The sequence below is a fragment of the Cydia pomonella genome, chromosome 28 (assembly GCF_033807575.1).
Source record: "Cydia pomonella isolate Wapato2018A chromosome 28, ilCydPomo1, whole genome shotgun sequence".
Classification (NCBI taxonomy): domain Eukaryota; kingdom Metazoa; phylum Arthropoda; class Insecta; order Lepidoptera; family Tortricidae; genus Cydia; species Cydia pomonella.
This window is the reverse complement of record NC_084730.1, coordinates 8806314-8878402: the sequence shown is the minus strand read 5'-3', so window position 1 is coordinate 8878402 and position 72089 is coordinate 8806314. Positions and strand designations below refer to the sequence as shown.

Genomic DNA, 72089 nt, shown 5'->3' with positions numbered 1-72089 from the left:
TACATTATAATAATCTTAAATTAAATAATTACTACAATACAACAAAAATGTATTAAATCTGGAGATGTAAAAGGTCTCCAATGTCAGAGAATTTTTCTTTATATACTACGTCGGTGGCAAACAAGCTTACGGCCCGCCTGATGGTAAGCAGTCTCCGCAGCCTATGTACACCCAGAGGAGTCACATGCGCGTTGCCGACAATTACAATCCGCACCCTTGTTTTGCTCTGGCAACCTTACTCACCGGCAGGAACACAACACTATGAGTAGGGTCTATTGTTATTTGGCTGCGGTTTTCTGTAAGGTGGAGGTACTTCCCCAGTTGGGCTCTGCTCTAGATCTGGAATGACATCCGATGTGCTGTGCCCTACCACACAAAGCGAGATGACATTCACAGTGCCCATTCCTCTTTTTTGGACATAGTTTACGGACGTAACCGGGTACAGGTTGGGTAACAACTATACTTTTACCTTTTTGACATGGCACATTGGCTATCAAAATGAGTACCTAAGTATACACCGTGGGGCAATTAAACCCGACAGATTTTAACCACGCAATTCTGAGGTCACAAGGAGCAAAAATTGGTTATATAAGTCTTGGCTAAATTCGTAGGAACACAACACTATGAGTAGGGTCTAGTGTTATTTGGCTGCGAAACCGAATCTTCGGCCGAAACATGCTTTTTATACTAAAACCTGTCAAAACCGAAACTTCAGCTGGACACTACCAAAATACAGCTTCGGCGTTGCCGAAACATTCGGTACTTTTTTTGACCGAAACATCTATCTCTTCTAAGCTCCTATTATTGATTAGTGTACGTATACTATCAGATAGTTATGGATCTTGGGCTCGCATTCTATTAGAAACATATCAAGTTGGTATTTGAGTCACGTCGACGAAGAGGAAAAAGTAACATTTCTAACGTACATACGTGGTATCGCCCACACTGTTAACTGTCCATCGGTGGACCTTATTACAAAAGGAATAAGGTCCACCGATGGACAGTTAAGTTTCTGTTGTACAGGGATTCTTTTTAACATTAGAGCGGCAGTTTGTAACCTCTTTTGTGCAGGCAAATGTTTAGAATTTCTATTACAACTTATAAAACAAAGTCCCCCGCTGCGTCCGTCTGTATGTCTGTGTGTTTGCAATAAACTCAAAAACACTGAACGGATTTTCATGCAGTTTTCACCTATTAATAGAGTGATTCTTGAGGTAGGTTAAGGTGTATAATTTGTTAAGGTTTTGTGTAACCCGTGCTGTTTTGTTTTGATATGTTTGTGATTATAACCTTGTGATTACATTCCCGGCCAAAAGTATAGAAACAAGATTGTATTTTAGATGTTTTGATATATAGCGTGATTTTATAATCTTTTGGAGTTGCCTAACGTAAGTTTTAGGTTGCAAATATACAGCATATACAGAAACATGAGATATTAAATAAAATAACATTGTTTCCATTGTCCTTGGGTGTATAAGTAACCATGTCATTAAAACAACATTGTTTCTATACTTTTGTCCTTGGGTGTATAACCATGTCATTAAAACAACATTGTTTCCATACTTTTGTCCTTGGGTGTATAACCATGTCATTAAAACAACATTGTTTCCATACTTTTGTCCTTGGGTGTATAACCATGTCATTAAAACAACATTGTTTCCATACTTTTGTCCTTGGGTGTATAACCATGTCATTAAAACAACATTGTTTCTATACTTTTGTCCTTGGGTGTATAACCATGTCATTAAAACAACATTGTTTCCATACTTTTGTCCTTGGGTGTATAACCATGTCATTAAAACAACATTGTTTATATACTTTTGTCCTTGGGTGTATAACCATGTCATTAAAACAACATTGTTTCCATACTTTTGTCCTTGGGTGTATAACCATGTCATTAAAACAACAATGTTTCCATACTTTTGTCCTTGGGTGTATAACCATGTCATTAAATATCTTGTTACTCTTATTTTTAGAAACAAATCCTTTGGATTTAACAGACAGCGTTTTTACAGTGTCCGATTCGATTTCGGATGTTGGATAAGACCTCGATGAAATTAAGTATAAAACCCTACTCATAGTGTTGTGTTCCGGTGAGTAAGGTTGCCATAGCTCAAGGAAGGTGCGGAGTGTTAGGGTCAGCAACGCACATGAAACTCCCCTGTAGTTGCAGGCGTGCATAGGCTGCGGAGAATACTTACCATCATGCGGGCCGTATGCTTGTTTGCCACCGATGTTTTATAAAATTGTTTTATGAGACCCTTAGTCGTTTTGAAAGACCTATCCAACGATTCCCCTCACTATTGGGTTCAAGCGAACGGGTTCAAGTCGGGAACATTCCTACGGCAAGAGCTGGCAGGACACAAGCTAACGTGAATTGAATGTTTACGCCGTTTTGCGATGTTTCGCATATAAAGTTATATCTGTTTAAGAATACTTTGAACCCGAAACCGCCTTTCAGTATATAAACGTAGTTCCCATTTTCCTATCTAGATTTATATTAGTTTACGCCATTTTGCGATGTTTCGCATATAAAGTTAAATCTGTTTAAGAATACTTTGAACCCGAAACCGCCTTTCAGTATAGGTAAACGTAGTTCCCATTTTCCTATCTAAATTTACATATATTAGTTTACGCCATTTTGCGATGTTTCGCATATAAAGTTAAATCTGTTTAAGAATACTTTAAACGCGAAACCGCCTTTCAGTATAAACGTAGTTCCCATTTTCCTATCTAGATTTATATTAGTTTACGCCATTTTGCGATGTTTCGCATATAAAGTTAAATCTGTTTAAGAATACTTTAAACCCGAAACCGCCTTTCAGTATATACGTAGTTCCTATTTCCTATCTAGATTTATTTTGTATTATATTTATTAATTTATGGAATATTTTGACACAATTTTATATATTTGTTTAAACTTTATTGCACATCAAAAAAGATGGCGGATTTAATGCCAATAATTAATGATTCATGATTTTTATGTAGGTATATTAACTACAGCTATTTAAACTTTTTGATTATTATACCTAAGAGTCAAGAGAGCATTTCAAAAATTATTTAAAATTATTTTTTCGCTATATCGTTTTTTTATGATAGAGGAAGCAAACGAGCAGACGGATCACCTGATGGTAAGCGCTTGCCGGTTCCGGGTCTTCGAAGGTTCCTGCCCAGTTCCTGCCAGTTTCTAGGAAACGTTGGAGGACTCTCTGTACCGGATAGTGACACGCCTGTTCTTCTTGCTGTATATCTCTGACTTCTGCCTTCTCAGTGGCGGATTTGCCCTAAGGCCAAGTAGGCCCGGGCCTAGGGCGGCAAGACATTAGGGGCGGCAGCAAGGCGGCAGTCTATATGATGGGTGCTGAGAAAGGGGCGGCTAGTAGTTACTACGAGGCCTGGGGCCTAGGGCGGCCAACACTGCAAATCCGCCACTGTGCCTTCTTGTAACAAAGTGATGACACGTGTACATTCATCTGTGTCAGCCTGTACGTGCCCGACAGGTACGTGTGGCGGCGGCGCCGACCGCGGCTGCTGGCCGAGCGGCGCGGGCGCACCAACCTGCTCACGAAGGCGCCGTTGACGCGCGCTGTGCGGACCCTTAACCTAGTAGCCGAGAGCATTGATTTTCTGACTGAATTCACAAAGTCCACATTGTTCACATTATGTTATATGCGCCATAAGTTAAAATATTTTTTTATTAATAGTTACACTATTGTCTTAGGTTTAGTACCTGTAAAGATAGTTGTAAGTGTGGAAATAAAAAAAATAAAAATAAAATCTCGTGTTAGCAACATGATAGTCATTCAATAATGACCATCAAAGACAACAATAACTGCATTTTGTCATTTTGCTTTGACAGATTGAAACCAAAAGTGAGAAAACAAGCAAAAGTGAAATAAGCTCAATTTGAATTTAGTACCTACCTAATTCGACTTTTTTTTAAATATTTTTTTTCCAGATTTCTTGTAGAACATTGAAGGTTCAATTCAATTCGATATTAAATTCTCTATAATACACGCTAGTTTCCTGCACATACCGCTATTAATTTGCAAAATATAAGGGTTTTTGTCACGGACCCGTATTATTTGGCTGCGAGTGTACTTAGTAAGTTTTATTATGTCTTGTTGTATTTTAATTATTCATATAAGAATTCAAGTCTTGGAGACCCTCTACATCTCTAAGGATAATTTAATGTTTTTTTTTTTTATATTAAAGGTTGTCTGGAAGAGATCGCTCTTTAGCGATAAGACCGCCTGTTGTCTGCCTCTATCAATAATCAATTGTTTTTCTTTAAGCTGTATCTTTTACTGAGGTTGTGCCAATAAAGACTATTCTATTCTATATTTTATCTCTGACACTTAGAGACTTTATACATCTCTAAAGAATTGCAGTATTTGTTGGTTTTATTTTTTTATCATCGTTTTTTACTCATTTCATTTTTTTGACATTTAGAGACAGTATACATGTCTAATAAAGTATATATTATTTCATCTTTATCTTTAATCTTTATCTTTATTTCGCTTTAAAATGTGGTACAAAAGATGTTTAAAATATATAGTAGTCACACACATTCCACCAGAAACTGGCATGCAAAATTATTATAAAAGTACCTAAATATTATATAAAAAAACATGCAACGGTACGCATTTAGAGTACTTAAATCTAATATTCTAATGCACTTAAATGTAACGTATTCCTAAAATGTCAAAATTATCAAAATTACAATTATATTATATTACTAATATGTCATAACTACAATACAGATTCAATAACTAATTATACCATAAAGTGTCAAGTATGATGTCTAACTAAAGTAATCGAAATATTCTTCAACAGAGTAAAAACATTCTTGAATGAGCCAGTTCTTAAGTCTACGCTTAAATAAATTAATAGGTAAATCTTTAATGTCATCATGTAGGCGATTAAAAATGTCAATAGACTTACAGTAAGCGTTATTGCTGTACAATTGTGTCTTACGGCCAGGACCAGCAAGGCGATTTGGGTACCTTGTAGGAAAGTTGCATATGTCTTTGAATTTTTTGAAGATCGAGACCATATTTGTAATTGTATTTTGTAATTTTTATTGTTTGTAAAAATTTCAATGTAAAAGTGCCCCTGTGGCCTATTGGCGGAATTTGATAATAGATGTGTTTATTTATTCTTTGTTTTTGGATATTAAAATTATACGCCGCGCATTGTAATATGCCTGCTTAATAAAAAAAATAAAATGACAGGGGGCGACATAAATACCACATCGCTTCTTTTGTGAAATGGCGTTTGTAGGTTTTTCCACGGAAAAAATGAATCACATTTCTTAACTGATCTCACTAATTTTAGACACCCATTTGGTTATTAGGAATCATTAGATCATGATTAAGTTCTAGTTAATTGACGTCATGTGACGTATTTAACGTCATTATCATTATTATTCCGCTTTTTGGTAAATCCTTAATGGAGGAAACCGCAACGTGATTTGGATTGCTTGCTTAACAGTCCAGACCAGACTCGATTTATTTATTCAGTATAAATTTTATTTTGACACTTGGAGAGGCTTTACACTTCCAAATCTTATTAGTATTAGTACTCTGACATTGGGGACCTTTTACATCTCCAGATTTAATGTGTTTTTAATGTGTAATTATTTATTTTAAGATTATTATACTTAATGTAATGTTTACCCAGGTATTGGCTGTTTTATTTATAAATGTTGTTATGTATTTTTCATGTCACTATATGATGTTACTATAAATGTTGTATTGACTTGTAATTCACCCACGCCGCGCCGCGCCCCTTCGCGTTCGCGAGTTATTCGCTCAAGTAAGCCGCTGCGTAACGGAACAGGCTGCGTAGCCAAGATTACAATCGTTAAAGCTCCGTAGCGTATCGTAGTCATCTCTCTCTATCACTCTTCCAAATTAGTGCGACTATGACAGTGGCGTTTCATTCGCCACGAAGCGTGAACAATATGCACGTTGGCGCGGGCATGGTGTGTAGCCAAGATGCCAATCGTTAACTCTCCGTAGCAAATGAAACGCAATTGTCTCTGTCGGACTAACATGGAAGAAGACTAAGAGAGAGGTAACTACGCTACGTTACGGAGCGTGAACGATTGGCATCTTGGCTACGCGGCCTGTTAGATATACCTAAAGATTAGAATTATTATGTTACGGTACTTGATACAATTTAATCAATACAATAAAGGTGACATTCCACCAGAAACCAGTAACCGATTTTCCTTAATAACGGGTTGAACACGTGCATTCTCGTAATTAACACCAGTATGGGGAAAGAACCGGTTTAAGGCTTTAACACACCTAATGCGATGCGGATTTTTAAAGGGTCAGCAATGTACATGCTGGTGCTAACCTTGCAGGCGTCCATAGGCTGCGGTGACTGCTTACCATCACGTATTTAAAAAAACCGGATAAGTGCGAGTCGGTCTCGCCCACCGAGGGTTTCGTACGTTTTAGTATTTGTTGGTATAGCGGCAACAGAAATACATGATCTATGAAAATTTCAACTGTCTAACTATCACGGTTCATGAGATACAGCCTGATGGTGACAGACGGACGGACAGCGGAGTCTTAGTAATAGGGTCCCGTGTTACCCTTTTGGTACGGAACCCTAAAAAAGCTGCGGCACGAAATGTTTTATCTCCAAACTCTAAGAATAAAACTCCCGTAAGAGTTGAATTCGCTCGATCAGTAGAGGCGGTGCAGTGCAGGGCGGCGCTCCTAGTCAAAGATCCTCAAAACGGATCGAAACATGTCGAGCGTTTAGTACCCGTTTACCAAACCAAGTATTATGAAACACTAGCTTACTTACAAATAATTTCAACGCCTATATTTCCTCAATAACATCATGAATTGAAAAGAAAAATATTTATTGACAATAACAATATACATAATGGATATATGTACAGATGATTACTATAAATGAATTTAATAAAAAACTATAATTGATAAAGAAAAATCCCCGGGCCTCAGATTATCTCCAAACTATATTTATTTTTTATCTCAATTGGTTCAGAGCGGTTTCAACGTGAAGAGGTAAGAGACAGACAGACTTGCATTTAAAATAATAATATATATATATATATATAATTTGGAGAGATATCGGAAATTATTATTTCCGTCTACACAGTCTTTGTACTTACAGCGAGCATAAAGCATCGCATCGCATTTAGTGTGTTTACACCTTATTTCAAAATCTTTTCCTCCTAAACCACATTTTATGATGCAAAACCAATCAACAGTATTTACACGTTTGGGGAGAACCAATTAATAAAACGCAAAAAAAATGTGGAAGAAACCTAGAGTCAGACCAAGCTAAGTTGGCAGCGATTTTGATAGCCCAGCATTGAAATATATCTAAGGACGGGCTTTACGGACAATAAGAATGGGGCCAGTACAGCGGTGTCACGCACACGAATTCGAGCCAATCGTTCAGTCTAACGCCGCAACGCGATTGGTTGATGAGTTCGCACCATCGCGCGCGATTGGTCGCAACTAGTTGCGTTAGACTGCACGAGTGGCTCGAATTCGAGAGTGACACTGCTGAACTAGCGCCATTCTTAGCGCCTGTAAGGCCCGTCTTTAGATATATATGTCAATGTAGCCCAGCAGTTTGGCGATATTAGGTTTAATATATTTATATTTGTATAAGTAAAAAAATATTAATTAAAAAAAGCGGCCAAGTGCGAGTCGGACTCGCGCATGAAGGGTTCCGTACCATTTAAGACGTACTTATTAAAAAAAATCTACTTACTAGAACTTGTTCAACATTATTTTTACCACTTTGGACACACATTTTACCACTTTGGAAGTGTCTCTCGCGCAAACTATTCAGTTTAGAAATAAATGATATTAAAAACCTAAATATCATTTTTGAAGACCTATCCATAGATACCCCACACGTATGGGTTAGATGAAAAAAGATTTTTTGAGTTTCAGTTCTAAGTATGGGGAACCCCCAAAATCTATTGTTTTTTTTCTATTTTTGTGTAAACATCATAATGCGGTTCATAGAATACATCTACTTACCAAGTTTGAACAGTATAGCTTTTATAGTTTCGGAAAAAAGTGGCTGTGACAGAATCGGACAGACAGACGGACATGACGAATCTATAAGGGTTCCGTTTTTTGCCATTTGGCTACGGAACCCTAAAAATATTAATTTAAAAAAAACTAGCATTCGGGTACATCAAAGATTTATTAACTGTAGAAGAAATTTCAGTTCATTTAATTTATTTTCCATTCAATTAGCACTAATAGCTTGTAATGTTTTCATCTACCCTCAACTGGCTTAAGGAGCCATTTGAGGGTAGATTTTGATTACTTTTATTTAAATACCTAAACATACAGAGTATAGGTCAGAGCCTGTCACTCAAATAATGCGTTCAGGGTGTTGATGGGGCTCGGAGGGCGCCGTGGTGAATGTCATCATCGATCCCAGTGCGCCCTCATTAACGGCAAAGAGGGTGAAACGCCGGAGTGGGTTTAGTGGGTAGGGCTAAATTCTCCCCCCCTCTTCCCTGGAGAGGGGAAAGGAGTGGCGAGTCCCACACACCGTGCGTAAATGCATTCCCACTCCGGCAACAAAAAAAAAAAAAAAAAAAAAGGGTGTTGATGGGGCTGCCTCGGTTCTATAGCGCATTAGGGATTTTCGCGACGCGCGTGGATTGTTTCTATACAAACCCCTTGAAACCCCTGATAGAATTTACACATCTTAAAATTCAAAATTCAAAAATTTATTCTGCAAGTAGGCCTCAAGGGCTCTTTTACAAGTCAATACAACATTTATAATAACATCATATAGTGACATGAAAAATATATAACAACATTTATAAACAGCCAATACTATCAATAAATCTTTGGACTATTTATTTTGGTAATACTAATACGTTTTAATATTGAGGTTCATGATCATAATCATTAATTGATAATTATTCATTAAGGAATCGTCGCTATCATTATGAATTTATGAGTCAACGAAAACGCAAATAACACTAAGTACTTACGAAGAGAAAGTCCACTTTGCAAACTCTTGTTTTGCTGTTGCATCCTAAAGAAATGCAAGATCCGCTTTTGGAAAACTTATCTCAAGAATTTATTATAATATGACACCCTTTTGGATGTACCTGCCTATCAAACCATATGGTGTTGTGGCTGCTAATTTCCTGGCATATAGTCCTCCTCTTCGTTTTAGATGTCGGTGACCCTAAATAAACATTATGGACGTTTTCTAGCGTGAGCCCTAATGTGGCTGGCCAGGCCGAACTTGCTCTTAAATACTCTATTGCGTTGAACGTGTATATTTGGTGTATACCTACGTAGGAGGACTTAGGTCGATCTTGCCGTAAGTGGCGTTTTATGTTTAGGCTAGGATTTCCTGGCATAATGGCAGCGAGTCACCCAAACGTATGCGTACACGCACGCGCTCGATCCACGTCACTTTCACCCGTGTGACGTAACGGATATTCAATGTCACGGCTTTCTGGGCCAGTTTTGGTTGCATCAAGTCATTTAGTTTATTCTTATTTTTCCTGGTTTCCTCGTGACTGAGGGTCGCGACCACATGAGATCGTTATTTTGTGCACCAAGGCTCTCCATTCTGCACGATTTTTCGCCTGTGTAGATCGCTGGAAGGCCTTCATGTCCACCCAGCGGGTTGGTGGATGTCCACTACCCCGTCCTCCATCCATCATGCCAAACATAGTGTGTTTTTCGAAGTTGTCCGGCTCCCGTCTGGCTACGTGTCGCTGGAGACAAACGGCACTGAATTTTTAATATTGTCAGAATTGAGGCATTAGTGCGGCGCGCCCACCAAGAAATCCCCAATAAGGGTGACATTTTCAATTGTGAAAAAACCCTTTTTTCGATAAAGATTTAAAATAAGTTTTTGGAAAAAAAATTATTTTTGGTACAAGCTTTAATCGCTGGCTGTACTTTTTTCCACAGGTAACTAATACTCATCGAGACAATTCTAAAAACCCCAAACACAATTAGGTTGCGTTGTTTTATCACAGAGTTCCTATCCTGTCTCCATCATCAGATCAGCTTGATGGTACCATAATATTGCATTGTCACCCGACTTACATATGTATGCAAATTTTCAGCTTCATCGGAAATCGGGAAGTGGGTCAAATTTAACTTGCAAGATTTATATTATAAAAAAATTGCATATAATAAAAGCTTGTAAAAAAACTGGACAAGTGCGAGTCGGACTCGCCCACCGAGGGTTCCGTACTTTTTAGTATTTGTTGTTATAGCGGCAACAGAAATACATCATCTGTGAAAATTTCAACTGTCTAGCTATTACGGTTCATGAGATACAGCCTGGTGATAGACGGGCGGATGGACAGACAGCGGAATCTTAGTAATAGGGTCCCGTTTTACCCTTTAGGTACGGAACTCTAAAAATAAATCCCCGACATCTTGCGCCACCACCACATCTCAAATGCGTCAATTCTTCTCCGAGTAGGTACTCGCTTTCAGAGTCCAGGTTTCCAAACCATACAAGAATATAGAGAAGACCAGAGTGCGCATTAGCTTGGTTTTGCTTTGCCGATTCCTCTAGATCTTCTTAGTTTATACTTAGTACCTAAATACTAGGTACCTACTAGCTTTGGCGTTATTTGACGGGCTCCTAGCCGAGTGGGTGGTGACCCTGCCTACTAGGCAGGTGATCCCAGGTATTTGTTTGTTTATCACAAATATTAGTTCCTGATTTATGGATGTTTTCTATGTATTATATGTTATACATATCGTCGTCTAGTTTCTGAGCTTACTGTGAGTTGAGTCGATCTGTGTAAAGTTCATCCTATAATATTTATTAATTTATTTTGGTTCTGCCCGCGATTTCGTCTGGTGAATGATGATTGTATATTTTAGATCAGTGGCTGTACTAACAGATCATATGTACATACTCGAAATAGGAATTGGGACCGTGCGCGTTGGAGGATCTGCCATCTTGTGGCTTAAATCGGAAACATATACTTGACTCTTAAATAGTCACTCTACGAAAACACCGGCTTTTAAAGTAAAACTACGAGTTTTACGTGAATTAGGGACTAAGGTTGGCGGTTGCATTTCCAGTTCCAGCTAATGGCTGCCTACTCAAGGGTGAAAGTACTGCCTAAGGTTAGTGCTCGCAATGTGCTCCCCCATGTATGAAGCACTATCAAATTTAGAGAGCGGTTAAAAAGTAATATGGAATTGAATAAGTATATATATAGACGCCTACTTATTTGAAATTGGGACCGTGCGAAGTGCATGGTGGGGGTAAGTAAAGCGATCCCAGCGCATAAGGTGGTAAAAATTTGAACTAACTGCGGATAGCGTCTTTAACATTTCGTACAATTATATGGCTCGATATGAAACTTTGATTTACGAATAGGTACTCCTGAAATATTCATTTAAATTGTATGGTGTAAGGGACCATTGTAAGCTGTATGAAATGCTTAACATAACTAACGTATTTATTTTGATAATTAGAAATTAAACGAACTTACCTGTAAGTGAAGTTCAATTCTAATTATATTAGCTGCACAAATTTCGAAATGATGTATAATAACTAAGTAGTAGGCGTTATCATGAAGCCTTCGACCATGAATATTCAGAGTAAAGTTAAAATTTCTGGACGCAACGGCCACGTTCCCGCGAACAGAACTGTCAACTTCATTTAGTTTAGAGTAACAAGCCAAGACACAACACTTTCACTGCCAGTAACTTGCTAGGGTTCTCTATTCTCAGGCACAAGTCGCTACAAAGCGGAAAAAACACTTGGTATCCGCTATGCTCGTAGCCCATGCTGGCAGTGAATATGGCAACAGATGGAACAGCTTGGCCCACAACTCTGCAAAGCCAATATTGCTTTAAAACTTTGACAGGGATTAGACTATTAGAATCCCTGGTTGTCTCAAGACAACCCGGGTACTGGGCGGGAGGGATCATCATTTCGAAATTTGTGCAGCTAATATAATTAGAATTGAACTTCACTTACAGGTAAGTTCGTTTAATTTCTAATTACTATTACGCTGCACAAATTTCTTCAATGATGTATAATAACTAAGTAGATGTTTAGAGATAGGTTTTCAATGTTTTTATTTTGGCTTTGTATTTCAATAATGAAATCTAAGATTTCATTTAGAAAAGGAACTTTTTTAGCTATCATTAACTGTATTTCCAATATAGATATTTAGTTCTTAAAACATTATTTAGAGATCTAGTGAGATCACCAAAAAGAATATATCATCATATATAAATCCTCTGAAAGACACCAGAGCGACAAGTTGTACTGTAATTTGATCCTTATTTATTTATTATATAAATAAATACAAGTACAAAAGTTTTAATAAGAAGTCTTCCTTGAAGACCTGCTTAGGCATCCTCAACAATAGTTGAAACAAAAAATGAATTGTTCCTTATTAATAGGTATTTCATTAATACCATTTAACAGAACGGTGTGTTGCTACTTACAACCTTTAGTAACACTTATTTTCTCCTTAACTAAGGATCAAGCACAATCATTGGATGGCACTATGGCCTTATTATGAAATGAGCAAAATCATTAGACTCGGACTTGATGTTTTTCTTTCCATCAATATTACTCCTAAATGATTTTGGTTTGGATCCTGAAACCAACGCATAATAGGTTGAATGGGTGGTGAAAACAAAAATATCAATACCACTATCTTTAAAAGTTGACTTAATCAAGAACAAATCGTTTGGGAAGTGATGGTCATATGAGGTTTTTGAGGGCAATAAATAATTACTAACAACTGAATGAATACCATTCGTTATTTTTATATATAGCTAAAATATATTCGCCCTGAGCAAGCCTCATTCCATTTCAAATTAGTTTTCCTTGAAAAATGCTACGGATAGCAAAGGTAGCTGAAATTTTTGTAAGGACTTGGTCAGAAAATCAGAATAATAGTAAAAATTACATATTTTATCAAGGACAGGGTTTGCACGCTGCGTGCAGTAACAATAGCAAATAAGGTAAGTACCTAAGCAATTTCATAACTTTCTCTTAATTCTGTAATGAAAAATTTTCATTGGTGGCATTGTTGATAAATAATTTGAGACTGATTAAGGGTCCCAGGTCACACTTTAAGGTTGAGGTGGGTGTAATCGAAACAAAACGTTCTTCATAAAGCGTTTCACTCTATCATTTGAGGAGTCGTCTATATCCCAATATAAGCACATGAGCAGATTTAGAAAAATGGACACTTCCATACCTAGATCCCTCATCACATAATGCTTTCAGAATGGCAAACATTGCTAGAAAAGATGCGATAAGATAATTAATGTAATTATTTCCACAAAACATACACCAGTGTTTCAAGTGTTTACGATACTGCTTGACGGTGTTGGGCATAAGAGACTCCACCCCACCATGCTGTTGGCCGCACCAATCGAAAGTTCCTCCTTTCTCCTTCTCTTTTCCGCTCCTTCAGTGATGGAACTTCCCGGATAACACCGGGGTAACCAGGCAAGGACACTACTGAAACTGCCGGTTAATGGAATAAGTTTTTATAAATGTGAGCTGGCGCTCAAATCTATACAATTGTATGTAACATGTAAGTATTTGTAAAAACTGTGTACAATATGGTTGTTGCCATGTCTTCTGCATTACCTAAAACTTTAATAGGTACCTTAAATTTCATTTCGAATGGAAGAAAAGCATAGATAAAATAATTCATCAAAGAAAATGTGCAAGCATCTATGTAGAAAAAATATCTGGGTTACTACACCAGGATATATATAGCGTTCACATATTTCATCTGCGCGACTCCAATAACTCGGTATATGAGTTCCAAAATGATGCAGGAAATTTCTAAATATTCATTGTTTAATTTACGTTTTATCTCCGAAATCTTATATAGTTATCTCTCAATCAGCTATGACACAGTTCACCTATAATATTTAAGACTAATATTGTAATGTCTCGTTTCACACCAATGCCAATTGTTCCTCAACATTGTTTTGAGCATCGAACATCGATGGTTTTGAGGTAAAAATACTGTACAGTAGTATTTCAGTTCACCAAAGCGGTTTATAATTGAGATAGCTGTGTTGTATTTTCTCAGAAGTATGTCACAGTCTGGTAAATCGGAAAGAAACGTCTTTAAATATAAAGACCACCATTAAGCTGAATAAAATTAATGTAATGTATTCTATTAATAGGCTCCTTCCATAATCCCACAGATAACTCATTTCCACACGGTTGCCCCAGCAGGTCAATAAACTATTACTGTATAGTAAATAAATATCTTCAAAAAGTATATTTATAACCCTTTACTTTCAATTAGCCACCAAAATAAGTCACACTAGGTGATATATTGACATTGTTTCTTATTGGGTAAAGAAATAAATCCAGATATTAGACAGCTTTCTAAGGTACTAAGGAGCTAGTTTAATTTGATTATACCTAGCTCCATATGGTATCAAGAATAATAGAGTGCATCTTGTATAGGTACCTACATAGTCTAAAAACATTTATCATAAGGACAATAGATATAACATCTAAACAGTTGCTCATTGTGTGACCTCTAGATCTTGGACACTTCATGAAAGGTCTGACACATAGCTAGAGAGACATATAGTCAAATAGTCTAATGACAGGACTTAAAACTGTAATCTCAGCTTTCCACATGAATCAGAGATATTTTCTACTCTCATAAAATCAAGTAAAAGGTGTTCATGCAACAATTAGTTTCATGGCAATTCCAATGCTTAGTTGCAATCAATTTACTTATATTAAAAATATAACTGTATTTACTTCCCTTAGGGTTTTGTACATAAAATATTTTAGTTAAATATTAAGCTGTGTAAAGTGTATATTCTTGTGTGAGAACATCATAGGCATATATTTTGTACACACAGTATATATCACAGTCACATAACTTCCTAGTATTGACTGTCGATTGCTCAATAGTAATCATTTTTCAGAATTAATGTATGATTAACCAGGACAAAATCCTTGGGTCCTTGTAAATATGATGTCATTGCACTGACAAAAAATGTATTTAAGTTAACCACAACTTTCAAGAATTTGTTCTAAATGAACACAGGCTGTTGTGGTGTCGCTGAGTGCGACCACATTGTGATGCAAAGGGGAAAGTGTTGCTCCGCTTCCTTATTGCTGCTTTTGACCAGGGTTTTTGTATGTTGTTAGTAAATAAGTAATAAATACTTTATTATATGATAAAAAAGAAAAGCAACAGCAAAACATACATTAGAAAAAAATATTGATAGTTGAGCCCTTGAAGTTTAAAGTACCGGGCATTAGGACTTACAATAATTTATAAGTCATTAGTACTTCTGCTAAACTTTCTTAAAACACCACTTGTCAACAGCATGTTTAAGTAAATGATTTAAAAACCTCTTATGCCATTGATTGTGATTTAATAATTGAACAGCTGCCTTAGGTAAGATTCTCAGTGATAATAATCACACAAAAAACCAGTGGTCACTTAAGAGTGACATTACCTTTTCATAGCTGGTTACAGCAGACAATTTATTGAGTGCTAAATCATCACAGTGAGAGAACAGGTCACAGGAAACTTTATTTTGTTTCATTTCAATACCTAGCCTTGTTCCCAACTGACAAACGTCTCACCAGCCGCAGCTTGAGTCTCTGGGTTCATCTTCAGAGCACTAGTAATTTAACAAGGCAGAGTATTTTTTCATAATCTTGTCCGGGTCATTGTTGTTTTGTAATGTTCGTAATTATATATCTGCAAGCAAACAACAAGATTGTCCTAGAAGGATTATTCCCATATTTAACCTTCTGGTGCGGTGCCTCCTTCCAACAAGGTCAAAATTAACTCGCTTCATTCTTCACTTGCTGAAATTAGAATAAGCACTTAAATTCACCTACTTGAAGATAAGTATATATCAAGAGACAGCCTAGTCTGGCATACCACATTGATTAATTCTTGAGGTTAAGAGCTGTGTCTAGTCTAACACGCCACCAAACCCAGTAGGTATATCTAGTAAGACTTGTAGGTGGCTTATGGTCCACTACCCATTGCCGGGTAGGACATGGGCAACATCTTAGTGCTGTTGGTAAGGGATATTTGATAACACCACAATATCCCAAGGCTACTGGCAGTGAACGCACCTAGTATAGTATGGGAAAGATTGGCAAGTGCAAATAGCAGCAGAGATACCTAGGTTAGCACTCCAAACCGCTTAGCTCAGCCATTTTATGCAGTTAGCAAACAGAGACACCTAGAATAGTGCTCCAGAATGCACAGCACAACCACCATATGCAGTTAGCAAACAGAGACACCTAGAATAGTGCTCCAGAATGCACAGCACAACCACCATATGCAGTTAGCACACAGAGACACCTAGAATAGTGCTCCAGAATGCACAGCACAACCACCATATGCAATTAGCAAACAAAGACACCTAGAATAGTGCTCCAGAATGCATAGCAGAAACGTCAAAAAACAAACGAATTAGCACTTGATATTACTCCACTGTATTTCTTACCCGACGTTTATGTTCCTTTTCGGAATTTTAGTTATGTATGCATTAAACATTCGTTCGCTGGCACTATTAATGTAGGTACATCCATGGCCTGCTACATTTTTATCTCGATATTTATCACGTCCGTGTAGCTATGCTATCGACGAAAGGACGCCGCAATTGACCTTGAACGCGAAAGTTGCATTTTCTTCTCCGATCTTGTGGTTTTTTCCCTCCAATTTTGCAATTCGTCACTGTTAACACTATTTTCTTTATTTTTTCATATTCTTATAAAATGTTAACTGTTATTTTCAGTTAAAAACGTTTTATTTTATTATGCCCTAATGGTCGTCGGCTTACATGAATAAACACAATGAAGTTGACAGTTCTGTTCGCGGGAACGTGGCCGTTGCGTCCAGAAATTTTAACTTTACTCTGAATATTCATGGTCGAAGGCTTCATGATAACGCCTACTACTTAGTTATTATACATCATTGAAGAAATTTGTGCAGCGTAATAGTAATTGTTTATAATGTATCCATGTAAATAGCTTTGCAAATGCCACATATTACGTGATCTTTTTCTAGAAGTTACGAATATGTATAGTAGTTAAAAGATAGACATTTAACATCGCGGACTTTTTTGTAAGCCTATGAATGAGAAACAACCCCACCATACATTGTGTTGTTATAGCTCAAACGGATTAGGCAGCGTTTTCGCTGAAAGCTCCTAGCCAGCGTGATTTTTTCCGACAACATCGTTATATTTCAAACAATTGACACAAAACCTTAACAAGTTATATACTTAAGCCTTCCTCAAGAATCACTCTATTGATAGATGAAAGTCGTATGAAAATCCGTTCAGTAGTTTCTAGTTTTGGAGTAGTTTTATAAGATGTAGTGAATTGACGTTTTCCCCTAGACTTGCGGACACTAGGTTGCGTGACAGTCGTGCTCGCTCCCAATCACATCTTTATTGCAGGCAGTTCAGGCACACACAGAACATGCAGGCGCTTTACACAAAGTGAGTAATAACATGATACTGGATACTAAACGCGTCTTAAGCCGATTTTTTTGATGATGATGATGATTGATGTGCTTTTTTTGCTTGTATGTAAATTCCATGTTGACCCTTGTGGCCTATTTGCTGAATAAATGTTAACCCTTTACCAGGCTGAGGGATATATATTTCCCACATGCGGTTCTTCAAACATGTGTTCTATTTTCGATGAGTAAGTCTATGATGAGTAGGTCTGTTTAAGCTTACACGGGGTACAGGTTATGTTAAAGTATGTAACTTTACTTTTGAGTGACATTAACGTGAGACACTTCATTCGGTTCTTGTCTGTTTTAATATTTTTGTCTTTTAATGATTTATATAAGAATTCAAGCCTTGGCGACCCTCTACATCTCTAAGGATAATTTAATATATATTTTTATATTTTATCTCTGACACTTAGAGACTTATACATCTCTAAAGAATTTTAGTATTTTATAGTTTTATTTTTTTATCATAGTTTTTTTTTGTGTAATTTGACATTTAGAGACAGTATACATCTCTAATAAAGTATTTATTATTTCATAGATTCGATATTTGTAATTGTTTTTTTTAATTTATTGTTTTTAAAAATGGACATGTAAAAGTGCCCCTGTGGCCTATTTGCTGAATAAATGTTTGATATTTGATATTTGAGTAAGACTGACATTCGATTGTCAGTTTTGAACTGTCAGCCTGGTAAAGGGTTAAAGTTAATAAAGATAAAAATAAAACAACCAGTCAACTAAACAAATTTAATTATAATTTAATAACGCAACTATACAATATGTGCATAAATAAAATTAAACACGGACGGGCATCCGTTAGCTTCACAAACAAATAATATACAATAATTGTGACATTCTCAGAAAAAAGGTACCACAATGACTGTTGGCTAAGTGTGATAAAAAAAATCATTATGTTGATAGCGCTCGACGTGGCATAAATAAGAACTGTCGCACAGCTATTTTGCATGTGTCAACTGTCTAATAACTATATAGGTATGTCACATAGCCGCTTGGCAGGCGCCAGAGTCGCACACATAGCCAATAAGAATGAATTCTAGTGCAATTTTTATAATATTAGCGCCTTATACTTAACATAGTTACCTTTTACTTGAAAACGTCACAAATGTCAATAACAGTACAAAACGACAATATTGTTATTTCTTGAGTTCGAGTTTCAATTCGAATACTCTTACACAAACTGGAGGCAAATTCGACATGTGTAAGGACAACCAGTGACATTGCTATTATACGGCGATGTCACAAACGAACTGTCAATTGTATGCGACGCGGTCTTATTGTTACAATGTCGTAAATATGTACACAAGAATCGTATCGATTTCTGTACATACAATTTATAAAATGAAATTAGTAGTAAGGTCAATGTGGGTAAGACCGGCATGTAAAAGTTATTTCAGGGAAGACACGTCGCTCAGACACAAACAGAATAGTACATTACGATACAAGTGCGAAAAATAGGAAATTCGAAACGAGTGGCGATAAATTAAAACACGACCGAAGGGAGTGTTTTAAATCGACACGAGTTGCGAATTACCTATTCGCACATGTATCGTACAACGTTTTACAGTACATATGGCCCTTTAAATGTTCGACACAGTAACATAATATGCTACTTCTCGCACTAGTGCTATAAAGTAGCCCCATATGTACTGTAAAGGAAGAGTTTCAATCCTTCTGCTCTACCATAGAGAAATAAGAATGCAGTTTTGGGACCAAAACGCTTATTATTTTCGTAGTCGACATCTAGCATCGAGTAGCGGAATTATCTGTACCGCTAATTGGCACTAGATGTTTCTAGATTCGCGACTGACGAAAATTGTATTTCTCAACAATTTACAACGAATATTACAAGCAGAAGGAGTTGAAAATAGAGTTCCGGTTAATCCGGTTATAATATTAGCTGAAAATTGTTGAGCATTAGACCTTTGGTTCGTCGCGACATCTATTGTCAAGTTTAACGCTAGATGTCGACTACGAAACTAATAAGCGTTTTGGTAAGAAAACTGATGTATGGAGTATCTGTACAAACACAAGAGTTAAAACCGTCGAAAAAGCCTGTAGACGGTCTTTACCCATACTTGGTAAAAATTTAACGAACAGCCATACTCTGCATAGTGACTTTATAGGTCATACTGAACAACTTTTATTATGGGATCAATGTCAAAATCCCAAAAAAAAAATGCCTGTCCCATAAAAGTCAGCGGCATCACATCAGCCGATACATATTTTTTATACTACGTCGGTGGCAAACAAGCATACGGCCCGCCTGATGGTAAGCAGTCTCCGTAGCCCATGTACGACTGCAACTCCAGAGGAGTTACAAGCGCGTTGCCGACCCTAAACCTGCCCCCCCTCGTTGAGCTCAACGTTTTGTTGTATATGTATGAAATAGTAAAAAAAGGCATTGGTCCCGTACTACATAGAGTATGGGTGGTGGTAAAAAATTCCCCCTGTGTACGGTGGAGTAGCCACATTAACCTTAACAGATATTAACCTAATCGTAGGGTAGATATTAACATAGTCGTAAAGGTTGAAAACCACCAAATTAAAACCATCTTAAACAGCTTATTATACATTTTTAAAATAATATAGTTGCCCAATATACTGTTATTAATTAATTAATAGAAAATAATCACTGCAAGTATTGACGATTTATTTTACATAATTTAAACTTGATTTTTTAATGTAAAATTTACATTTTTTGATCATCTCGTCTATATGCGACTTACAGTAGTTGAATATATCTGTGCGACCGGATACCCAAAAACATCTAAACACAAATATTAAGGCGTTCGATCATGTTCAGATATTTTTGAGCGTCACTCTTTACATTTTAATAGCGATGTGAGTCGCGGTCTTGAATATGTATACAATGTATACACATTTTTGACTTTAACTATATAATATTGTGATGTGAAATTGTATAGGTAATTATTATTCTTTAAAGTCTTTGGCACTAAAAATTAAATGTCAAAAGCAATTTTAACCATTAAATACTACCACCAATATAATAAAATAAATCTACTGAGGTTTTTTATAAAAATTCGTTAAAGTTAAATTAAATTAACGAATGATTACAATTTAATATTAATTGATATTCTGGTGCACCTATAGTTGATCAAGTTTTTTTTTATAAATATATAATAATTGTTACAGGACAATCTTACTTAAATCGACCTAGTCCAAGAACTAGATGACATTAGGTATACAAGGTGTTTATTAAGTCACCTGCAATAATTTACGGGGTGAATATATAGGTCATACTGAGAAACTTTCACTATGGGACCAACCCCAACAACAATAACACGGTTTACGAGCAAGTGTGATGAAAATATACTGAAAACAATAAAACATGTTTTGCGCTCTTGAGCCATTATTTTGAAAAGCATGGTGCAATCGGGTAATACCGAATGTCAAAACCCTAGGATCATTCTGAAAACTCATAGTGCGTTTTTGAGTTTTTTTTGAGTGATTCTCGGGTCCGATATACGAAATTACCCGAAATGGTATAATTTCGTAATAATCGCAAATGTAGGCACAGTTAAGGTATTAAATATCATTATGGACAAAGTGACAAAATATATACACACTACCTTAATATACATATAGGCAATAAGGTCGTGTATACATATTTTTGGCACTTTGTCCGTATCGATATTTAATACCTTGACTGTACCTATCTAATTTTCAATTAGAAATACACATCTATAGTTACACCAGTCAACGCCTCACTTTATAGGAATTCTATAAAAACACACACCGTTTGAACCATATCATACATTTTATATTCTGTTTTTTTATTCCGTAGACTAAAATGACATTTCATGTGGTACTAAGAAATGTCATGTCTTATATATGAAACGTCATTCTAGTCTACGAAATAAAAAAACAGACCTTAGTCTGTGTAATCCGATCAACGAGGTCACCTGCAGAGATCAATTTTTAACTGATTTCTTTTCTAATATTGTCACATACAAGTGAGAAACGACTTTTAAATCTTACATAACTCAGCGTAAAGCAAAACTCATAGCCCAGACGTTAAAATTGCATGACAGAATTAGATTTTTTCGAAAAATCGTAAAGCTTGAGGTTTTTCGAAAAAAACTAAATAAATATAAAAACAGTCACGTTATTTTGATGCTGACATACAACGCACATACATTGAAGTTAGAACCTTTGAACTGGAAAGGGAAAAATACTTTTTTCGAATGTTTGTTTCACTTAGAAGAGATTTTTGGAGACTTAACCCGCGTAGGACGTGAAAATAGGGTTACAAGTTTCAACAAATTCTAAACGGTCCTCGTTGATCGCGGTACAAACACAACTTAACATACTCACTAAGCACCAATAGTTGTGACACTGAATACATACAAATTATGACAATTTGTTTTTTCTTACCACAAATGTAAGAACACACAGTAGCAAATGGACGCCTCGAGTTTTAGAACACATACGTGATTTTTTTTAATACCACGTCTGTGGCAAACAGTCATAAGACCCGCCTGATGGGAAGCGGTCACCGTAACCTATGGACGCCTGCAACTCCAGGGGGTTTTACATGCGCGTTGCCGACCTTTTAAAAACCTGTACACTTCATTTTTGAAGAACCCCATACTGTAGCCCCTCTGGAAAACCTCGTAAAAAATTAAATAAAAAGTATGTTAAACTGTCATAATTTATAGTCATACAGTTTACTTTTATAACAATATGGCTTCTACATTAGTTCACTAAAAGTATAATAAATATAATATATATTATATACTTTTTACATACTAACATTACGATCGATATACTGTCAACACGCACATTTCAAAATGGTACGTTGGGTTAAGTGCGGACTATTTTTGTATACTTTATCTCCAATGAAATCAGGGTTTTTAAAGGTAAATATTAGAGATGCAACGAATATTCGGCCATTATTCGGTATCCGGCCTATTCGGCCACAATATCACTATTCGGCCGGATACCGAATAGTGGAATAGTATTCGGCCGGATACCGAATAGTACGTTAACACGTAGATAACGGTAAACGAGGGGTAAAAAAGTAACAAACTACACGTAATCAATTATTAAGATCAGTATAATCTTTCAGAGGTAGTCTTTCTTATATTCGTAGATAGTACAAAAACATGAGAAAAATAATACTTTTTTTTACACACGACGAAAAGTAATGCTCCGCAATGTCCGCAGACCGCAATTCAATACGCACTGCGTGCAGAATAAGCGCAATATCTATCAAAGACTGCCTACAGCGAGAAACAAGTTGCATCTTGCACAGCGCGCGCAAATTTACTTCATTTTAGGTAAAATTTCTAACCAAATATTCGGCTATTCGGCCGTTGGCTCCGCCGGATATTCGGTATTCGGCCAAGCCACAATTCGTTGCATCTCTAGTAAATATACATTCAGTGAGTAGTGGCGTATATATTACGTTAAATGTATTGTGTGTATATGAAACAGGTTTTACTGAATTTACGATACATTCCCCCGTACTTATTTACATTGTGTTATAAGACTGTTTCGTTCTGATCTTTTTTACACGCGTAAAAGCTGTTTTTTTGGAAGCGCGTTTAGATACGTATAGGCGTCTTTTGCGATATGTAGCGCGTAAGGCGAAATTTCCGTATACGCGCAGAATATAAACACTAATGCGAAAATTGCGAAACCGTTATTAGGGTGCGTTTCCACCAGAAATGTGCTAGGATTAGTAGAGAGGGATATGTTTGTTATGAACTAATAGAATAGGGTTGTTTCCATCTACAAATCTTAGGGCAGAATTGTATCCCAATAAATTGTTTTGGATTATAAGAACATGTTAAACTACTTTTAGGGGACCTGTAATGACCATATTTTTGTAAATATTGAATTTAAAATAACTTTTAGCACACGTCACGTGACCAAACTCGAAACGTCATTGAAGATTCTGATGACGTCACAACTCTCGGATTGACACTGTTGACAGTTAGGCGATAAACAACAAATGACAAATGTCAGTTGACAGTTCGTATCTTCTACGTGTGTATGTAGTTATGTGTCAAACCGTAAACTGTGACGTCACACAATTTTCAAAGAGCGGTTTGGGCGCGAAAGCATCTGTCAAAATATATTTTGTTAATTTAACATATTTAAAGCCGTTTTTAGTATAAAAGTTGAATTTTAGGGCAACTTTTAGTTAATATAGAACGTAATACAAGCCTTTCAAAAAATTGGAAACAACCCTATTACTAATAATTAGTAATTTAAATAAATAAAAAAAATGACCTGCTTTTTTATTTCTTTTGTTTGAATTTTTTTGTTTATATTTAGTTTTATATATAGATAATAGTATAGTATCATTTCTAATTGTATTTAATAGGTTTTTTATACTTAGTGGCAAACAAGCATACGGCCCGTCTGATGATAAGCAGTCTCCATAGCCTACGTACGCCTGCAACTCTACAGTTTTTTATGATTTATTTATATTGCTTGTGAAATGATAATTGACATAGAATTACTTCATTGACGTATCCTCGCTCAGCGTGAAAGATTCTATAGGTTATTAAACACATTTCTGGTGGATACCCATAGCTTACGTTTGCCTTAGTCTTTTATGCCATAAATGTGAAAGTTGTCAGTATACCGCGTGTCGTCATCGACCTGTCATCATATGTCATGTCATGTCACGTCACGTCACGTCACTACATGAGCCTGCACTGCGCGTTGTCGGGCGCGGCCAGGCCGGGCGGCGGCGCGCCCAGCTCGCCCACCAGCTCGGTGGGCGGCTGGCCTAAGTCTTGCATCTGGAACAAAACATTATAATAATAATAAATAAATAATAGTATTTTATGCAACAGTTGTATAAGAAGGGTCAAAAAAGCCGAGTGGCGTGAGTTACAATGTGAGCCGGAGCCGAAGGCGTAGGCGAACATTGTAAAGGAATACGCCACGAGAATTTTTTGACCTACTTATACAACGTTGCATACAATATTTTTCCTACGAGTCAACAAAAATAAATCTTAATTTAGGTAAACAAATTACAGCAAAAGTATATAGCCAAGACGCGCGAGCATACCTTGTGACGCGCCCGGCCCGCCCCGGGCCGCGGCCGGCCGGTCGGCGACACCTCCTCGTAACTCATGAGGCCCTGGTACTTGCTACTTGCTAAATTAATTTTTTGGACAGTTTTTTTCTCAATTTTGGCCACCGTAGCCTACGGAGACTAACAAGCAACGCTAAGCGGTCTTCGTAGTCTATGGGTGTTGCTATATTACGGGTGTCACATGCGTGTTTCTGACTTATGAAGTAATTATTTTTACTATGCAACCAAATGAATATTTTGTAAGTTGGCAGCAATGCACTTAGTTTAAAACTGTATTCGTTTTGGTTTTGTTGGGTTGGTAGCCATTAATTGCAGTAACGTTATAGCGATTAAAAGCACAAGTGCTGTTATGAGGAATAGACAATATAGACTTTTCTTGAAACCTTTTATGTATGTTCTTATATTCGTGTTAATGAATGCATAAATGACAGATAACAGTAGAGGAGTAGGAAAAGATTTTAACAGTTCATTCCGGATCGTATTTAGAGACAAAAAAATATCAAAAACTTTTTAATTTTATTCGCCTAGTTTCAGAGTTAATACCAATTCAAAAAAATATATTTTTTTTATTGTGTTTCAGTGCATAACGCCTTTTTTATGGCGACGTCGCCACTATGGGACGTCTAGTTTAGACGTCCTTATTGACAGATATCAAAGTAACAAGGAACACTATGAATAGAGTAGTTTTTACGAAAAAAAAAATGTAGTATTTACTTATTATACAAGAACATGTACTTATTTTAATTTAATATATTATTATTTAAATTTTAGAATGCTATTTAATTTAATTTTAATTTAATTTAATTTTTTATGTAATGTAATTATGTGTAAATGTATAATTTATATGGAAATAATTTTCTGAATTAAATTTCATTCATTCATTCATTATGTATAAAAAAAGTTAAAAAAAAAACGAAAAAAATTTTTTTTGGACGAATTGACATATATTGTATAACATTTTTTCCTTATGACCTTAGGAATACGTGGCAAAAAAAACCGATTCCTCGCGGGCACCTTGTATACAAAAACAATGCCACTTTTTATTATATGACCTTTTTGGCCACTTTTGTATTATTTTGTGTAACGACCGGTCTGACCTAGTGGGTAGTGACCCTGCTTATGAAGCCGATGGCCCTGGGTTCGAATCCCGGTAAGGGCATTTATTCGTGTGATGATCACGGATATTTGTTCCTGTATCTTGGGTGTTTTCTATGTATTTAAGTTTATAAAAGCCTTATTGAGCTTACTGTGGGATTTAGTCAACTTAAGTAACAATGTCCTACAATATTTATTTACAGTACATATGGTGCTCCTTTCCCGCACACGTGCGGTAATGAGCACTTTCCGTGCATATATCGAAACAGCCATATGTACTGTAAATAAATAAATAATAAAATATCTTTATTTCGAAGATCAGGCTTCATAGTTAAAACTAAACAAACAAACTTAAAACTAAAGGTTAGTGTTATCGGCACATTTAACATTGCTTAATAATTCTCACTCAATCAATGTGGGCTAGTTGCTACCCCTTTAATTTGCCCAATCCAATGAGCGAGGATTGGGCTATCATATTTGTTAGCAATAGCATTCAGAATACTGTTGGGACTGCTTCTAACTCGACCTAGCAGAGATACTATCTTCTTGCGCATGATTGCCGGAAAACAGTCTGTTCTAGCTTCGCAAAACATGCCAGATGCACTACATCTACTAGGTAAGCCCAACAGCATTCTGAATGCATTGTTGTACTGCACTTTTAGTGCATTAAAGGCTCGCTTCGTATAGTTAACCCACAGGCCGCTCGAGTAAAAGGATTGGCAATATGCTCTAAAGAGCGTTACCTTGACATTACTGGAGCATCGAGCAAACCTGCGGGCCAACATATTTCCCCGAACCGCCAATGCCCTGCGTTCTCGTTCAATATCCTGGTCATCCTTGAGATCATTGGTGATAATATGACCAAGATATTTAAACTTGTCCACATATGCCAGAGTCATGCCATTAAGTATAACAGGTTGTGTGTGGCAAAGCTTGATTTTTCTTGCCTTAAAAACCATGACTTCACTTTTCTTAGTGTTGTATTCGAGTCCATGCGATTTGGCAAACGTCTCGCAAATATACAGCAACCTAGCAAGCGCGCCGACAGCCGGCGCCAGCAGCACCATATCATCTGCGTAACTGATGTTATTGGCAGACACGCCATCAATGTAACATCCCGCATGGATACTGCTGAGGCCCGCTATCAGCTCATTTACATACAGGTTGAATAATTTGGGAGACGTTATTCCACCTTGCCTTACCCCACACTCCAGTCTGTAAAACGTTGTACGATACACGTACAAACAGGTAATTCGCAAGTCGCGTCGATTTAAAACACTCCCTCCGGTCGTGTTTGAATGTATCACCACTTGTTGCGAATTTCTTATTTTTTGCACTTGTATCGTTAATAACTAAATTATTAATATTTTTTCTCAAAGCTATACAAAAACCAGTATAGATGAGAGATTTTTTTTGCCACTTTTTATAATGTGACCTTTTTGCCACTTTTGAGTTATTTCTAGTCAGGATCGCGAGCCCTTTTCATCCCTATGTTCTATAGGGAGCGTGTATGAACTATAGGAGGCAGCACAGGAGCCGTCAGATTTTTGGCGCGAGGCGTAAATGTGATGTTTTTTGTTCCGATGTAGCCCACAAGATGGCAGACCCTCCAACGCGCACGGTCCCTATAGGGGTGGCCAACAGGTCGATCGCGACTGTTAGTCCAGTCGATCGTGGCAAGGCAAAAAATATAAATACGTAGACCAGTTTCATTTAAGGTTTCAAGAAGTATGTAATTGGTAGATCGCACAGGGTTTCGTTAGTAAACAGGAGATCTTGGGTCTAATCAAGTTGGCCACCCCTGTTAGAGAAGAAAAAAAGTGTCCCAAAATTTCCATACATTTTTAAAATTTTCCTTTTTGTTACTAAATTAGAAACACGTTTTAACAACAACATTTCTTACAGCATACCAAAAACAACTAATGAATTGTTATTGTCTACCAGGCACCGGTTTTTTTTAATACTACGTCATTGGCAAACAAGCATACGACCCGCCTGATGGTAAGCAGTCTCCGTAGCCTATGTACGCCTGCAACTCCAGAGGAGTCACATGCGCGTTGCCGACCCTAACACTTCGCATCCTCGTTATTTGGCTGCTGTTTTCTGTAAGGTGGAGGTACTTCCCCAGTTGGGCTCTGCTCTAGATCTGGAATGACATCCACTGGCTGTGCCCTACCACACAAAGCGAGATGACATTCACAGTGCCCATACCTCTCTTTTTTGGACGTGGTTTACAGATGTAACCGGGTACAGGTTGGGTAACAACTATATTTTTCCCTTTTTGACATGGCACTTTGGCTATCGAAATGAGTACCTAAGTACGAGGTGCGGTCCAAAAATTTCTGGCTGGAGAAATTTGGTGGCTTAAAAAAAAATAAAAAATATGTCATCGCGATTGTCATTTATTCTGCTTTTTCGTGTAACGTTTTGGGATTTCTGTTGGTTGTTGTTTTGATTTCACGGCGTTTTAACGATAGTAAGTCGAAGAATTTTCGAAATGTTCAAATTGGAATATCGCTCCGTGATCAAATTCCTGACAAAGGAAGGGGTCAGTCCGACCGATATAAAAAAAAGGTTAGATGCCGTGTACATGGATACTTCTCCGTCATTTTCCACGGTAAAAGAATGGAGTAAGCAGTTTCGTTTAGGGCGGGAGTCCATTGACGACGAACCTCGCTCCGGCCGGCCTGTGGAAGTACTCACCAAGGACTGTGCCAAATTAGTGGAAGAGGAAGTTCTGAGTGATCGAAGACTTAAGACTAAAGAAATAGCGGCAAGAACCGGGCTTTCGAAAACTTCAGTACTTAGGATTCTTCATGAACATCTTCACATGAATAAAGTTAGTGCTAGGTGGGTACCCAAACTTTTTTCGAGCTTGCAGCGAACTGAGCGAAAAGCGTGTTCTCAAGAAGTTTTAGATGCGTATAGGCGTTACGGAAAAAGTTATTTGGAGTCGATTGTTACGGGAGATGAAACCATGGTTTTATACTATGATCCTCTGTCGAAAAGGGAATCGATGGAGTGGCGCCGTCTTGGTGAAAGGCCGCCTAGAAAGGCCAAGGTAACGCAATCCACCAAAAAGATAATGGCAACGGTATTCTGGGATTGTCACGGAATACTAATGATTGATATAAAAGAAAGGAATACCACGGTAAACGGCACTTACTACGCCACCCTTATTGAGCAATTACGAGAGGCAATCAAGCAGAAGCGACGTGGAAAACTCAGTAGAGGTGTTCGGCTTCTCCACGATAATGCTCCCGTTCACATGACTATTATCTGTTCTCGAGACTTAAGGCAGACTTAAGGGGAAGACGATTTTCTTCGGATGATGAAGTAGCTCAAGCTGTTTTCGCCCATTTTGAGGACAAAACTCCAGAGTATTTTTTTAAGGGGATAGAAATGCTTATCACGAGATCTGCAAAGTGCGTTGAAATAGAGGGGGAATATATCGAAAAATAAAAAAGGTTTTGTAAATATATCTACTTGTTTTCTTTGTTAGGCCGGACACTTTTGGACCGCACCTCGTATACACCGTGGGGCAATTAAACCCGACAGATTTTAACCACGCATTCCTAAGGTCACAAGGAGCAAAATATGTTATACCAGGGATCGGAAACCGGTATTTTTTGTATGGGAACGAAAACGGTATTTTTTCGTTCTTTGTTAATTATTTCATTTCTAATCGGGCAATCTAATAATACGAAGTCGTTATCTAAAAACACAACCGAGTCCTATATTTGGAGTATAAAATAAACCGAAATATATGTTTATTTCAAAGTTTTTCCAAAAAACCGGTTCCGATCCCTGTGTTAAATGTTTTGGCCAAATTCGTTAAAAACTAATATTTTTTATTAAATTCAGTAAGGAGTTTACAGTTAAGTTGAAAGCTACCTTTTGCATCAGCTCCAGGACCACTTCGAACCGTTTCCTCTTGACGTCTTCAGGGTCCGTCTCCTGCTCCGGTTCCAGCTCAGCGCAGACCTGCTGCATCAGCTCCTGCTGCCGACAGTACCTGTCAAGAAAATAGTTTTTTTTAAATTACTTACAATTTATAATTAAGTGAATAATTAGAAATTACTTAACATTGTCCTTTTCTGCCTGAAACACCGGAAATCCTAGCTCAGGCAAATCTTTTTTCTCTAAAAACAATCTTTAGTCTTTAAGGCAACCACTGTACAATACTTTTTCAATAAATTATTTGTATATATATAGGTATACAAATACAAATAATACACAAGCCTTATTAACCTTACTGTTGGACTAGGTTAATTTGTAAAATCTAGATTTTTAACGAGCTGTAGCTGCTGTATTCACTTCTGGAATTCAAAGATTTTTAAACTCAAAAAAAAAAAAAAAAAATCAAAATGCCCATCTGTCGTATAGTCTGTTCTTATATTCCGTAGACTACAATGACAACCACAAATGTCAAACGTAGAAATAATGTGACCAGCTTAAAACAAATAGTGCTGATCTTTGATTTCGGTTTGTGAATAACCGATAAATATTAAAATAATTTTAGATTCAAAATAAACAATTAATGAAATCTACTCACTACATGAAAGGAAGTAAACAATAAATAATATAATTTGACGACCGGTTTGGCCTAGTGGGTAGTGACCCTGCCTACGAAGCTGATGGTCCCGGGTTCAAGTCCTGGTAAGGGCATTTATTCGTGTGATGAGTATGGCTATTTGTTCCTGAGTCATGGGTGTTTTCTATGTATTTAAGTATTTATAAATATTTATATATTATATATATCGTTGTCTAAGTACCCTCAACACAAGCCTTATTGAGCTTACTGTGGGACTTAGTCAATTTGTGTAATAATGTCCTATAATATTTATTTATTTATTTATTTAAATAAAATCTACTCACTACTAATCCACTCAAACATTTAAAAATTGAATTATGAGCTTCGAGGTGACTGTTAATCTTACAATAAAATTGCTTTTAAATATTAGAAATATTGTGTTTAGACCTGGATACAAACTTTCTAAATGCCTCAAAATGGTGTTACATGCCTATATAAGTAACTCCCAATAGTTTATTTTCGGTTAGCACCGGTTGTAGCACATCACTATTTATAAGACGTAAAAAACCAGCAACACATGAAATGTCATTTTAGTCTACGGGATAAAAAAATAGACTATAGTCATCCTGGGGCACTTTTCCCTTATTCTCCTCAAGCCAGGCGGGGTACTTGTGTACTAACTCCTTTAAGGAGGGGTAGACCTCCTTAGAGAGGAGGAATATGTTGTTCCTGAAATATAACAATTCAAAATGGCCACCTGTCGTATTCATCTTGGGGCACTTTCCCCTTGTTCTCCTCGAGCCAGGCGGGGTACTTGTGTACTAACTCCTTTAAGGAGGGGTAGACCTCCTTAGAGAGGAGGAATATGTTGTTCCTGAAATATAACAATTCAAAATGCCCACCTGTCGTAGTCATCCTGGGGCACTTTCCCCTTGTTCTCCTCGAGCCAGGCGGGGTACTTGTGTACTAACTCCTTTAAGGAGGGGTAGACCTCCTTAGAGAGGAGGAATATGTTGTTCCTGAAATATAACAATTCAAAATGCCCACCTGTCGTAGTCATCCTGAGGCACTTTCCCCTTGTTCTCCTCGAGCCAGGCGGGGTACTTGTCCACCAACTCCTTCAAGGAGGGGTAGAGGACCTCCTTAGATAGGAGCGACTGCATCATCCCTTGCATGAAGGGGAGGAACATGTTACCTTCCTGGAATATATGAAACATGGAATCAAATTTTATTTGTCTGATGAACACAGATATTTGTACAAGCTTTTCTTAGTTTGGGGTTACGTTGTGTAAGATTCTCCCCAAATATTTATTTATTTAAAATTACATTGTGCTAAATTATACCTCACATGTTGAATCCCATGACAGGTCATTTATGTATAGAATAGAATAGAAATTTATTAGCTTAAGACGACCAGTTTGGCCTAGTGGGTAGTGACCCTGCCTACGAAGCCGATGGTCCCGGGTTCAAATCCTGGTAAGGGCATTTATTCGTGTGATTTGCATGGATATTTGTTCCTGAGTCATGGGTGTTTTCTATGTATTTAAGTATTTATAAATATTTATATATTATATATATCGTTGTCTAAGTACCCTCAACACAAGCCTTATTGAGCTTACTGTGGGACTTAGTCAATTATCGCTTTTTTCAAATTTTTAGCTGTCAACTGCTGTCAGATAATTTTCCGTAAATATTTATTTATTAAATTCAAATGAGATGAAAACAGTTTATTTTGTGTATATTTTTATAAATAAACGCCACGGACAGTAACGTTTCGATCTTCAGTGGTTATTTGAAGTGATACAGCTATTAGTGGTTATATGGTGGCGATGCGATGACACCATTCATCATCACGATTCAGTAATTTGTGTTTCGTAATGTAAAGTACAGTATGGTTTTGTTAACATGGTGATAGCTTCCACCTGTTGCAATGTCCTTCCATCAGAAGTATAGAAAGAAAAGCAAAATATACCACGGGGATGACAGACTTCAATGCAAATATCTTAAGGATATTAAAGCGTTTGCGAAGGTACGGTGCTGTGCTTCATCTACAATTATGGTGTTTCCCCTCAAGTATAGTACATCGCATGAACGTACGACCTTGCTTTTTGCATGTCCTTAATCGTGTAAGTTGACTGTAACCAAATTGTTTCCCAGCCGCTATACATGAATGACGTTTATTGTGTACAGTGACTGCTGTGTTTGTTTTACATTAACGTTAATAACAATTATAGGTTAAGGTATTTACTATATTTACAATAACTTTTATATGCCACCTGTACAAAACCCTTTAAATGCCGCCCCTAACCCGACGCCTGCATCAATCCCGACCGATTGTCCTTACTGCCCCCAAGGCCGCCAATTTAAGGGACAAAAAGGCCTCAACATTCACATCAGCCGTGCCCACGCTGACTTGGCCACCGGGAGCACGCCGCCCGTATGCCCCAACTCGATAACACACCCTGTAGGAGCCACAACCTCGGCAACTGCCCCTGATCAAACTTCAAAATTAGAAGATTTACCTGTCTTAAAAGCAAATGTACGTGTACTTAAACACATACCCAAGGGAGCCAGAAACCTTGCCGCTGGTAAGCTATGCGACATAATAGGCAATTGTTTGCGCACAAACTGTGTTGAAGATTGGTTTTCCTTGCTCTCATTTTCATTCTCAGCCTTAAGAGTGCCTGAGAGCAGGGGAAACAAATCTTTAACCACCAAAGTAAAAGACAATATTGACACTATTGACAGTTCAATCTTATATTTCTCTGAAAACATTAACCATAATTTAAGCCCGAAATACAGAGCTATTGAAACTAAAGTCCACGACGGTGATTTGAGGGGCGCGGTCCGTATGCTTCTATCCGACTCTGCACTTGCTCCTTCAAATGAGGCCACACTAACCACGTTACGTGAAAAGCACCCCTCCCCCTCTAGACAACTTTATTTACCTCCAGAACCAGACCAAAATAGCGCCTTTCTATCGGTGACTGTAGCTGACGTATCTAAAGCGCTACACTCCTTCTATAATGGCTCGGCAGCTGGATTAGATGGTTTACGCCCACAACATCTCAAAGAACTCACATCACAATCTGCGGGTAATAATGGAATTAGATTATTAGAGTCCTTAACCGACATGTGCAACTTCTTGTTAAAGGGTATGCTTAACCTGCAAGTAAGGCCCTACCTTTATGGTGCAAATTTATGTGCACTATTAAAGAAGGATGGCGGCATAAGGCCGATAGCGGTGGGCAGTGTTATCCGACGTCTTACTGCAAAGTTGTGTTGTTACGCTGTCAGGGATGATATGTCAAAATACCTGCAGCCAAAGCAGATAGGATTTGGAACAGCTAGAGGCTGTGAGGCAGCAATTCATGCCACTCGGTCCTTTGTTTTAGAACATGAAAACACTGAAAATGCACTCGTTAAAATTGATCTAAAAAATGCATTCAACTGTGTCGAAAGAGATAGCATATTAAAGGAGGTCCTTGAACTTGCACCACCTCTCTACCCCTATTTATACCAATGCTATTCCGACGCAACCAATCTTTACTTCAAAGAAAATATAGTGTTGTCACAAATCGGTGCCCAGCAGGGCGATCCTTTAGGTCCTCTGCTCTTTTGCTTGGCTATACATAAATCTATTACTACATTAAATTCTCCGCTCAATGTATGGTACCTTGACGATGGAGTTATCGGTGGAAGGCCCGAAACAATAATCGAGGACCTAAAGAACCTCATACCCACTTTCAAAGAACTTGGGCTAGAAGTAAACCCTACGAAATGCGAGCTCTTCTGTGGGTCTATGTCCGAATCTTCCTTTTCGGCTCTGCAAACACTATTGCCGGGAATCAAAAGACTTGACAAAGCATCTCTCTCCCTATTAGGTGCGCCCATTTTCCCCGAGGGTGTCAGTGCCGCCCTTCGAACTAAAAAGGATGCACTTGTGGCAGCTCGAAACCACTTGACCAATCTTTCATCTCATGTATCCATGACACTACTACGTCATTGTTTCGCCACACCCCGGATGACATATATCTTAAGGACGTCTCCCTCATGGCAATTCCCTGAATCAGCAAAAGAAATAGATCAAGAATTAAAGTCTACCTTGCAACTTATTTTAAACGTCGATCTAACGGACACACAGTGGATCCAGGCGAGCCTTCCCATACGACACGGCGGCCTTGGTATTCGTCGCGTCGAAGATATAGGACTCATTGCTTTTCTAGCGTCTGCACATGGAACCGTGGACCTTGTCACTCGAATATTAGCTCTTAATGGTGGCAACTCCCCGGTTCCATTTGTCTCAGAAGCCTTGGCAAAGTGGTCGGCATCTATGCCGGGTGACGCACGGCCTGACGACCCCGCTGTCCAAAGACAATGGGACGACATCTGGAGTAGAGATATATACAACTCGTTGCTTACTGATGCATCGGGTGTCGATCTGGCACGCCTTAAAGCTCTTGCACAGCCAGAGTCAGGGGCCTGGATGCATGCACTGCCCTCACCCCAGCTTGGTACACTGCTAGACAACGACTCGTTAAGAATAGCAGTGGCACTCCGGTTGGGGGCCAGTGTGTGCGAGTCTCATCGTTGCAGATGCGGAGCAATGGTAGAAGCCAACGGACACCATGGTCTGAGCTGCCAAAGGTGCGCGGGGCGATTTCCTAGACACCAATCGATCAACGAGATCATACGAAGGGCAATGGTGTCGGCTAGCGTGCCTTGCGTACTGGAGCCACCTGGCTTGAGTCGTGCAGATGGAAAAAGACCGGACGGACTGACCTTGATTCCATGGCGAAGGGGACGCTGTCTCTTGTGGGACGCGACTTGTGTAAGCACCTTTGCCGCGTCCCACTTGAGGCAAACCACACGGTGTGCTGGCTCAGCGGCGGAATCCGCCGCTAAGCTAAAGCACACTAAATACTCCGCCCTGGAATCAAGATACGATTTCGTACCGGTGGCAATAGAGACCGCGGGGCCCTGGGGCTCTGAGGCTCGCCGCCTGATTGCAGAACTGGGTCGGCGTCTTCGGGAGAGGGGCTGCGACCCTCGCTCTGGATCGTACCTGGTTCAACAGATCTCAATTGCAGTGCAGCGAGGAAATGCTGCAGGCATTATGGGTACTTTTGAGCCAGGTACGATGCAGGGTGGAGGCGCATATTAATATTGATGTTTGTTCGATTACACTATAGTTTTGATAATTTAAATTTAAGTTTGTTGAATTTTTATTAGTGACATTGAAATGAACTTTACATTTTGTTGAATAGAATAGTTTATTCATTATAAAAACACAATTTTTGTATTTGTGTACTAATGTCCTATAATATTTATTTATTATTTATTTAAGTAAGGTACATGAGACTACAAAACAAATTTATTATTACAGAAAACCGCAGCCAAATAACACTAGACCCTACTCATAGTGTTGTGTTCCTGCCGGTGAGTAAGGTTGCCAAAGCTCAACGAGGGTGCGGAGTGTTAGGGTCGGCAACGCGCATGTAACTCCTCTGTAGTTGCTGGCGTACATAGGCTACGGAGACTGCTTACCATCAGGCGGGCCGTATTCTTGTTTGCCACCGACGTGGTATAAAAAAAAAAGCACCACTGAAAAGATCTCCATTCAGCTTAATGTCAAGATACCACCCAACGATCTCGACGCTGGTCTTCCGTGGAACCCATTCCGAGAGAGCGCAACTACACGCTAAAGTACAAATTTTATATAAGTGTATGGGGGTCCAGGCGGGAGGAGAGATTGAAACAGCAGTACAATCAGTTGAATAATTCGCGGCCCGTCTTTGGAACGGACTTCCGTACGGCATCAAAAATGCTCAAAATAAGTTTGCATTTAAAAAATCCTTACGTGCTTTCTTTGCTAGCAGAATGAAAAAATAATAATGTATGGGTAAGCTCTAACCCCCTTATTAATAAACGTGTACTAAAGTTACGATGCCGCTAATCATCGTTTGTCCCTTTCCGACGTATTGGTATGATGGAAAGGGACAAACGATGATTAGCGGCATCGTAACTTTAGTACACGTTTATGAATAAGGGGGTATATGTTTTGTTGTTATTTATGTATATATTATAAGAAATATAAATAAAATGTTATTTATTGTTAGCTGAATGGAGAATATAAGTATGTATATTTATGTATGTATGTATTATGTATGTATGGTATGTTATTGTATTATATTTGGTTGTTGTTGTTAAAGTAGCACCGCCCACAATCTCTCTGCTTTGCCTAAAGGTTGACTGGTAGAGAATGCCTCATGGCATTAAGTCCACCTTTTGTACTATAAGGTTTTCTCTTGTGCAATAAAGATTAAATAAATAATGAATATTTATTATAATAATTCGCAGTCTTATATACTATTTACAAATTGTCTAGAAAACAGAAAAGTAGGTATCTGAGAATGGTAGAATGTAATCCACCCGCCGAAGTAAATCGCGCCTCTGACGAAAGCGATGGCATGTCTGCTATCCCGCTCTCCAGTGCCGGATACATGAAGTGGGTACTTGAAATTGCAGGAATTCAAGAGTACCCTTCCGTGGAGACGCCCTGTCTTCTATCTCGCTCCAACCGTGTCATAAATATACGCGCGCTGCCGGGCAGCCTCAGTAGCGTCCGGCCGTCGATGAGAGCGCATGGCCCATAAGTGTAAAAGTTTGAAGTAAATTTAACAAGGCTATAATTATTTATGTCTGGAATAGCCGCCACATAAAATGTTTGTAGACATTTTTTAGGAATTACAACACATTAATTTCATTAATTAGTTACCAGTGGAAGAAACCCCAATAAGCTATGTGGATGAATATATCTATCTCGGACAGTTAATGGCCACGAAAGACCCTATAGACAAAGAAATAGACAGAAGAGTAACAAACGGATGGAAAAGGTACTGGAACCTGAAAGAATTGATGAAAGACAAAAGTCGCCACATCGCAACAAAATCGAAACTGTTTAACACCTGCATTTTGCCAGTTCTAGTATATGGAAGCTAAACTTGTGTTTAAAGAACTTTATTTCTCAAAAGAAATTTTACATTTCACTTAATGAGAATATATACTAAATCAAAAGTAAATCAGTGAGCATCGCAAGTTATACAAAACAAACAAAAATAATAACTAATTGGACTAAGACTTTTTTGTCACAATAATTAATAGTAGCACACTGCAGGTAGCACTATAAAAGTCCAGAGACTTGGAGCTTAACAACAGAAAACACTGAAAAACTGGCCACTTGCCAACGAGCGATGGAAAGGAGTATGACAGGACTAAGGCGAGCAGACAATGTTAAAAACACCATCATCAGAAAGAAAACAAAAGTGCAGGACATAACCAGAAAGATCAAAAGGCAGAAGTGGAAATGGGCAGGTCACATAGTCCGAGGAAAAGACAAGTGGAGCAAAATAGTCAGCCTATGGTATTCACGAATAGGGAACAGAAAGCAATGCAGGCCCCAAAAAAGATGGGTTGACGACATAAGACAGGTGGCAGGTTTAACTTGGTGCAGAGTAGCCACAGACTGGAATGGAGAAGACTGGAGGAGGCCTTTGCCAATTGGCAACCAGATGAGCAACAGTGGAATAAGAACGAAATTTACGAGTATTGAACGGCATCTGTCAAAAAGGCTTATAATATAATAAAAAAAAAAGTTACCAAAAAACGGTAAAAACATTTTTATTTTTTAAATCAAGCCCAACCATTAATTATGATAATGACATTGTCACACTTTGTCACTGCAAATACCTTGTAAAGTTAGCATGGTACGATTCTAGGACTCACCTGGTTCTCTCCAAGGTTGAAGTTGCCGAACATATTGGCGAGGTCCTGGTCGCTGAAAGGCGTTTGTAGACCCTCAGAGTTTGAGCTCAGGTTCTGTAGGGTCTGGGAGATGGCTGCTGACACCTGTCAAATAAAAATAAAAAAACTATCATTAGAGTCATAACAACCCGCAGGCAAAAAGCCACTTACAACGGATTGAAGCCATGCTGTCATTTTAAAACAATATGTGCTTTCCATCAGAGAATGGTCTTCATGCTCCACCTGCAAGAAGAATATTTTTATCAGGATTTCTATTAGAATTTCATATGGAAACATCTTTATTGCACTTGAAGCATAAGGACACTTTTTTTTTTTAAATTTATTTAGAGAACAAACAGCCTTTTACAAATATGTCTAAGGTAAGTAAACTAAAAATAGGCCTAAAGTTTCCTACATTACTAAGAAAACTATTACATAGAAATGAAAATTACGCAATTATAAATTACCGGTTTAGTTGTGTACTACATGCAAGTAAGGTAAGAAAACATACAAAACTATGAAAAATATGACTGGAACCAAATTGATAAATTTCTAGAAAACAAAATTTGCCGAACTTTGTTCTTGAACACGGACAAACTATGAACAAAAATATCTATATCGTTAAGAGATTCATTATACAAATAACAAGTGCGTCTAAAGAAAGAGTTTTTAGCATACTGTGTGCCACAGGAGGAAATAGAAAATGTGGGTTTAGAACGTGAGTGGAACCGAGAGATTTTGAACGAAACGCTATCTAATATAACCGGCCAAGAGCATGTCGGGCCACGCTCAGTGTAGGGTTCCGTAGTTACTCTTCTGTCACAATAAGCTAACCTGGAGCTTAAAGTATAGTAAATTGTTAACCAAGGGATGAAACGGTACCTTTCACCTGAGTTAAACAAATAGGCAAATTTGCATAATCAGTACCTAATTAAAATAAGTCTTTTTACTATGAAGGGAAAACTTTTTGCGATAACTCAAAAACAGCTAAACTGATCATGTCCGCTATAGTTTTCATTTAATGTCTTTCTTAAGCTCTACTTCCACGATTTTTTTCATATTTTTTGGACCTATGGTTCAAAAGTTAGAGGGAGGGGGACACATTTTACTTTCCTTTCGGAGCGATTATCTCCGAATATATTCACTTTATCAAAAAATGTTTCTTGACCCCACACTCTAGGGTTGAAGCGAAAAAAAAAATTCACCCCCACTTTACGTGTAGGGAAGGTACCCTAAAAAAAATTAAATTTTTAGATTTTATTGTACGACTTTGTCGGCTTTATTGATTTATATATCCATGCCGAATTTCAGCTTTCTAGCACTAACGACCACGGAGCAAAGCCTCGGACAGACAGACAGACAGACAGACAGACAGACAGACAGACAGACAGACAGACAGACAGACAGACAGACAGACAGACAGACGGACATGGCGAAACTATAAGGGTTCCGTTTTATGCCATTTGGCTACGGAACCCTAAAAAGGTTAGAATCTATGTGATTTCTAATAATTTTAAATAAAAAATAAAACATCTTTACTTCTATGATGGAAAGCCACATACGCTTAAATTATTATTATTATTTAACAGGCAGCTTATAGCTGATACGTGCCGAGTCTGTTTTTAAGAGTTCACTGAGGGTGCACTGATTACGGATTCGGGCAAACTGTTCCACACTTTCACTACGCGGTTAGACAGGAAGTGCCGTCTTGGGTTGCTACTAATCTGCGTCCGTGTCAGCTTCAGAGAATGTCCTCTCAGCCTGTCACACATATTTACATGAACATTCAGGTAACATATATCTGTGTCGTTGTATCCAGTATCATTGTATTCCAAAATTTAAGAACGCGGAGACCTAATAGAGACGTACAAAATACTCTGGGGGCGTCCACAAATTACGTAACGCAAAATTCCAAATTTTTTGACCCCCCCCCCCCCTCCCTACATGTAACAGGACCGTCACGCTTATCTGGGACCCCCCCCCCTTCAATTCCGTTACGTAACAAGTGCTTTGTAAAAATCTTTAGGTTAATATTCAGAAAAGAAAGACAGGTGGTAGTATATATACTTTTTAATCAAAAATCTGTCTGTTTTAATAAATCATTAAACTGTGTTTTCAAGGAATCAAGAAATTTAATCATCTATGAACGGGTTTTGGTTCCATTTCTTAATACATTCTATTAAAGGTAAATCAGAATCGCTTTCACAATCGGTATCGGCTTCGGCGGCGATCCCATCTTCTGTGGATAATATTTTATAATAATACATAAAAAAGCAAAATTTTTTTTTTATGTATTATTATAAAATCGTGCGTGACGTAACGCAAACCTTGACTCCCCCCCTCCCCAACGTAACAGGACCGTAACGCTTGGCCTGACCCCCTCCCTCCCTCCAATTTGCGTTACGTAATTTGTGGACGCCCCCTCTCTGGGCACTATGACCTCAAGGATTTTCAAGAGATGATCAAGCGCAACAACAACAACCGTCTGAGAGGTCATCATTTAAAGCTAGAAAGGCATAGGTCTCACAGTAACCCATACAAACACTTTTTCAGCAATCGAGTGGTGAGGGCTTGGAACAAACTCCGAGATGTGGTTTTAGCACAAAATGTGAACCAGTTTAAAAATAAATTAGACAAGCATATTATATCTACTACTCCTTCATGATAACTATCTTTATGAATACTGGATACAGGTCATATCAGTTGTCAGGCAGGCAGTCTGCCTGCTTATTAAATAAATAAATAAATGAAATTAGAAGATAACTTCAACTGTGTAACGGCAGCTCGGTTCCAAAATTTATTTTTCAACCAATGAATGAATGTTATTGCAAGAACACAGTTGAATGAATGAAATGAATGAAATAGCCTTTATTTCAGACAAGTATTTTGTAAGTACATTTTGTTGTTAACATTATATATAAATAAATAAAATAAAATAAAAATCATTTATTTCAGACCTTGGTCCATACAGTGTTAGTTTGACTTACTCTAAAAAAAATATATATTATATTATTATTGAAATAAATATATATATACACCGTGTTTTTTTTGATTTGCGTTAATTACGAGGGTGCATTCCTGAGCTTAAATTAAGTTACTTTCTCAAAGACACCGATATTTTAATTAACTCCATTTCGGAGATAATCAATAATTAATTTTTATCTTATAAGGCCCTTACGAGCGTGTACACTTGCCTTAGGGAATGTTTACTTATTGATTAGTATTTAGTGCGAGTTCATACATTTGCTACTAAACGTAAGTACTATCTCGGACGATCGATGTTCGAAATGACATTGATATATCACAGTTTTCAATTGTTTGGTTGAGTTAAATGTAATGCCCGTGTTACAACAACGCTATATGCAACATTTAGTTACTTTTTATAAAAATAAAAGTATGTAGTAAAAAAAAACAAAAGATTTTTTTTTTAAATTAACTATGCCATTTAGTTTCCTTAAACATACTTACCGATACCCCGAAGTTAACGAAATTCATTAAAAACACGGTGTATATCTAATTTCCATCTGTATGCCTTTTGTAGGCAAAGGTCTCCCCTAACCGAACAGTTAAATTACATAAAATATAAATGATAACATTAAAAAAGCGTGTCTTACCTACAAACAACAATATTTATTTACAAGTGAAGCTTTCCTAAAGCGTACCTCGTCTATCTTGGCGGGGTCCGGCGCCGGCGCCGCCCCGCCCTCCGCGCCCCCCGCGCCCCCCGCGCCCACCGGCTGCAGCGCCGCGGCCGCCGCCTCTACAGATCACACACGTCTATCAAGACAAGTACATCGGTCACTAGATAAATAACTTACTTAACTTACTTTATAAATATTTATATATTATATATATCGTTGTCTAAGTACCCTCAACACAAGCCTTATTGAGCTTACTGTGGGGCTTAGTCAATTTGTGTAATAATGTCCTATAATATTTATTTTATTTATTTACTAGATAAGTTTTGCAACAGACAAATATGAAACAAACAGATGGCCTATCACATATACTTTTTAAAACTATATTTCCATAGACAAAGATTAGCTGGAAAACATTTACTTTCTTTTTAAATTTACTTATTAAATAATCTTAACTTTGTATGAAATTAAAATGTTGTATGAAATATGTCGTAAATCGCCCTTAGCCCACGCCGACGTTTTTATATACGCCGAAGTTTAAATCTATTTTTTAATAAATAAATTTAAAAATAAAGTAAATGTTTTCCGCCCAAACATTGTCTATGGAAATATAGTTTTAAATAATATATGTGATAGGCTACCTCATTGTTTCATATCTGTGTATTGCAAAACTTATCTAGTGACCTACGTACAATGGGACATCTTCAATAAATACAGCATTACTACTGCCCTGAGGGTGGGGGGGAAAAAGAGAAAAAGAGGACATCCACTAGACAGGTGGCAGGACCAAATGCCTATAATTATTGGCAAAATATAGCAATAGATTAAGTCAGATGGAAACAGCTGGAGGAAGCATTTACCCAGAACGGATCTGCAGTAGAACTAAAACATATGAGACTGTGTGATCTATAAAATTCTATGTAAAATAACGAAGCTGTAATAAAAAAATAAAGTACTGTCCAAGATGAGAAAGACTTAAAGCTTTTTCTTCAATACTGGAGAAGGACACAGGATACTTTTTATCATGGAAATCATTCCACCGAAACAGTCTCTAGTATTTAAAAAAGAAATCACTCACCAGCCATTTTAGAGAATGTCTGCGCTATCTGCTCCTGGCTGATTTCTTGCTCTGAAACAAAAGATTTTTTAATCATGAAATCATTTATATCTCAAGTAATTAATTATTTATTTATTATTTATAAAGCAGACAGGCAATTGCAGTGACTGATAATGCCTGTATCCAGAGTCAACTTAACAAAGTTTTCAGTGTTCATTAGAATTTGCATTGTTTTTGAATTTGAATTTATTTATTTTACATTTTTGGGTTTTAAATCATATATATCGATACATGTACATATACTCTGAATCTCTCTGGTAAGGGAGGCCCCATGTAAAAACCAGTGCCTTAGGATTAGTTGCCAAGCAAACTCCAGGATCCCATTAGCCGTGACAATAAGCCAAGACATGCCAGGAAGATTGTGAGGTCTACAGCTCAAAGACTCACTAGTTACTAGTATTTGTGGTTATAGTTAAGGGGGAATAACTCTAAGGGGGGGATTTAAATTAGAGGCTGTAGCTTTATTTGACATTCATAAGTGCATTGTAATATACCTACTTGAATAATAAACTATCTTTATCTTACAAACCGAACTAAATGACATATACAAACGAAAAAAGTGACCAAGGCCCCTAGTGTCCAATGCTGAAATCCAACCAGCATCTTCCATTTACGCGACAAATGCCTGAACTCACAGTGGTCATGGTGGCATGGGTCGAAATCTCCAGGTATATGACACATTTCCTGAAGGCTTGTGGCTCCCTTGGCTCACTTATGACTTCTGATGATGATGATGATGGCTTCTGGCTCACTAATGAGTTGAATTTCTTAGATAATCTTTATCTTTAGTCCTCTAGGCAACTAGAATTTATAAACTCTGCTTACGTTCACCAGGCACTCCACTGAAGCTTCCCAGTAATGCAGCCATATTGCTTTCAAACTGCGCCGCGGCCTCTTTAATAAACTCCTCACTCCACACCGGCTCCTGAGCCTCTCCGGCTGCAGCTGGCTTCTTCGTCATGTCTTGGAGAGCACCTGGAACAAATAATTGTTAACCAAGAGAAATTAATTAAATAGCCTAAAGAGTATGGTTCTAGTTAACACATTCACTGCCGGGAACCCACCTGGTGGGCGCTCGTGAACTTTGTTTAGAGGCCGGACAACCCGCTGGGCGGGTTGTTTTGTACGCAGCTATAGACCACCGGTTTCTGGGGTAGTGCGCCGTTTTTTGTCTGGCAGGGAATGTGTTAAAGTACTTATAAGTCAAACAAATGTAGCCACCACCATACAATTAAAAATATGTATCACTCTTAATCAAAAGGTAACTTATTGTCAGTATTGAGTTATAGCTACCAGCATATAGTTCAAAATATGCTCTTTTATATGCAAAAAGAATCAGGCCTCTAAGTTTCATACTTATTTTTCTATGTTTTTTTTTAAATTACCATGCAAATGTAGTTTTGAGATATTCGATTTTAAAGTTGGAAAGTTTAAAACACCAAGTTCTAGTGTGAAGTTATGAGATAGGTTTTAAAATGTTCTTTCATTATATCCCTAAACAAATAGCTGGGGCCACACAGAGCGAGCATATGCACGAGGCAATTTCCTCGTGCACAAACCGGTCAGTGTAGACATGTCTGGCCGAGGCAGGGTTTGCGTTTTCCTCGCCCGAGCGCGCCTAATAACATTAAATCTCTAATATTTAACATATAATTGACATACTATTAAATAAAGCACGAAGGGTATCGAAACTTGAAATATAAATAAAATATTTTTTATAGCTTAAAATGGACAAGTTCTCAGCTAACTTATATTGCCCGTGTATGTCTATAATGTAGGGATAATAATAAAAAACGTAACACAGCTACAATGTTAAATAAACTTTTTTTTACACAACCTACATCGTTTTTGTAAATCATACATAAAATCAACCTTGTATAATGATAATGACTAATTGTTTAAAAGTAAAACAATGTAAGAAAGGACAAAGTTAAAAACTTCTCAATGACGAAATTTCGTCATACTTCGTTTTGCGCACGTTGTCGTATTGACAAAGTTCAATAATGTACGTAATGCTCATTAATGTATGCAAATATTTAAGGCACAATGCAAACGGAAATAAAAATAAAGGTTATACTTATTAGGTAATAAATCACAAGATTATTTTAAGTACTTACTGTCGAGTAAATCGTCCAATTCGGGATCGACCTCCTTTTTAGTCGCATCTTTGTTGTCGGACATAATAAATTAGTAATTAAACTATTTAAATAAAATTTTATGAGAAAATTTTCACAAGACAGTCTAGTTTTTTGACGTTTATGAAAAATTATAGTTGGTATTCGGTATTTGAGTAAGGATCATAGAAAATAACCTTTGAGATGAATACAGTTATGCCAACGTAACTAGAAATTGAAATAATAGTTTGTAGAACTGCCCGATCTCTTATATAAAAAATATTAAGTATACAATTTATATTTAAATATAAGGATGTTTTACTATATAAATGTTTACGTTACAAGTAATTTACAATTATATACATTTTTTTCAAAATAATGTTATGTTGCTTACACTGCGATAGTAATGCACAGAAAAATGCCTTGTTGTGTTTTATCTATGGAGAAAATTTCGCTTAGCGTTTTGTTACTGCATTTATCCTGTATCATGTGACTAAAGCTTAAAATATAATTATACATCAAATTTGGACGAACCTCAGAAAAAAATGTGTCTGAATGAGATAGATGTCTATTCTTCACCGTGGTTGTTTGCTCATTTTAATCATTCCAACCCCAATCCACAAGTCAAATCAAATGATACGGTGATTCCCCTAGGTTTTTTTAAGCAGGCTGGCGATTGTGACAACTGAGGGCCTACCGCGAACCACGTTCGACGTGTTGCCTCTCTGTCGCACTTGTAAATTCGCACGTAAGTGTAACAGGGAGGCAACACGTCGAACGTGGTTCGCGGTAGGCCCTCAGAGGGCTATAACCGTGAAAATCAAATTTTGATGTTCAAGTCCCAAGCATGTCCCAAGTAATTCACAGTCCTTCATTATTAGTGAGTATTATATTAGGAAGTTAGGTAGATTACTGTCATACTCGTAATTTCACGCATTTATCAACAAAGCAATACTATCGTTTTAATTAACTAATATGGATTTTCAGAAAGTAAAGCCCGGTTGTATAAAAGAATAAAATACTGTGTCAGTAATACAGTTTATTATAAACGGGGCATGGATCAGCAGTTGGGGCACACGCAGGGCGGGCAGACGGTCGTCGTACCGTCGGTCGCGTCCGTCACGTAGCGCGGTGTCGTCACCTGTAACACGATTTCAGCTCAGGCGATGAAGTCCTTAACTCGTAAAACTTATTTAATTACTTCAGTGGACCTAACTGGCATCCTAAGGACCCTAAAAATATTCTTAGTACAGTTAAGACTCTTACTAAACTTTAGGATTCTGAATTAAGTTAGATGTTTGAAGGGCTTAACGCACACACCTTAAGTCCCCGATATAGGGCCTGGGCGGCTACCGGGAAAATCGAAATTCGTCAATTGCGGGCATTTTTCTCTGTCACTCTAATTACGTCTTACTAAGAGTAAAAGAGAAAGATCCCCGCAATTTGCGAATTTCGGTTTTCGCGGTAGGCCCCCTGGGCGCCTACCGGGAAAATCGAAGTATGTCAATTGCGGGCATTTTTCTCTGTCACTCTAATTACGTCTTAGTAAGAGTAAAAGAGAAAGATCCCCGCAATTTGCGAATTTCGGTTTTCGCGGTAAGCCCCCTGAAGTCAGTCCCGATGTCGGGCCTGATAATCGTTTAACATTCACGTAATATCAGCACATTGTTAACAATATCTGAAATTTAAAAAAATGGTTCATATTCAAAAATATCAAACATTGAATATTTTTGGCAATTAGAGACAAAGTAATTTTTACATGATAAATATTGTTAAAGATTTGCTGATATTTCGTGAAACGGAAAAATGCTCTTACTCGGACGATGTCGGGCCTAACATCGGGCCCGTTTGCATGTGGATTTAATTGGCCCTTTACTTAATTTAGTCGCCCTAATTAGGATTCTAACTACCACCCTATAAATTAGGTTCCAGTTTGTGAAGTCAGACAATTTACTCTTAGTGGGCTACCTTTTTAGGATGCTTACTTCTTAAATGCGGTTACATCCATAGGATTTAGGATTCTGAATTAAGTAAGATCTGTCAATCATGGTGGACCTTGTCTGAATGCACGAAGGTTTATAGTTAAACCAAGATAAGTCTGCAACGATTTTGATAGCACACGTAGTTATCAGTGACAAGTGTTATTTATACGTCATAAATTAAAAATGATAATAATTTCATAGAAGCTTGACGTTTAAAATAACACTTGCACTGCGTGTGATATCAAAATCGTTGCAGACTTTTCTTGGTCTGATTCTATTGGGGCTTAGCCGGGCGCGTCAGTTGACGTCTTTCGCAGTCCAGAGGGCCTACCGCGATCCACGTTCGACGTATTGGCTCCTTGTCACACTTACGTACGAATTGACAAGTGCGATTGAGAGGCAACACGTCGAACGTGGTTCGCGGTAGGCCCTCTGGGGTTAATAAGCGCATTACTTGTCTTTGCATTAATGTATCTCACTAAGGCGGCCAAAAAACAAGTCCAAAAGTACAGGGCTCTCGCCCCCGAGTATATTTTTATGCCATTTGGGGTTAAGACGCTTGGCCCGTGGGGTCCTAATGCTCTACAACTCTTTTAAGAGTTATCGAAAGACTGGTCGACTTCACAGGTGACCGAAGAACTGGCAGCTTTCTCGCACAATGTATTAGCATCGCAATACAGCGGGGAAATGCTGCCAACATCCTCGGCACCATGGCAAAGGGGCCAAACTTTTCAGACGTATTTTAATTTTATTTAGTATTAGTTTTTAGTTTTATTTAATAGATAAGTTCGTTTATTTTTTATTAATGTACCATATATATTGTGTATACCTTAATGAACTTGAATTTTAGGTTTCCATACTTCTTCAGGTTAGATAGTGGAGCTCGGGTGATGCAAAGGCACTGAAAATTTGATTTTGAATTATCGATTTTGGTCCACTGCATTTGTGTTGTTTTCAAATATAAAAAAACCGGCCATGTTCGAGTCGGACTCACGCACGAAAGATTCCATATCATTACGCAAAAAATGGCAAAGAAATTTTGATTATTGTATGGGAGCCCCAATTAAACATTCATCTCATTCTGTTTGTAGCATTTGTTGTTACAGCGGCACCAGAAATCTCTGTAAAAATGTCGACTGTCTAGCTATCACGGTTCATGAGATCCTGGGGGCCTACCGCGAAAACCGAAATTCGCAAATTGCGGGGATCTTTCTCTTTTACTCTTAGTAAGACGTAATCAGAGTGACAGAGAAAAATGCCCGCAATTGACGAATTTCGATTTTCCCGGTAACCGCCCTGGTGACAGACAGATGTATAGTGGAGTCTTAGTAATAGTAGCCCGTTTTTACCCTTTAGGTACGGAATAGTTTGTTGTCAAAGAGCCCAGGATAATTAACAAAATATAACAGCGGTGTTTACAGATCACGATGAGGTCATAAAAGTCTTGACCAAGGTGGGACACTCTGACAACACCTATTGTCGAATGTGTTGCGAAGAGGAAGAGACATTAATACATCTAATGTGTGAATGTCACGTCCTCGCCAGACAGAGATTGAAGGACTTTGGAGCAGGAACCGAGGGAATTCAAAGCGCTGCCATTGAGCTTATCTGACACATGGAGATGGTCGAAATAGCTCGTGAGAAGGCAAAATGTTGATCTTGAGTAGACTGAAGGTTGCTCTCGAGTTGGCAATAGGTTGCCCTTGAGTTGGCAAAAGGTTGCCCTTAAGGAGGAGTAGACAAAGTAGACAAACTATCCCGATGGGGATGGTATACAGTAAAGTTGAATCGCAAACAAAAGAAAATACTGTAAATAGTAGGTAACTTACCCCTGGCTGTATAAACGGATAAAAATGTGTTAATATTTATATTTTCATTTGGAAATTTATAATATTTATAAATAAATAAATATGAATAATTTAAAATACTTACTATCTGAAAACATACAAATAAATCATCAATATTTGTTGTTAATGATCGATAAATAAAATGCAAAAATAGATTTGAAAGTATCCATGTTATAATAAAAATATCCAACTAGATTTTTCAAACAAAATATTTGACATATCTGGTTAAAATAAAAATAAACTCACCGTTGGAGGCTAAAACAAAAGATATATCAGTGATATTCATAAAAAAATTAATCAAATCGGAGATATAAAAAAAATATGTACTCACAGGTGTCTGTAGGATAAAAAATATAGTTATTTTAGTATGGTTAAATATTATTGGTAGTGCAATAATTAATAATTCAAAATTATTATAGATTCGTACTTACATAACGCTGAAATAATAATGATAATTTATTGAGAAGGCAGAGGATCACCAAACATGGAAATTGCTCCACCGAAGAGTCTTACTCTTAAATATAATAATGATGATGATTTTTGGCTACGTGGCATTGAAATGAATACAGTTTTTTTTCGAAAATAAGGTACAGTAAGTTTCTAAGTATATCTAAGTATTCTAGTTATATCATCATATTTACTTACAGTTTTCTGTAATAAATAACAAATGTAATTTTAATCAAATATTTATGTTTATTGTAAAAAATATACAAGATTTATTTATATATTTTTTTACTTCGACTTTCTAATTTTTTCTCGCACTTATTTGGGATGTAATTTTATATACCGAAATTAAAAATGTTGTATAATATATTTATGGAAATGAAAATTTATTGTAGTAGAACATACAAAAAGGCATGCTTACCCATAACTAAAAATAAATAATAAGAAAATTAAATTTACTTAAATGTGAAATTAATTTTCAATTATTACAACTTATAATATACAATGTAGGTGTAGGTACCTTATTTAAGGGACATTTAGATGTATAGCGTTTAGTTTAGGTACTAGGTAGGTTAGGTAATGTAGTTGACCCTGGCACTATGACTTCAGAAAAAATATATCGTTAATTATTAATATAAAATTAAAGATTTACCTCGGACTGTAAATTAAAATAAATGCAATTTAATAGATAAAAAAGATTAATACAATAAATAATACAGTTGATTGTGCAAAACAAAAGTTCAATCGTAAAATTATGCAATAGCGAAAAAATTACATTAGGTACCTAAGTTCATTCGCTTGGAGATATTTTGGACCATGGCAATTGGAGGCAGAGTTGTTACGAATTAATTTAAATTGCGTGCTCCATAAGAGTATAAAAAATAAACAGACTATTACCATTATATAATATAGTAATTTATTTATAACAATGATTCTCGTAGATCTGGAAATTCTTGATAGGGTAATTTAATAATCGAAATTAATAATTACGCTAATGGGATTAAACTTTGAAATAAAAACAAAATAAAAATAACACGTTTCAAGAAACTTACATATACTCGCTGAAACAAAATACGTAAGATATATTTTTATTTTTTATTTCAACTTTCACACTAAATTATATATTACAATTCAATTATAGGTAAATATTAAACAATGATGTATTAAGACATATAATAATACTCACAACATGCTAAAATTAAAATAAATTGGTTAGCTACGTATATTTATAAAAAAATATATTCTAAAGTCAATGTTAAGTAAATTTATATACAATACTTACTTCACCGTTCTGCGTGTATTTGGAAAAAAAAAACAGAATTAGTAAAAATGGTTTACAAAATTGTGATAACAATTACAATGATGGCCTCTTCAAACCACATCGACAATCACATGCGATTTGCATTACATTGCGGTATTTCATCGATCGTTAGGGTTTGTTGCTCCTACTTAGCCAGAATTATTTTATTTGGCAATTCTAATCCGCATGAAATTGCACCGTTTGTAGTAGCCGTCTTATTAAAAATATAATGATGATTTCAATATAATATAAAAATAATGTAAAGATAAGAAAAAATACTGATTTATTAGACCATAGCATATATGTTTAAATATTTCAACGTGCTTTTATTAACTTGACATGTAAAACCAATCAATATAATACAATTTTAACCTACTTCTTATTGTTCAGTCTGGGGTAGAGATGGTTCCTATTTTTATATTATAATCTACATAAGTTATAATTATAATTTAGATAAACGAATGTATTTTTTTATTTCAACACATCAAACTTTGATGTTAAGAGGCTGTCAACACCCAATGTCCTTGAAATTGATGTTACTTAAACAGTTTTTTAAGAAAGACTATTTGTTTTAGTCAAGTAAGAAAAATATATGTTCATATTAATTATATTTGAAAGACCGTGGTTGTACTCGATACATGATTGAACGAAATCGGCTCGATAGAAAATAATTGCAAAGATTGGTCTTAAAATCACAATTAAACGGTTTTATGTCTTTATTGTTTTGACTTATGGGTCTGCAATTAAAATCACAATTTCAAAACATTTATATCTAAACCGTTATTGAGTAAAATATTACACTAATAATCCACTTTTTTTTATTTGAATATTTTTCTTATTATTCCCTTGCCCAGGCCTTAAATAAATAAAATAAATAAGTAACATGCGACAGTGCTATCCCATTTACTCCGATACAAATAGACAGTGTGCGCGCTTTAGGTATTGACAGCCTCTTAATAATAAACATCTACAATAATAATAGGTACCTATATGTAGAAAAATATGTAGGTTATGTGACATAAATTGTAGAAATACTTACCGAAAGCTAAAAACGTACATTCGGTATATTAGTGGGTATGTTTGAATTAGATAGCATTAAATTAATTATACTAAGATACAAAAAAAATTTTCGAGTATTACCGTGAACTGAAAAAAGTAGAAATTATTAATAATATACAACAAAACACACCAGTACGTAATTACAGGGACAAAGTGAAATAGGTATATATATATATATATAATAAAATTATAATGTTTTGATTTGAATGGAATAGGTAAATGACAAGGTTTCTAATAAAACATTTTTTTGATAAATCCTATTTCTACTTACGTTAACCTGAAAATATGAAACAGGTTTAAAAAAAATGATATATGTATAATACTCATTATTCAGAAATTAATTACATATGGTGCCTACAATATATTGATTGAATAACATTATTTAAAAGTACTTACTTCCGTCTGAAACCATTAATAGTGTATTCTGTTATTTATGTTTTAAATTCATTTTTACATATTATTTGCAAATACTGTTTCTTTGATACTTTCATATGCAATAAATATTGTTTCATATTTTTAGGATCATGCAAAAATTTGAAATAAGTACGTAATTATTTATAATTTTTATCACAGTCTAATTGTATTAAGACCAAAAATCAGAGTTCGTTCTTTTTGAAATATGATGTAATAATAAATCAATCACTCTACTTACCATTTCCTAAAAAAATATAATATAAAAATGTGTAGTAAATAAATAACGTATTTATTTTATTTTTAAACTTTAATAGTTTTGAAAGTAGAAGTCAACTTACAGTTTGCTAAAAAACGACAAATTGTTTTTATTTCAGTAAAAAAAAATCAAGAAAATATACATAAGTATATAGTTTTGTGAAGAAGTCGTATGCTCAAAAAGGTACGTGTATGACATTTCAAGGCCAGGAGACTGCTTCGTTATTTTATTCTCGTTTTATTTATTCGAGAGATAGACTGGTGAACTTGCAGACAAGAGGTCTAGCTAAGATAAAAATCGTTGATATAAAACGCCGATCGAAACTTAAATGTCTTTAAAAATTTATGAAAATAGTCACATGACTTTTCGTAGCATTTGACATCCCGCTTTGTTTATATTTATTCTTTTTCTTCAGCGTTTGTCGATGTACAATTGTTATCTTGGCTAGGCCCCCAATTATGTTGCGATATTTTTCATATAAAAATATATAGAGCAAAATTAGTAAAGTTTAATACTCATGCTTCATACATATATTAAATTTTATTATAAAATACTAATAATAGATAAAAACAACTTACCGGTCCCTGTTGACAAATTAAAAAATAAGTAACAATAACCAAAAACCACAGTTTAAATTTAGGAAGTAGTAAATAAGGAAACCACTTACCCCCTTTTACTAGAACAAGATAAAGTTGTAATTAACATATTGTATGTATATATTTTTAAAATCATGTTTTATTGTGTATTATTTCTGTATAATCCCTTTTCAAAACTATTGGCTCTGTGATCTGTAGACCTGGCGAACACGATGCGCAATATTGAAAATTCTCTAAAAACGGAATCGACAAAATAGTACGATACATATTTAATTACCGAACCTGGTAAATCTGCCTAATAAATTTCATGAGAATCGGTTCAGAAAAGTGAAACAGAGTTCTTCGCTCTCGCTCGGCCAATAAGCTCTATCTCACAGCCCCTTTTGTTTAATTAATGTGGTCCCAAAACGCGTAAAAAATACAATTTCAATTTATACTCACTTTTTGTAATGCGCCGAGAGAAAAAAAAACAATTTTAATAATCACACAAGGACGTATTACGTCATCAAGTAATAAATTAGACTTTTTTTAAATATTATCGTAACATTTAAGAACTTACATATCGGTCCTGTTAATGAAACAATATTATTGAGGTTAATCCTTGAATCACTCCACACACTTTCATCAATTTAACTTTAATTACGACATACTATTTCTTTATTTAATTAAGATTATAGGTAGACCATAAATTATAAACTCAAAATGATTTCCAATAAAAATATACTTACGGTAATCTGCATAAAAACGGAACTCATTTAGTATCATACAAAAAATAAGGGTAAAATACATCTTATTTATTGAAATTAATCTACGTACCACATTCTAGAAACAGAAAAAATAAATAAAATGTATTCTTAATAATGCTAAAAACAAACAAGGCTATCAATTTATTCTGGTACTAACAAATTATTTATTGCAATTACAACGGAAATTTTTATCTGAATAATAATCAAATTAAGTACAAGTATACATTTGTACTATTAAATTTTTTGAGTGATTATTATTATTCATTATTGCTTAGTAAGTTTACTTGTACTCGTACTTATTGCAATTCGCTTTTTAAAATACGCTTACTAAATTTATTTGATTTATTGCAATCATTCAGGTATTTTTAGTGTTCCGTACAAAACTTTATTAATGGAACACTTATGGAATCACTTGGGTACAAATTGGTATAATTCGATTTTTTTACAGGCTGTCGACTAAAATTGTAAAATAACTAACATTATTTAATTTCTAAATACAATGTGGGCATAAATAAGTAAAAACAACTATCGTACTAACCTCTGGCTGTAATAAGAACATATATTGTAATTATAGTCAATAATTAAAAAAAATATTTTTATTGGGGAATTCCAGGAACCCGATTCAAATGTAATAACATGTTACAATGATATGACCTCGAATACTATGAGCGACGCTGATTGGTGACATGAAGGTGAGGGTCACATCAAAACCAGTTTTAAACCATAACAAATTGTTAAATTAGAATCGACCTTTAAAGGATAAATTGTTTGGACTAGCAACAAAATGGTATAGCTGGGTTATAAATACATCATAATTATATGAATAAAATAAATATTATGGGACGGTTGTACACATATCGACCTAGTCCCACAGTAAGCTCTATAAGGCTGATGTCGTAGTTACTAGGCGATGATATATTGTAACGTTCCACGGGTAAAGGTACCTTACGGCGGTTGGAGCGTATGCTGTTATTAACGACGCTCTATTACTAATGTAGTACTACGCGACGTAAGTGCCAACCGCCTTTACCTGTGGAACGTCACATATACATATCATATCATATCATATCATATCATATCATTTATTCCATTGAAATCATGTTAATTTGTACATTTTGGTTTGGTTGGTTTTGGTCTAGATAGAATTAATATATAAATACTTATACACATAGGAAACATGCATCACTATAATATATAAATACTTATATACCTAGTTAACATCTATAACTCAGGAACAAATATTTGTGATAAATACACAAATAAATGCCCTTACTGGGAAACGAACCCGGGACCTCCTGTGTCGTAAGCAAGGTCACTACCGACTAGGTTAGGAGGCCGTTCAAATTCATTAAATTATTTTTTATATTTGCTACAATTTAATTGTACTTACTGGAGTATCTTTTTCGGGCTATATTAGGAACAAAGACAATTTAAATTCTTGTAGTATATTTGTGTCACGAAAATATTTTCTTAAAACAGATTTCACTTGTATGATAAATGGAAAAATACAAGTATAAAGTACTTACATCCAGCTGTAAAATAAAAGATATTATATATTAAGTACTCAGTGATATAGTGATTATTAAAATGAGAATTGGAACTTATTGTTCTAGATATAAAAAATATACATAAGATATAAACGTAATTAATTACATTGACATGTAGCTTGCGTTATGAATAAATAAATAAAAATTATATTATTTAGAATAACTTGTGAACCTTAAAATAAATAAACAAATAAAATAAAATTTGTGAAATATAATTTAGTAGTGTATTCCAAAAATTAATAGCACTTACTTCCAACTGCAAACAGAATTCAATTGTTATTAAATAAAATTGTAGAAATTGTAAATTGCCAGTTTAGGCAAATGCTGATTTTTCGATTTTATACGAGTGATATTACGAGTTAAATTCAATCAAAGGGGCTCAGATATGCTCAATATACAATAAATGTATAGACATAATTTATATGAAGTCAAAGGATCCAGAGCATCCCATGATCACGCTGCTCAACTCTGTGCTTAATGTGGCACCCTGGCACCGCATATTGCTGTGTTCGCATCCAAGTGGTCACAACTCATATAAAAATGTAAACGAATATTTGAATCGCAGTATTAATTAAGTAGTCTAATGTAGTGATTTTACATATTAGGTTAAGTAATATTGGTTAATATTAAGATTGTAATGTATTTTGAATAATAAACAATAAACAACAATAATGGTCCTAATAGAAGTACAAACTACCTTCAATGAAGTTTCACTTTATAAAATGGATTAGAGTTGCTTTTGTTTTGTTTCGTTCGATTTAAAAAAGAAAACAAATATGATCTAATAATTATCATTGGTTCTGTGGGTGCCAAATTTTCTTGTATGGTCGACTGCTAGAGACCGAGGAAAGGCAAGTGTAATAGAAAATCACTTACTCTAGCCGTAACTTCTTCCCCTTTGTCCTGAAAAATAAATAATAAAATAAATCCTTAAAATTCGTAAATTTTAATTACACTTCTTCACTTTAAATACTAATTTAGGTAAATAACGAACAAACTAACAATGTAATAAAATATTGATTATAAAGTAAATAGATATTATTTACTACTATACTATAAAAATTCACAAATATGAAATTATGGAAGGTAGAGGCAAGGAACAGAAACTCCTTCCTTAGGCAGAATTGTTCCAAAAGTGTCCAGCTGTCAGCCATAAATAATAGTTCTAAATCTCTCCAGAGTAGCGCTAGAGTAGCTAAGAACCAAGGCGTTATTGACGGAGTGAAGTGCGCTGTCTATAATTAGATTTTTTTATCAAGTATTCTAGGTATTTTAGCACCACCTATTTATGGTTTTTTACCAGACACTTTTTGGTATATGGAGATTTTGTTCCTTGCATATATATGAAATATGGCGTTGATTATCTTGTTTTTTTTTTATATACTACGTCGGTGGCAAACAATCATACGGCCCGCCTGATGGTAAGCAGTATCCGTAGCCTATGTACGCTTGCAACTCCAAAGGAGTTACATGCGCGTTGCCGACCCTAACCCCCTCTCACCCCTCGTTGAACTCTGGCAACCTTACTCACCGGCAGGAACACAACACTATGAGTAGGGTCTAGTGTTATTTGGTTCTTGTGTAGTTTTTACTTACATCATCAGCCTGGAATCATAAAATAGTACATTAGAATCCGGTTATAACAACAGTTTATCCAAATAACAGTAAAGAAAACAGGCCTTAATGTATTATTTGTGTATCTTACACATACATTTTAAATTTAAAATAAAATCGACGATGAAAACAATTCTTATATTTTGAAATGCTTTGTAAATAAATTAAGAGTTATCTGAAAAGGACTTAAGTCTCTACAAACGACTCGAGTCTCGAACAAGTTGAAAAAGACTGACTACTTAATTATAACAATCTGAAAAACTAAGTAGAGCTCAAAGGCTCCAGTCTTAACCAAATTATTATATCTCACCTTGTCAGCATTATCACCCTGAAATCACAAATATATGATTAACTCAAATAGATATTATAGTATTTATTTTTACATATTTAACTATAAAAAATACAGTATTTATTATCATTTATCATCCTTAGTTAAAATTAGTACGCAAGCTAAACTTTATGATTTAATGTCGCTCAAATTTCTTGCCCCGGGAGTTGTGATACAAGGAACTCTTATTAACCTTTTGACTGCCAAAGACGTCATATGACGCGCGCGGCTACAGCCCAATATCAACCTTCATGCATACCGACAAGGTTCACGATTACGTGCCGCGTACGATAGGCATGGCGTTCAAAAGGTTAAGTAAACCGAATGGGAACCATATTACCTATGAAATAAACTGTCATTTTTGTGTTATTTCTAATTTTATAAACCTGTTTTTTTTGTGACGTTTTCTGGGCCAGGGTTTGAAAAGCGAGCCCGCTTCAAATTTAGCAACTTTCTCCAGCAAAAAGACGATAATTCCTTATTGATATTTGAGCATAAAATATTAAGACGCATCTCCGCAGCTGTGATGGAGGATGAGAGATGGCGAACGCGTTATAACCAAGAGCTATACCGAATGTACAGTGAGCCTAGCGTCATTAAGACCATAAAGACCGGACGCGTGCGACGGGCAGGACACATGTTACGGATGGACGAGGCCAGAGTCCCAAACGCCTTCTAGAAGACCGACCGGAGAGACGCAGAGGCAAAGGCAGGCCGAAGCTCAGATGGTTGGACGGCGTATACCAGGATATCACCTTAGGAGTGACAAGTTGGAGAAGGAAAACCACGAATAGATCAGACTGGAGAGATTTGTTTGACCATGCTAAGGCCCGCGGCTGTAATGCCTCAGATGATGTTCGTATGTATGTATATTATATACTTTATTGTACATAGAAATAAAAACATGTGAAACACAGTTACAGAGTAAATTAAATACAACAAAGGCGAACCTATCCCTATATGGGATCTCTTCCAGTGAACTTTTGAGGAAATGAGTAGAGCAAAAGTAACGATGAATGAATGACAAACAAATACAAAAGTGTACAATCACTAAAATTAATGAAATGCAAGTTTTGAATACACATTGATACAAATATATATAAATATAACAATATCAAAATATAACATAAATAAATATTCAATAAGTAGATGTGAATTCGAACCAAAAAAGTAAAGGAAATTAAAAAAAAAGTTTCAATGGCAGTAGTAAGTCGTAACCAAAATCTCTGAAAGCTACAATTTTTTAAGCCTTATGAGGAACGTTGGAAGACCGATGCTGCGCTTTAAAGACTGTGTTAAGCGAGACATGTCAGCATTTGAAATCGACCACCATGCCTGGGAAACTTTAGCTGAAGACCGTGATGGATGGCGCAAGCGTGTTGTGGAGGGGAGAAAGCTATGCGACCAAGCCTGGTTTACTACGTTAGATAGCAGAAGGTGTCGCAGAAAGCAAATCGGGACTGGAACCTCAGGTGGCATGAGCTTTTTCTGCCAAAAATGTGGGAGGTCGTGCCGCTCACGCATCGGCCTCCACAGTCACCAAACCCGCTGTCTAAACAGCAATGCTTAAATCGTCTGCAATAGACGCAAAGGCCTGTGATGATGATGATGAACTGGTTTTTGAAGGACTGGACCTTGAAGAATGTCTTTGTGATTCGTGAGCGCATCGCACGCACGACCTTCACTTCCTTACGCCTGCACCACCCAACGTTCGCGTTCTTTAAGGTCGTGTCAAAACAAGGTCAAACGCGTGACAAATTGTTAAACTAATCTGCTAAAAAATTGTTGTAATAAATGTAGTGTAATTTTTACTTACACCATCAGGTGCAGGCTGGAATAACAATAAAGTAGATTCAGAAAACTACTGTAGTCGGTAGTAGCTTACTGTGGGACTAGTACCCGTACCACAAGTCACTGGCGGTGTCAACACTGACATATACGCGAACGTCTACGTTATGGAAGATAATGGCAAGGAACAGAATCTCCTTAGGCAGAACTGTCGCAAAAGTATCCAGCTGTCAGCTATAAATAATAGTTCCAAATCTCTCCAGAGTAGCGCTAGAGTAGCTAAGAACCTAGGCGTTATTGGCAGAGTGAAGTGCGCTGTCTATGATTAGATTTTTTTCTCAAGTATTCTAGGTATTGTAGCGCCATCTATTAGCGCCGCCGGCGACACTTTTTGGTATATGGAGATTCTGTTCCTTACCTCTACCTTCCATAGTCTACATTACGGAAGGTGGAGGTAAGGAATTAAATCTCCATGTACCATGTCATCAAAAGACATAAAATAGGTGGCGCTACAATACCTAGAAAATACTTGAAAAGAAAATCAAATCATAGACAGCGCACTTCACTCTGTCAATAACGCCTAGGTTCTTAGCTACTCTAGCGCTACTCTGGAGAGATTTGGAACTATTATTTATAGCTAACAGCTGGACACTTTTGCAACAGTTCTACCATAAGAGATTTCACTTCTTTTAATTCCACACTCCATAGTCTACGTAATTTACTTTCTATTCATCTCGCTCGCACTAAAATGTCAGAACGAGCGAGATTCTTCTTCTTTTAAAATATGGTTTCCATCAAATCTATGATGATTTTGCCAATGTCAAGTTACGTTGTAAGTTTTAAGAGTGCTTATAGAGCATGTCGTTGTTCGGTAGTTGCTTTTAGTAAAAAGATAGCTGGACTTTATTAAAAGTCACGCTGGATTGCCGGGTGTTGATTAAAACATGGTTAAGCGCGTTTATAGATTAGTTTTTCATTTGATGCATACTTCCCACCCCTCCACCCCTCTATATCTTAAAAAGCGTTTCAACTATCTTTCCTCGGTTCGCTGTGCGGAGATGCATCTCCTTGCTCCACCACCTTCATCATCAAAATTTTATAGCAACTCTTTTTCTTTTCGTGCTGTTCGGTTGTGGAATGGTTTGCCATTAGACATTAGACGTGCTAAATCCCTTCCCGTTTTCAAAAATCTTTTGAAGACTCACTAACTTTCGCTGCCTTAACTTGCCTTTATTTATGATTGTATAATATATAATGTATGTATGTATATATGTATTTATTTTATTAGTATGTAGGTATGTATTATATTGTTTGCGTCTTCATTTTGTTGAATTATATGTATATCGGCACTACCCGTTCAATGTTGTAAGTTCATAGTTTCCTGTTACCCAAAGGTTGTCTGGAAGAGATCGCTTCTTAGCGATAAGACCGCCTGTTGTTACCTAACTTTTACGTGTTTTTTCATTTCCTGTCTATTTTTAAATGTATGGTGCACAATAAAGAATATTTACTTACTTACTTACTTACTTCCACGATAGTTCACTGCATAAAAAGCTATCAATATTAAACTTTTACGTAACTACATGAATGAGCAAAACACACAAAAATATTCTTTAGACGTCTTCGCCGTCTTGAATCTCCTACGAGCGAGATGCATAGGAAGTAAGTTAGTAGACGTACGCATCTTTGTACGCATGTACGCATGTTTGAATAAAAAATAAAATAAAATAAAATCTTGACACTGACAGAGACTCGTGGTAAGGGTATAAGTAGATCGATCTGTAAAGTTATATGATATATATCTTTACAGTACATATGGGGCTACTTTATAGCACTAGTGCGAGAAGTAGCATATTACGTTACTGTGTCGAACATTTAAAGGGCCATATGTACTGTAAAACGTTGTACGATACATGTGCGAATAGGTAATTCGCAACTCGTGTCGATTTAAAACACTCCCTTCGGTCGTGTTTTAATTTATCGCCACTCGTTTCGAATTTCCTATTTTTCGCACTTGTATCGTAATGTACTATTTTATTTTCTTTGTATAACTGATGGTTATCTGGTGCCAAGAAAACTCTTAATAGATTATCAGTGATATTTATGTTTATTGGTATCCTGCCATTTCGCCGAAAATTGTAATGCCGAAAATTGTAATTGACGTTTTATTGTGCATAATAACTTTTACCAAATAATTATTTCGCAACCATTTCATTTCCCAACCCATAGTTGGGAAATGAAAATTGCGTACTAGGTTGGGTTAGGTTAGGTTGGATTATGTGAAGTTGGGAAATGAAATTCGCCCAATTGAAATTTCGCCGATAAGTTGGTTGGCAAGTGAAATTCGGCAATATAATTTCAAGGGCGGATCCACCGTTGTGGGCACGATGGGCATGCCCACAACCCTAATAGGGTGCCCTATTGATTCGCCGAGTAAAATTACGCCGATTTTTGTTTCGCAGACGCTTTGGCAGACCACTGTTTGGCAGAATTTCATTACGCAGAGTAGTCAATTGGCAACTTGGTATAACATTTATAAGCGGATTTACTTTTCGTAGAGTAATCGTTTGGTAACCGTCACAATTACCCGAGAAACCCGTGGTCGAAACACGATAGGTAGAGTGATTTTTTGTATTAATTATTAGAAATTGGAGCATGTTAATATCAGCTGACCCCTACTTATTTACAAGAATAACAATTATTTACTAACATTAAGGGCCGTGGCAATTGTTTTTAGCTTAACGAGTCTTAGAAGGCCGAAACATTTACAAATATTAGTCCCTAAAAATAATGCCAGCTTTGAATTATCAGACGTAGTTGTTTTTTAGCGTAGTTATTTATCTAAACAGGGCACCATAGACTGCAATAAATTGTTTGAGATTTCAGATACATTACTTTATACGCCTATAATATGTATGTAGTACCGCAATTACTAAATTACTGACTGTCACTTTATTCGAAAATAATTTAAAAAAAAACGGCCAAGTGCGAGTCGGACTCGCCCATGAAGGGTTCCGTACCATTTATGACGTATTAAAAAAAACTACTTACTAGATCTCGTTCAAACTAATTTTCGGTGGAATTTTGCATGGTAATGTATATCATATATTTTTTTTAGATTTTTCATTCTGTTATTTTAGAAGTTACAGGGTGGTGGACACACATTTTTTCACTTCGGAAGTGTCTCTTGCGCAAACTATTCAGTTTAGAAAAAAATGATATTAGGAACCTAAATATAATTTTTGAAGACCTATCCATAGATACCCCACACGTAGGGGTTTGATGATTTTTTTTTTAATTTTATGACGTATTAAAAAAAAACTACTTACTAGATCTCGTTCAAACCAATTTTCGGTGGAAGTTGGCATGGTAATGTATATCATATATTATTTTTAGAGTTTTCATTCTGTTATTTTAGAAGTTACGGGGGGGGGGACACACATTTTCATTTCATTTCATTTATTAATTGCATTCCATGGTACATACAGATGTTATCTTAAATTAAATTTTCACAACATGGACCCTGAGTAGGGTATTGCCAGTGCCGGATTAACCATTAAGCAAAATAAGCACTTGCTTAGGGCACCACGTGTAGGGGGGCACCAAAATCGTAGAAAAAAAAAAACGCGCAGGCTGCATCAGCGTCGCACTCAAAGTGTAGTACTTATGTACACGAAACTTTTTGATACGTGTGTACCCATCTAACAACGAAGGGTCGTAAAGTGAGTGAGGACACGTAAGCACATCCCCAACCTTACGCGGAGGCCATCAAAGCTCATGGCAATAAAAGCATCTTTATCAAGTTGCGCTTTCGAGTTAAGGCAAAGGCCGAGCAGTAGGAGGACCGTGATTACATAGGTTCAATTTCAAGCCACTCTTTTGCAGTTCGGCGTTAGGTCTTATGCGACGCCACAGGCCTTTTACTTTATGCAAACTGCCTCACTTTCGCTTGGCCATGGATCCAAATCCATGCTGTCCTCTTTCGCAGCTGGGCTGCCTTGCTCACACCTCGCCATTGATTGTATTATATGATAACGCGCCGCAATCGGACGCTGCGGAAGTCCAGCTAGTCATACCTCGCCATTGGTCAAATTCAAGCCTTGCTTTCTTCCAGCTCGACCTTTGGCCTCATCCGTAAGCGCCGATCGAACGCTCATCGCATTCAGCCTTAGACTTTGCCTTTAAATACACTGATTTAAACCATCACGATTTAGGCCAATCAAATTAGATCCAAAAATAGCGTTTAGAGGAATTAATTCCCAGCAAGCTGGAAGTTTTAATACATTTATTTGGTCCTAAATGCGTATAATTCAAGTTTACTCTATCCCAGGAGGTGTGCATACATTTTGGGATCCTTAGGAGATAATTTTTTCCTTTGGATTGCCAAACCACTCCATGTAGAAGGAATTCCCTATAAATTATGGTGAATCCGACACTGGTAAGAAAGCGTTTTCGGATTATTAACATGATTTTACCAAAAATAAAAAATGTCGACCTTTTTTAGGGTTCCGTAGCCAAATGGCAAAAAACGGAACCCTTATAGATTCGTCATGTCCGTCTGTCTGTCCGATTATGTCACCGCCACTTTTTTCCGAAACTATAAGAGCTATACTGTTCAAACTTGGTAAATAGATGTATTCTATGAACCGCATTTGGATTTTTACACAAACATAGAAAAAAAACAATAAATTTTCCCCATACATAGAACTGAAACTCGAAAAATCTTTTTTCATCAAACCCATACGTGTGGGGTATCTATCGATAGGTCTTTAAAAATGATATTGAGGTTTCTAATATCATTTTTTTCTAAACCGAATAGTTTGCGCGAGAGACACTTCCAAAGTGGTAAAATGTGTGTGTGTGTGTGTGTGTGTGTGTGTGTGTGTGTGTGTGTGTGTGTGTGTGTCCCGTAACTTCTAAAATAACAGAATGAAAAATCGAAAAAAAAATATATGATATATATTGCCATGCAAACTTCCACCGAAAATTGGTTTGAACGAGATCTAGTAAGTAGTTTTTTTTAATACGTTATAAAATAAAAAATAAAAATTTTTTTTTCATCAAACCCATTCGTGTGGGGTATCTATGGATAGGCCTTCAAAAATGATATTTAGGTTTCTAATATCATCTTTTTCTAAACTGAATAATTTGCGCGAGAGACTTCCCAAGTGAAAAAATTTGTGTCCCCCCCCCCTCTAACTTCTAAAATAACAGAATGAAAAATCTAAAAAAAATATATGATATACATTACCATGCAAACTTCCACCGAAAATTGGTTTGAACGAGATCTAGTAAGTAGTTTTTTTTTTAATACGTCATAAAATTAAAAAAAAAATTTTTTTTTCATCAAACCCGTACGTGTGGGGTATCTATGGATAGGTCTTCAAAAATGATATGTAGGTTTCTAATATCATTTTTTTCTAAACTGAATAGTCAATCAATCAATCAATATATTTTATTGCAAGAACATAGTTAAATTACATTTTGGATCCTCTGATATCAATTTTAATAATACTCGTAATTAAAACAATTTTTCCGTCGGCCGTACCGTTTTCGATTTGAAAATGAAAATGTTTATTTGGGTAACAATGAAAATCTCCTGGAATGGAGCAAACTCGGATTATACGTATTTTTAGGTGGAAAAAATCTAATTGTATTGGCCTAATTGTGACACATTATTATTTAAGAAAACGGGACTTAATCGCGTTTGATTAAGTTCCAAAATTACCTCCAACGTCAAAATAATGATGTCGACTTTACACAGTCTTCTCCGAAACCGTGGGGACAACGCCGTCCTTGAAACGTCTGGTCAGAGGTCATTTTAAAACTTACCCTATTAAGTCCCGTTTTCGTAAACAATAATTTGCTATTTAAGACATTTGTGGCCATTGGTACTTGTTCTGATAAGAACCAATGGCCAATGGTTAAGCCCCTACTGAAGCTCGGCCTTTGCCCTCACATGAATGAGCTTCGCAGGAAAGCTCTAGAGGTTGCAAAACCCTGTGCGGAGAACGGCCTATGTCTTACGTCTTCGCTTACACTTGGACAGTGATTGGCTCGGCCTCCGGACTTATGCGAAGCACGGTCTTCGAATTTGCTTACACTTCACCTTACCTACTCTTGGAACATTACTGCTGCAGTACTGTCAATTTCCGTGATAAAATGATGTGACGGATTGAAAATTCTATTCTCAGGAGCAATGCGGCAATAAACGTCACTCAATTTACCAAGAAAATTAAATGTAATCTTGATGAGGGGGCACCATGGTCTAGAAATGCTTAGGGCACCAAAATGTCTTAATCCGGCACTGGGTATTGCAAGTTAACCTTATTAACTAAATACTTAAAATTACCTTACAAATCATATTATTACCAATTGCCTAATATCTAAGTAGTCTACGTATACTTCCGAAAATAATTTAAAATATATTACAATCATTCGTTTTAATAGTAGTTATTCAATGTAAATAACTATACTAATAATAATAATACGGATTAAAATATTATGTAAAAAATATATATTTTACCACTTTGGAAGTGTCTCTCGCGCAAACTATTCAGTTTAGAAAAAAATGATATTAGAAAGCTAAATATCATTTTTGAAGACCTATCCCAGATACCCCACACGTATGGATTTGATGAAAAAAGATTTTTTGAGTTTCAGTTCTAAGTATGGGGAACCCCCAAAATTTATTGTTTTTTTTCTATTTTTGTGTAAAAATCTTAATGCGGTTTATAGCATCTACTTACCAAGTTTGAACAGTATAGCTCTTATAGTTTCGGAAAAAAGTGGCTGTGACATAATCGGACAGACAGACGGACATGACGAATCTATAAGGGTTCCGTTTTTTGCCATTTGGCTACGGAACCCTAAAAACGTTACTCGAGAAAAGTTGTTTAATCCGACAGATTACTCTGCCAAATGAAATTCTTAGGTTACTAACGGATTACCAAGTTTTTTGCTAAATAAGAAAGTAAGAAATAAAGAAAAAAACTCTAACCAAAAGACCCAAAAGATGACCAAAAGTTTTTGCATTGCATTTTCCAAAGAATTTATCGCAAAAGCATAAACACCAAATAATCATTTCCCAACTCAATACATAGCATTAAAAATGTTTGCATCAGAACGTTTTGAAAAACACTGTGTAGACATTTCCGTAATAATTTTTTTATTTAGTCATTTTTATACGTCGCTGTCTCTTTTTTATGTATAGAAAAAAAAATCTAGTAACTTAACCTAACCACACAGTATTTTTATGCGACAGTTCGTTTTTGTGGGGGTCGCACCTCTAACCTAAGCCGCTTTTCTGGCAACCGTTTGCCTTTCTGGGGGTTGCAGTTCTAACTTAACCTGCTTTTCTAACAAGAGTTCATTATTAAGAGTGTCGCAGTTCTAACCTAGCCCGCTTTTTATGACAACAGTTCGTTTTTATGTTGTTGTAAAAAATAAATAAAAATAGACTAAACATGTTTGATAAACTAAAAATTGTTCAACATTTTTAAATCAAGTTAAAAAAATTTGGTCTAGTTAAATTGTTTTTAGGGAAATGGTAATTTGTTAAATTGAAATCTGTCAAATAAGTATAGAGGAAAAGGTTGATTGAAAAATGTACAGTTGCAAAAAAATATTTGGGAAATGCAATTGGGAATTAATCGACATTCATGCCAATATCATTTCTTCCTATTCGCAATTCTACACAGTCTAAATTCCTCACAGTAAGTATTTAACCACATTCGCTATTGTGCACAGTCATTATTTGTGTACAGTAGCGATTCAGCCTTTTCGCAATTCTGCACAATCTGAATTCTACACAACGGCATTTCACCACAGTCGCTACTGTGCACAGTCATTATTTGTGCACATTAGCGATTCAGCCTTTTCGCAATTCTGCACAATCTGAATTCTACACAACTGCATTTCACCACAGTCGCTACTGTGCACAGTCATTATTTGTGCACATTAGCGATTCTCCCTGTTCGCAATCTCACACAATCTTAATTCTACGCAATATCATTTTCTCAAGCATGCAATGAAATATTGTCATTCTGTTCGGTATTTTAGGCTTCAAACATTTCATTTCGGGCGGAGCACATCTAAGAAGCCGGCAATTAAATTAAAGGCCTAGGCCGACTAAGTACTATTTTTTAATTTTCATTTCACAGATATAGGAACACAGCATCATGACATTCAGAAATGAAAAAAATAATTGAAAACAATATTTCTTATTTAATAGTTGTTTTTAATTTCATTGCTAGTTTGAGAGAAGCACTATACATACCTAGGCGTGAAAAAAGGTTGCCTGCCTCATAACTATATGCATTCGGCCGGCAACCCCTTTGGATGCACGCGACTGTCTATCTTTATCACTTTTTGACAGTTTGTAACACCTTGTATATTAAACGTGCGGAAGTGGTAAAATAAAAAGTGGCAAATGATTTTTTTAGGGTAATATGTTATAGGGCAGGAGGTATTTTATTCCATAAAAACCTTGATGTGTGAGGTATTAGGAAGGTTTTTAGGTCAGAAAATAATTTGTAATATGATACCCGTCATAACGTAGGATTTTTTTAGTATGTAATCTCAATAGCATATATCAAATAGTTCACTTTAAATCGGAATCACTTACTATGACTGTCGGAAAACCACGGAACCCTACAACTAAGCATGGCCCGACATGCCCTTGACCACTTTCTAGTGGTATGGAACCCTTCATGCACGAGTCTGACTTGTACTTGACTATATTTAAACTTTTGAGGTACCATCAAACCCAAAAAATTACAGTTGACTAAATATATCGACTAAAAACGAAAAAATAAACTATTAATGCGATTAAATGATATTGCGTAGAATTAAGATTGTGCGAGATTGCGAACAGGGAGAATCGCTAATGTGCACAAATAATGACTGTGCACAGTAGCGACTGTGGTGAAATGCCGTTGTGTAGAATTCAGATTGTGCAGAATTGCGAAAAGGCTGAATCGCTACTGTACACAAATAATGACTGTGCACAATAGCGAATGTGGTTAAATACTTACTGTGAGGAATTTAGACTGTGTAGAATTGCGAATAGGAAGAAATGATATTGGCATGAATGTCGATTAATTCGCAATTGGGTAATTTTTTTTTTGGTAAAACCAAAATTACCAAAAGTTACATCTAGGTACGAATAAATCCCTCTGCAAAACGATGTTCGGCGAAACGTTGTCTGCGAATCTACAAAAAATATGTCGGGGAATCATTAGGTACACCCTTATAGTCTTGTGACGTGAGATCGATAGGCTGATGATCGTTCATGAACGACGACGATCATATCTCATGAGTCATGATTGTTCATGAATGAGTTCGTAATCCGACTCGCACTTGGCCGATTTTAGGGTGGCTGTGACCACAACCTTTTTTGAGGGCTGGATCCGCGCCTGTATAATTTTCGACGAAAAGGCAGAGAACCATGTTTATTCCATGATGTTATTGTAAGAACTTATAAAGCCTTTTTTGTGACAAGTCGCTTGTTGTTTCTTCTGTAATGCTATGTAATAAAATTGTATTTTACTGTAACGAACATAAACATATATCAGTAACACAATCTTTTTTTATCAGTTAACAACAAATATATATGTTATTTAGTAAAGTAAAGTAAATATACGTATATATATGTGTGTTGTATAATTTCAACTTACTTTATCTTTACCATCCTGGAATCACAGAGAAGTAATATCAAAAAAATAATATTTAAAACAAAATAGAAAACTTGTAAAAAACTATTTTTTGTGAATAATTTATGAACGCTTTATATAATAATAATATTAACTTACTTCATCAGGCTTAGGCTGGAACCAAAAATATAATAATCAATAAGTAAGTAAGTAAGTAAGTAAATATTCTTTATTGTGCACCATTCATTTAAAAATAGACAGGAAATGAAAAAACGCGTAAAAGTTAGGTAACAACAGATACAGTTAGATTTTTTTAGAATTACAAAAAAGTTAAAGAATTTTATTGAAAAACGATTTTTTAAAATCAGTATCTGTTACTTATGAAAGCAAAAGATTATAAATGATCGTATATGATTTATAATTGTTACATATTTGCCGTGACTTATTTTTCAAAAGTGTTTTTCAATAAAAATACATGTCAAAATCGCTTTCTTTCTTTCTAATGCTAAGAAACGGGGGATGAAACAACGCTCCAAAATTTTGTCTGTTTATTTAAATTTTATTGCACAATACATGAAGAGTACAAATGGCGGACTTAATGCCAGAAAGCATTCTCTACCAGTCAACCATGGGCCAAACCGAAAGATCCTAATTGGTGCAGGGTCAGAATACAGAGTAAAATGACAAAAAAATATCACAAAATTATATAAAATTATACGTACATAAATAATATGATACATAAATATACATACTTACATACATATATAAATATATACCCATTGTGTATATATTTATACATTTTGTTTCATACATTTTGGGTGGTCTCTATGTTGAGATTTTGTATAGGAGAGTAAATTTTTTCGCGATATCGGGGATGGCCCCATAATTTAATATTTGCTCAGTATGACCTATATAATTATCAGTGATCGGAACTATGGGAGTAAAACTTTAACAAAACTTGTTAAGCGGACATAAAATAGTGCATACAGCCCTAAAAATATTCATGTCCATAGGGATAGGAATAGTATAGTACTTACAGCCATAAAAATATTTACATTCATAGATATTCGAATATGTTTAAGGCTATAAGCACTCTTTTTACGTCCGCTTGATAAGTTTTGTTAAAGTTTTACTGCCATAGTTCCGATCACTGATAATTATTCACATCGTAAATTATTGCAGGTGACTAAAAACACCATGTAAATTGCCCTGTTATATACAGTTTGCATTCTAAAGTACCTCTCACAGTCTAATTGTTTTTTTATACCACGATAGTGGCAAACAAGCATATAGCCCGCCTGATGGTAAGCAGTCACCGTAGCCTATGAACGCCTGCGGCTCTTGAAGTGTTACATGTGCGTTGTCAACCCTTTATGAATCTGTACACTCCTTTTTTGAAGAACATTACTGTAGACCCTCGGGGAAACCTCGACAGGGAGCTCATTCCACAGCCGGAACAGTACTACTCGGTACTAATATCTTTTGTTAAGCTATTAGAGTTGCCTAGCCAAAATGCTAATCGTTTGCGCCTTAGCTAACGAAATGCTAATGTTTCTGTGTCACCGTAATATGGAAAAATGATAGAGAGAGATACAGTTTCGTTCGCTATAGCGCAAACGATTGGCATCTTGGCTAGGCCCCCTGATCCGTTATTTTTCATGCCGACTGTACAATTTTAAATAATATTGCCCAAAGACTAGGTTCAAACTGCACATAGCTTTATATACCTAAATGTATTTATTTTGTGTTAATTTAACTTACCGAATCATCACCGTCCTAGAATCACCAAATATACTTATTATTAGTACATTATGTATAAATTATAGCCCTAGCTTAGCTGGCCCTTACCACGATATATGATAATTTTTCATTTAATCATTTATTTCGGATAACAAGACCCATACATTACTTATTTCACAATATAATAATAAAAACAGAAATTTTTAAAAATTTATAATAAAAAAAAAGTCATTAAGTAATTAATTTAAAGCATTGTCAAATTTAAAAAAATAAAATTAAAAAATCAGGTTTTATAACGTGATGATAATAATGTCGTGATTTAAAATGCAATAATTTAATTTAATTTATCCATATAATACAATAAATTAACCTAAATCTAAGTCTTATAACTATAATAGCCCAACAACACCTCTACTGTTCAATTTGTTCAGTGCATGGCGTTCCACTTTGCAACTATTGGACAATCTAAACTGTCAATAACAGTGTTCAGTACCCCTAGTGTAAATAAATCCGATTTCGAAACGTGACGTACGCGTTTGCGTTTAGTCTCTTTTGTATTGGATTTAGAAAGAGCGCGCCAAGCGGGACGTTTTGGAAACTCAAAATCCTATACAAAATGAGACTAAACGCAAACGCGTTCGTCACGTTATGATGTCGATAAAATTTACACTAGGGGTACAGAAGGCTGTTGGGGCTGACTCTAACACGGCGCATCAGGGAGGTAATAATACTATTACTTATTTTGTGACGAGATGAAAACCTTTTACATCTCCAGATTTGATGTGTTTTTAACCATAGAGACTATACATCTCTATTGTATTGTGGTAATTATTTATTTTAATATTAATATAATGAAATGTTTACCCAGGTATTGGCTGTTGTATTTAAAATGTTGTTATGTATACATATTTCATGTCACTATATGATGTTACTATTAAATGTCTTGTAAGAGCCCTTGAGGCCTACTGGCAGAATAAATTCAGAATTTTTGAATTTGAAAAAACTCGACACAGGTTAGCGAGAGCGTAAAAAAAATAAAATTGAGCAATTATACCTACAGTGACTCTAGTGGTCACCGAAAAAATTATTTTTTTTAATCGTCTATCACGCTGTTGTATACAAAGATAATAACCTACAAATATGTTATATGCCCCATTTAGATCGGTCAGTACCCATGGGAAAGTCTGAAACTATAAGATATACGAAGATCTGTTCTTAGGAACCATGTCATCGATTTTAATAACAAGAAAAACTGCATTCATACATTTAAAAAACCTGTACTCAGCTCAAGAATCGAATCTGGACGTTTAGAAAAATAAAACTTAAACTATTTCTATTTAGATATCGATTGTGTAGGTCTTAAGCAGTAGGTACATTTTACCATGAAACATGATGTCTAAAATGAATAAAATGCATTGTTTTTATATTCTTTATAAATGGGCCACCCCGTATGTTTATATTGCGCAATTTTCACTCACCTTTTTTGGATCATCCTGGAATCATAAATCATATTTTTTAGTTTATTTGCATCTAAATAAATAACCTAGATTCCGGGTAACACGGCTGACAATTCATTTATTTAGGTACTATCGTTTAAATTTATCTTAGGAACACAAATATTAATTCTGGCAAAGAAAATCTTTTGTTCAGACGATGACGTATTTGACCTTTTTATGTTTTCTGCACCTCCGACTAAAACCTTACAGTCAGTTTTGATTTCTATGACAATTGAAATAGACGCCAATGAGTGACAAAAATATTAAATTAAACAGTCATCAATATTTAAAAATATTGAACGATAATCCCTAATCCGAACGGGAACTTTCTAAGTGGAAACTTGCTTGAATTTTC

The 72089-nt window shown here is 36.1% G+C and overlaps 1 protein-coding gene and 1 long non-coding RNA gene across 6 annotated transcripts; both read right to left on the bottom strand.

Annotated features, from left to right (window-relative positions):
* Window positions 1–12292: 12292 nt before the first annotated feature.
* Window positions 12293–16909, bottom strand: LOC133533125 (uncharacterized). 5 transcript variants are annotated; one of them, XR_009801806.1, is made up of 3 exons: window positions 16509–16864; window positions 15498–15855; window positions 12293–12634 (listed from the first exon to the last, which is right to left on the bottom strand). It is a non-coding gene; the product is annotated as an uncharacterized LOC133533125 (long non-coding RNA). The 5 variants fall into 5 exon arrangements; XR_009801803.1 differs by lacking the exon at window positions 12293–12634 and adding an exon at window positions 12641–13515; XR_009801805.1 differs by lacking the exon at window positions 12293–12634 and adding an exon at window positions 13488–13506.
* A 1351-nt stretch (window positions 16910–18260) lies between these two features.
* On the bottom strand, window positions 18261–45097 carry LOC133533122 (peroxisomal biogenesis factor 19). Its single transcript, XM_061872081.1, has 8 exons — window positions 44928–45097; window positions 43636–43785; window positions 42772–42822; window positions 41718–41815; window positions 38038–38160; window positions 31300–31451; window positions 29613–29733; window positions 18261–24324 (listed from the first exon to the last, which is right to left on the bottom strand). The coding sequence occupies exons 1-8, from the start codon at window positions 44989–44991 to the stop codon at window positions 24223–24225; spliced, it is 861 nt and encodes a 286-aa protein (XP_061728065.1). The 5' UTR covers window positions 44992–45097; the 3' UTR covers window positions 18261–24222.
* Between the last annotated feature and the right edge of the window lie 26992 nt (window positions 45098–72089).

Coding starts and splice junctions, on each gene's coding strand:
- LOC133533122 (XM_061872081.1), bottom strand. CDS start 44,991: ATGTCCGACAACAAAGATGCGACTAAAAAGGAGGTCGATCCCGAATTG. Junction 43,786..44,927: donor ATTGGACGATTTACTCGACA/GTAAGTACTTAA, acceptor TATTTGTTCCAG/GTGCTCTCCAAGACATGACG. Junction 29,734..31,299: donor CCTCAGGATGACTACGACAG/GTGGGCATTTTG, acceptor TTTTCTTGACAG/GTACTGTCGGCAGCAGGAGC.